This window comes from Loxodonta africana, chromosome 18, assembly GCF_030014295.1.
Source record: "Loxodonta africana isolate mLoxAfr1 chromosome 18, mLoxAfr1.hap2, whole genome shotgun sequence".
NCBI lineage: Eukaryota > Metazoa > Chordata > Mammalia > Proboscidea > Elephantidae > Loxodonta > Loxodonta africana.
Window position 1 is genome coordinate 38,524,471 of NC_087359.1, and position 60,948 is coordinate 38,585,418.

Sequence of the window (60,948 nt, forward strand, 5' to 3'; positions counted from 1 at the left end):
GACCCCTCTCATTCTCTCATCCCCATCATCTACCAACAGCAATTATGTTGTCGCTACCTTTAAAATAAAACCAGAATGCTAATATTTCTTTTTTTTTTAATTGTACCTTAGATGAAGGTTTATAGAGCAATCTAGCTTCTCATTAAACAATTAGTACACATATTGTTTTGTAACATTGGTTACCAACCCCAGGACACGTCAACACTTTCCCTTCTCAAACTTGGGTTCCCTACTACCAACTTTCCTGTCCCCTCCTGCCTTCTAATCCTTGCGCCTGGGCTGGTGTGCCCCTTTAGTCTCCTTTTGTTTTATGAACCTGTCTAATCTTTGGCTGAAGGGTGAACCTCAGGAGTTATTTCATTACTGAGCTAAAAGGGTGTCTGGGGGGGCCATGCTACTGGGATTTCTCCAGTCTCTGTCCCACCAGTAAATCTGGTCTTTTTTATGAGTTAGAATTTTGTTTTACATTTTTCTCCAGCTCTGTCCAGGACCCTCTATTGTGATCCCTGTCAGAGCACTCAGTGGTGGTAGCCTGGCATCATCTAGGTGTGCTGGACTCTGGTGGAGGCTGTAATAGTTGTGGCCCATTAGTCCTTTGGACTGATCCTTCCTTGTGTCTTTGGTTTTCTTCATTCTCTCTTGCTCCAGATGGGGTGAGACCAGTGGAGTATCTTAGACGGCCCCTTACAAGCTTTTAAGACCGCAGATGCTACTCACCAAGGTAGAATATAGAACATTTTCTTTATAAACTGTTATGCCAATTGAGCTAGAGGTTCTCTGAGACCATGGTCCCCACAGCCCTCAGCCAGTAATTCAGTTCCTCAGGGACTTTGGATGTGTCTATGGCGCTTCCATGACCTTGCCTTGGACAAGTTGTGGTCGCTTCCCCAGTATTGTGTACTGTCTTACCCTTCACCAAAGTTATTGTCTATTTAATGTTTTTCCATCCTCACCGCTCCCCTCCCTCATAACCATCAAAGATTGTTTCTTTTTTTGTGTAAACCTTTTCGTGAGCTTTTACAGTAGTGGTCTCATACAGTATTTATCCTTTTGTGTAATTCACGCAGCATAATGCCCCCAAATTCATTCATGTTGTGAGATGCTTTGAAGGTTCATCATTGTCCTTTATCTTTGCATAGTACTCCATTGTGTGCATGTACCACAGTTTATCTATTCATCTGTTGATGGGCATCTAGGCTGTTTCCATCTTTTTGCTATTGTGAATAATGCTGCAATGAACATAGGTGTGCATATGTCTCTTCGTGTGACAGCTCTTTTTTTTCTAGGATATATTCCTAGGAGTGGGATTGCTGGATCCTATGCTATTTCTATTTCTAGCTTTCTAAGGAAATGCGGTACCCTTCTCCAAAATGGTGTACCATTTTGCATTCCCACCAGCAGTGCATTTGTTATTTTCTGTTTTTTGTTTTTTTTTTTTAATTCCTGCCAGCCAGTAATGCTGCGGGGTGAGATGGCATCTCCTTGTGGTTTTGATTTGCATTTCTCTAATGGTTAGTGACCCTGAGCATTTCCTCATATGTCTGTTAGCTACTTGAATGTCTTCTTTGGTGAAGTGTCTGCTCATTTCCTTTGCTCATTTTTTAATAGAATACTAACATTTCTTACTGCTTCCACTGGTATCACCTTGGTCCAAGGGACGCCATGTCTTATCTAGATTATTACAATACCTTCCAACTTCCCTGCTTCTACTCTTGCCCCAACTCCAATATTTTACTATCAGAGTGATCCTTTTAAAACGTAAGTCAGACTATGTTACTCCTCTACCTTTTACTCTAATGGCTTGCCACTTCACTCAGAGTAAAAGCCAAAATTCTTACAAGGTCAACAGTTACAAGGCTCCCCCCTTCTCCCATAACACCGCCACTATCTCTTTAACTTTACCTCCAATGACTTTCCCTGTTGCTCCCTCCACTCCACCCAAACTGGTTGGTTGCTGTTCCTAGAACTTGTTAACCATGCTTTTGCCTCAGGATCTCTGCACTTGCTGCTCTTTCTGCCTGGAACACTTCCTTCCCCCTATGCCCCCATAGCTGCGTAGTTTACTCCCCTTCCTTCAAGCCTTTGCTCAAATGTTTCCTTCTTGGCAAAATTGTCTCCATTGTAGAGAAATTATTTTTTCTTTATGGTATAAACCCTCCCCTAGTGCCTTCGAGTCCTTTATGGTAGCTTTTAAAATCATTTCTTTGTGGAGGGGCCTGTAGCTTCACTGTAATGGGAATAACCCCTTGCCATCAAGTCCATTCCAACTCATAGGGACCCTACAGGACAGAGTAGAACTACCCCATAGGTCTTCCAAGGGGCAGCTGATGGATTCCAACTGCCAGCCTTTTGGTTAGCAGCCAAACACTTAACCACTGCGCCACCAGGGCTCTAAAATGAGAATAGGTGTAGTTTTTTTTGTTTTTAAAAAATGATCCCTTTTGGAACCTGCCGAAGTTCCTAAATCTGAGAATTCATATCTTTCATGAGTCTGGAAACTTCTCGGCCATTATATTTTCAAATACTGCCTTTTCCTCATCTCTCTATTCTTTCTTTCTAATATTCTCATTAGATGGGTGTTAGTTCTCATTCTGCCGTCCATGTCTCTTAATCTCTTTTCCATATTTTTTATGTTTTTCCCCCCAATGCTTTATTCTGAATAATTTTCTTGACCTATTTTGCAGTTTCTAGTTTTTCCTTCAGCTGTGATTATTGTTTAACTCAGCCATTAAGTTTTTTCTTAATTTCAATTACTGTATTTTTCATTTTTAAAAGTTCCATTTATTTCTTTTTCAAATGTCCAAGTTCTCTTTAATACTACCTTATTCTTTTCTTATTTCCTCTTTTATGTCCTTAATCATTCTAAACATACCTAGTTTATAATAGCAACACTTACACGACACTTACTATGTGCCAGGTACTGTCTTAGGCACTTTATAAATATTAATTCATCTGATCATCATAACAACCCTGTATAAGGAAATGAAAACATAGAGAAGTTAATCAGCTTGCCCAAGATCACATGAATGGTAAGGGGAGCGCCTGGACTAGAATCCAGGCAATTTGGCTTTAGGGTCCATACCCTTAATCACTACACTTCATTGTCTCTTTTATAGTAGCCATCGGTTATGGATTGAATCGTGTCCCCCAAAAATGTGTGTCAACTTGGTTAGGCCATGATTCCCAGTATTGTGTGATTGTCTACCATTTTGTAATGTGATGGGATTATCCTATTGTCTTAGTAATCTAGTACTGTTATAACAGAAATACCACAAGTGGATGGCTTTAACAAAGAGAAGCTCATTCTCTCACAGTCCAGTAGGCTAGAAGTCAGGGCCAGCTCCAGGGTAAGGCTTTCTCTCTCTGTTGGCTCTGGAGGAAGGTCCTTGTCATCAGCCTTCCCTTGGTCTGAGAGCACCTCAGTGCAGGAACCTCAGGTCCAAAGGATGCACTCTGCTGCCAGTGCTGCTTTCTTGGTGATGTGAGGTCCACCCGTCTCTCTGCTCGCTTCTCTCTTTTATATCTCAAAAGAGATTGGTTTAAGACACTATCTAATCTTGTAGATCTCATTAATATAACTTCCACTAATCCGTCTCATTACATCATAGTGATAGGATTTACAACACACAGGGAAATCACATCAGATGACAAAATGGTAGACAATCATACAATACTGGGAATCATGAACTAGTCAAGTGGACAGATATTTAGGGGGCACACAATTCAATCCATGACAACTATGTATTGCAAATCTTAACCTGTAATGTTAATGAGGCAGGATTAGAGGCAGTTATGTTAATGGTGCAGGACTCAATCTACAGGATTAGGTTATATTTTGAGTCAATCTCTTTCAAAATATAAAAGAGAGAAATGCTCAGAGAGGAGAGGGACCTCATACCAAGAAGGAAGCACTGGGAGTGGAGCTCATCCTTTGGATCTGGGGTCCCTACGCTGATAAGCTCCTAGATCAGGCAAAGATTGATGACAAGGACCTTCCCCCAGAACTGACAGAGAGAGAGAGTGTACCTTCCCCAGAAGCAGGCATCCTGAATTTGGACTTCTAGTCTCCTAAACTATGAGAGAATAAATGTTTGTTTGTTAAAGCCATCCACTTATTGTATTTCTGTTACAGCAGCACTAGATAGCTAAGATACCATCTGAGAGTTGTGCTATCTGAAATTCTTGCTAATTTGTTATGTCTGCTGATTCTTGCTCATTGTGGATTATTTCCTTGTAGAACTCATTTCTCACTGGGCATTTTCTTGGGGGAATTCTGTATGAATCCAGATAAGTTTAAAATTTTTTTCAGCCCAGGGACATCCCTGGTTCAAAATGACTTTTAATGCCAGTTCATCAGCTTGGGCATTCCTGGACCACAGGGTATAGATTTTAATCCAAAACTGACATATAATCCTGCAGTTACGAATTCTCAGGAAAGCTTCTGTTTCCTACCCAGAGCCAGGAATAGGCAGACAGTCTTCCTTGTTCCCAAGATTCTTTTTTTAAAGTCTACCCTTTTCCAAAAGGTGTAGCCTTTTGATGATCTTAGCTTTATTTGGTAATTTCAGTCCCACTCCCTACCTTTACACAGACACCAAAACCTTCTATTCCCATAGGGGATTAAAGCTCAAGCCACTTAATTTCCAAAACTGACACCCCTTTCTTTATCCCACCATATTCCCAGCCATGGCAGCTTAAGTGTAATACTACATGTTTACTGATTTGGTTTTAAGTTCTTTCTTTGTTTTTGATCCCTAAGGATTTTCCTTACTATCTTGTGAGTTCAGTTATGCATTCAAAAGCAAGCGTGTATCCCCATGAAACATCTCTCCTTCCCCTGCTTAAAAAACCCCTTTTGGGACATCTAAGTCAATTGGCATAAAAAAATTTATTAAGAAAACATTCTGCATCCCACTTTGAAGAGTGGCGTCTGGGGTCTTAAACGCTAGCAAGCAGCCATCTAAGATGCATCAATTGGTCTCAACCCATCTGGATCAAAGGAGAATGAAGAACACCAAGGACACAAGGAGATTATGAGCCCAAGAGACAGAAAGGGCCACATGAACCAGAGACTACATCATCCTGAGACCAGAAGAACTAGATGGTGCCTGGCTACAACCAATGACTGCCCTGACAGGGAACACAACAGTGAACCCCTGAGGGAGCAGGAGAACAGTGGGATGCAGACCCCAAATTCTCATGAAAAGACCAGACTTAATGGTCTGACTGAGACTAGAAGGACCCCGGTGGTCATGGCCCCCAGACCTTCTGTTGGCCCAGGACGGGAACCATTCCCAAAGCCAACTCTTCAGACGTGAATGGACAATGGGTTGGAAAGGGATGCTAGTGAAGAGTGAGCTTCTTGGATCAGGTGGACACTTGAGACCATGTTGGCCTCTCCTGCCTGGAGGGGAGATGAGAGGGTGGAGGGGGTTAGAAGCTGGCGAAATGGACACGAAAAGAGAGAGTGGAAGGAGAGAGCAGGCTGTCTCATTAGGGGGAGAGTAATTGGGGGTGTGTAAAAAAGCAAGGTGTATATGGGTTTTTGTGTGAGAGACTGACTTGATTTGTAAATTTTCACTTAAAGCACAATAAAAATTATTTTAAAAAAACCCTTTTTATGTTTGTACCTGTTGTTATAGTACAACAGCTGATAAAATTTGGTAGGGGAGGTGTTGTTTTTGTCTGTGGGAAATTTGTAATTTGGGTATAATATGGAATACATTTTATTTTAATCGTCAAAAACAAGCCTATAGATTTAAAAATATGTTGTTTTTGTTGTTAGGTGCCGTTAAATCAATTCCGACTAATAACAATCCTATGTATAACAGAATGAGACACTGCCCAGTCCTGTGCCATCCTCACAGTCATTGCTATGTTTAAGTCCATTATTGCACCCACTGTGTCAATCCATCTCATTGAGGGTCTTCCTCCTTTCACTGGCCCTCTATTTTACCAAGCATGATGTCCTTCTGCAGGGACTGGTCCCTCCTGATAACATATCTAAAGTATGTGAGACGAAGTCTCGCCATCCTTGCTTTTATGAGGCATTCAGGCTGTATTTCTTCCAAGACAGATTTGTTCATTCTTCAGGCAGTCCTTGGTATATTCAATATTCTTTGCCAACACCATAATTCAAAAGCATCAATTGTTCTTCGCTTTCCCTTATTCATTGTCTAGCTTTCACATGCATGAGGTGATTGAAATACCACGGCTTAGGCCAGGTGCACTTCAGTCCTCAAAGTGACATCTTTGCTTTTTAACACTTAGAAGAGGTCTTTTGCAACAGATTGGCCCAATGTAATACACTCGGCCCTCTGTATCTGGGCGTTCTGCATCCTGTGTGCAGCCAATTGCAGATTAAATATATGTATATACATATATATATATATAAAGTTCCAAAAAGCAAAACTTGAATTTGCCACATGCCCAGCACTACACTGAATCCACACAAAATTAAATGATGTGTAGGCCTACCCTGCTGTAGCCGCCTTCCATTCTCAGATCCTCAGCCTCTCTCCAGCACTCGTTGTTTGAGCGTTGTTTGCCTCACTTCTCTGTCTTTTGTTACTTGTGTGCACCCTTTATTTCTGTGAAAAAAAATGACTCCTAAAAAGCAATTAAGTGTATGGTTTATTCACACAATGGAATATTATGCGTCGATAAAGAACAATGATGAATCTGTGAAACATTTCATAACATGGAGGAATCTGGAAGGCATTTATGCTGAGTGAAACTAGTCAGCTGCAAAAGGACAGATATTGTATAAGGCCACTAATATAAGAACTCGAGAAATAGTTTAAACAGAGAATATTCTTTGATGGTTATGAAGGGGAAAGTGGGGGGAGACGGGTATTCACTAATTAGATAGTAGATAAGAACTACTTTAGGTGAAGGAAAAGACAACATACAATACAGGAGAGGTCAGCACAACTGGAATAAACCAAAAGCAAAGAAGTTTCCTGAATAAACTGAATGCTTTGGAGGCCAGCGTAGCAGGGGCGGGGGTTTGGAGACCTTGGTTTCAGGGAACATCTAAGTCAATTGGCATAGTAAAATCTATTAAGAAAACATTCTGCAACCCACTTTGGAGAGTGGAGTCTGGGGTTTTAAACGCTAGCAAGCAGCCATCTAAGATACATCAATTGGTCTCAACCCACCTGGACCAAAGGGGAATGAAGAACACCAAAGACTCAGGGTAATTATCAGCCTATAAGCCCAAGAGACAGAAAGGGCCACATAAACCAGAGACTACATCAGCCTGAGACCAGAAGAACTAGATGGTGTCCAGCTACAATTGGTGACTCACTGCAAGGGAACACAACGGAGAATCCCTGAGGGAGCAGGAGAGCAGTGGGATGCAGACCCCAAATTCTCATCAAAAGACCAGACTTAATGGCCTGACTGAGACTAGAAGGACCCCAGAGGTCATGGTCCCCAGACCTTCTGTTAGCCCAAGAAAGCAGGAACCATTCCTAAAGCTAACTCTTCAGACAGGGATTGGACTAGACTGTGGGATAGACAATGATACTGGTGAAGAATAAGCTTCTTGGATCAAGTAGACACATGAGACTATGCTGGGATCTCCTGTCTGAAGGGGAGACGAGAGAGTAGAGAGGGTCAGAAGCTGGCCAAATGGGCATGAAAGAAATAGAGGAGGGAAGGAGTGTGCTGTCTCATTAGGGGGAGAGCAATTAGTAGTATATAGCAAGGTGTTTATAAATTTTTGTATGAGAGTCCTACTTGAGTTGTAAACTTTCACTTAAAGCACAATAAGAAAAATTTTTAAAAAAGCAATTAAATGGTCAAAGCAATCCCTCAACAGCTAAGAGGGAGCATAAAGTACTATTTATATAGCTCGTTTACATAGCATTTACATTATATTAGGTATTATAAGTAATCTAGAGATGATTTAAAGTATACAGGGGGATGTGCAAGTAGGTTATATGCAAATACTGCACCATTTTATATAAGGTACTTGAGCATCTGAGAATTTTAGTATGGGGGGGAGGGCCTCTGGAACAAATTCCCAATGGATACAAAGGGATGACTATACACTGTTTGATTTCTTGCTGCTTCCATGGGTGTTGATTGTGGATCCAAGTAAAACAACATCCTTGACAACTTCAATCTTTTCTCCATTTATCATGATGTTCCTTATTGGTCCAGTTATGAGGATTTTTGTTTTATGTTGAGGTATAATCCATACTGAAGGCTGTGTTCTTTGATCTTCCTCAGTAAGTGCTTCAAGTCCTCTTTGCTTTTAGCAAGCAAGGTTGTGTTGTCTGCATATTGCAGGGTATTAATGAGCTTTCCTCCAATACTGATGCCCTGTTCTCCTTCACATAGTCCAGTTCCTTGTATTATTTGCTCAGCATACAGATTGAATAAGTATGGTGAAAGAATACAACCCTGACACACAACTTTCCTGATTTTAAACCACGCAGTATCCCCTTGTTCTGTTCAAACGACTCCCTCTTTGTCTATGTACAGGTTTCTTATGAGCACAATTAAGTGTTCTGGAATTCCCATTCTTCTCAATGTTATCCATAGTTTGTTACGATCCACACAGTCGAATGCCTTTGCATAGTCAATAAAACACAGGCAAACATCTTTCTTTTATGCTCTGCTTTCAGCCAATATCCACCAGACATCAGTAATGATATCCCTCGTTCCCCATCCTCTTCTGAATCTGGCTTGAATTTCTGGCAGTTCCCTGTCAATGTACTGCTGCAATCATTTTTGATTTATCTTCAGCAAAATTTTACTTGCTAAAAACATACTTGTCATATTTTATGCAACATTTCTAGGTGTTTGTAGCAAGAGAATTTTCAGAATATTTGGTCTGTGGTATTGTCAGACATGGAAGTGCAGCAGTCACATTTGTACTGTCCCCTAGCCATGGCTGATTGATCTAACATTGTCTATACTAACTCTCCTATATGTTCTCCTACATGTTGTTCAGTCTGCCTGAAGTAGCCTCATGCACTCTCACCATCTCACTTGATATAGCTAACTTATATTTATCCTCAAAACTTAGCTCAGAAACCATTTTTTTCAAAAAGTTTTTGGTTCTGTCCAGATGGAGTTAGCTTCTCCCTTCTTTAATTAGTTTTATTTTGGTATTTATTAACAATATATTTTTGATCATTTGTTTACATATTTATTTTCTAATTTTGAGTTTCTTTAAAAAATTTTTTTTTTTTTTTTTAGGGTGGTATAAAAATGGCATGGCATCAGACCTCCTCTAACTTTAGGGGTAGGAGACAGTCAAGATATGCATCAGCCCAAGGCTGATTCCTATGAGGTGGAGGTCAAATGTACCTCTACCCTCCAACCTTTTTACCGATTCTGACAACCAGTCATCCCTCCCATGGCACTCTCCACTTCTCTGCTGGGTTCAATAATTGGTTATAATGGCCACACAGAACTCGCAGACTATAGTCACGATTATGAGTTTTATTAAGGAAATAACAGGTTACAATTCAGTAGGAATGACTCAGGATACAGTTCTTCGATCAGGACAGCTGCTTCTCAGCCATACCCGCAGACATGCCTCTCTCTCAGTCCTCAGCTCTCAGGCTGACATCTGCCCCGCTTGGGCAAGTGTTAAATGCTCTTTAACTCTGCCTATAAGTGCCCAGGGGCACCCCACTCCACCAGGATGTCTTCTGCCTCAAAGGCACTCAGCTCTCTCACATCACGAGTTGGTGAGCCTAGTCTACGGGTTCCATGTTGCTTCCATCTTGTGCCCTTTTCAATATTACAGCTTTCTCTCTTTCTCCTGGATCTAGGAGGTTCTCATCGCAGGGACCCCAAGTCCAAAGGATGTGCTCTGCTCCCAGCTCTTCTTCTTGTTGTAGTGAGGTCCTTCTCCACCTTTGGGATTGGCTCCCTTTAAGTCTAGCAGATGGCAAAACTGACCAATCCCCTACAATGGTTCCAAGTACTGTATTTGTATAGTTCCACCCCCACTTGGGTTTCATGCACCTTATTTGCATTATTAGCAGGCTGTCCAATCCCCTTGTGGGTCACAAGCACTTTATTTGCATAGTCACACCAAATTATTTTATGGGAGTCACAAGACCATGGCTAGAAGGGCTATATAAAGTAATTCACTGCACTACAGCACAGACTGGTCTCATTCATCTGTGTACTCCCAGCACCAAGGACAGTGTTTGGTACTTTTTTTTTTTTTTTTTACATACTAAGCGCTCAAAAATGTTTGTTGAACTCCTGAAGAGTAAAGACCTGGGCTTGAAAGAAAAGAGAGAAGATCTGAGATAACACTCTAGGTGGAAGACTATAAGGTTTTGAATGGAGAGTCAGAAATGTCTTTGGAAAGAGGCACCTACTGGTGTCTTGTCATCCACAAGTTTGTTTCTTGTCTCCTTCGTCAAAGCATTTCTGCCTCCTCAGGAATCTTCTGAGTTCCCGGGGAAGTTGTTTGGCTACCTCAAGCCAGCTGGTATACTCCCAACTACCTTACACTGCACAACCTCTCCTGGTTTACCAGGATTTTCTACTTCAGTAATAAAAAGAATACTCACATATACCATCTCATTTAGTCTTTTATTCTCATTTATTCTTTATATCAATGGTGTTAAAGAAGGTATAAGCCCATTTTCTCCATGAAGACAGTCTTAAGGAGATTAAGGGCTTTGCCCAAATCACATAGCAGCAAGTAGCTGTGCCAGGATTTGAACCCTGTTTGTTTAACTCCAAAATGTACATTTTAAACTTGGCACTGAACTGCCTGCCTCTCAGTAGGTCATAGGAAAATCCTGACAACTCTGGATGTAGTTACGAATAGTGCTATGTGACAAATATTTATGTGAAAAAAACATTAATATATTTAGACAAAGTCAGGGAGTCAGGAATGATCCTCATGGAAAAATAACTTGTTCTAGTGTAGTAACAGAAAGGGAACTTTCACTGACCACCAACACATGCCCGGTATTTATTTTACCTAGTATTTCTATAAGACAAGTATTATTAATTCTATTTTACAAGTTCTTCAGTTTTAGGGAGACACAAGAGCTTGGTTAAAAGCTTGTGGTTTTCAAGCTTGAGAAAGATATTCTGTAACATGGGATAATCTGTAAAATGGGGATAATAATACTTACCTCAAAGGGTTGTTTTAAGAATTAAATAATATAATAGGTGAAAGCACCTAGCTAGCATAGTGCTTGCCATATGATGAGGCCTCAACAAATAAATGGTAGCTTAGAACACTTAGGCCAAGGGAGACTTGGTAATCTGCTCAGAGTTATATATATCCAGTTATATGGCCAAAACCAAAAACCAAACCCACTGCCGTCGAGTCGATTCCGACTCATAGTGACCCTATAGAGCAGGGTAGAACTGCCGGTGTTTCCAAGGAGCGCCTGGCAGATTTGAACTGCCGACCTCTATGGTTAGCAGCCATAGCACTTAACCACTATGCCACCAGGGTTTCCAGTTATATGGCAGAGAAACTCGAATCTGTGTGGTGTCAAAATTCCACACTCTTTCCATTATACCACGCTGGCAGGACGTTTCAAGTCTTCTTAATCTTAAAATGTTTTTTAAGAGTCCAGAGTTCTGGCTTTCAGATTAGCATATATTCAAAAGATGAAAACATAAATCAACCCATTACACCATCCAGAGTTAACCGTTAATATTTTTATTTTCTTCCAATCTTTTTCCACGCATTTTTTCTTTTTCACAATGCTATAGTTTTACATTTTTCATGTCTTGTAACATGAAAATTTTCTCAACATACTCTTCAAAAACATGATTTTTAATATCTGCTTATTTCATGAAGTGAAGATACCATAATTTATTTAACCATTTACCATTGGTTGAACATTTACTTTTTTCCAATGTTTAATAAACTCTGAACAGAACCTTTGGCTGTATTCCTGGTTATTTCCTCAGGATAAATTCACTAGAAGTTACACTATTGTGTAAAAGAAAATGAAAGTTTAAAGGCTCGCAATTCCTCGAGAATTTCTGGGTCAAAAGGGCTGGATCATTCGAAAGCTTTCAATTAGTCTTGCCAAGTTGCTTTCAAGAAAGGTTTCTAATTCATATTCTCACTGGCAATAGAAGAAAGTGCCTGGATCACATTAATAAAAAGAACTCTGCACTTCTGATAAGTGCAAAGTGGTGCGTTTTAAACTTGTATTTCTTTGATTAGTAAGGCTGAACATTCTCTCTTGCAATTTATATTTCTTCTTCAATGAATTGACTGTTTCTATATTTTGCTCGTTTTTCCATCGGAGTGTTTTACCCTTAGAATGTTGTTTTTACAAGATAAAAAATACTTTTAAGAAAATGATCTGGCTGCTGGTCCATGACTGCTGAACGCCCACAGAGGCCGATAAGAGCAGCCTGCCCCACTTCCGAACTTTCAAGCCCAGCAGGTGATTCTTACAAATCGTTTAAGTAGGAAACTGCTGCAAAGGCCTTGGCTTTGGAGAGGAACGTCTCGCGGGATCTCAGTTGTCGTAAGGGGTAGGTTAGTCTCCGACCGGACTACAAATCCCAGTATGCAACGCGCCCCAAGGCCGGCGCGCTCGAATGAAGGCTCAGGGCCAAGGTCAGGTGTCTGCCTGCGTAATGCGTCCGGCCATCTCTCCCACGCCTTTTTGCTCAGCTTCCACCTTGGTCGCCATTTTGTGCGGGAGGTTACGGAACCTCTGTGTCCTGCCGACTCTATGGTCGAGCATTTCGGGACTTGACCAATCTTAAACTAGATCTCGGAGTAAGCCCCGCCTTTACCCGCATGGAGGCGGGAATTGCCACGAAGCTCCTGTGGAGAGAGAGGAAGAAGTTGCATAAAACCAATCAGAAAGGAGGAGTCGGTGACGTCAACCAATGGGGCACGGGGGGAATTGCGGCCAATGAGAGCGGAAGGACCCCAGGACACGTGGGTGGGGTAGCTGAGCGCTGAGACCCAGAGCTAAAGCTGAGAGGTGAGTCAGTCACCTTGAGGGGGCCGAGCGCTGCGGTCCGAGCAGGGGCAATAGGACAGTGGGAGTGCAGGTGACTTGGGGCCAGGAGCCAGCGACCGCAGGGTTGTGGGCTGGGCTATGTGAAGGGGCCTTTGCCCCCAGGACCGGGAGAGGCGGTGGGAGTCTGTCGCCTTACTAATTCATGTTAGTTACCAACGGTAATGAGCGATTGACTGTCCCGGCTGGGGCAGACTGAGGACAGCTGTGTAAGTTGGGCAGGACCCTTCACGGCACCTGCCCAGTATCTGCCTTAAGCCTTCTCGGGAGACCATCCTTTTTCGCAACGTTTTTCTCCTGGGGCTTCGACCTCTTTTCTTCCTGTCCTTCCGCTCTCCGTGACCTTCTTTGCAGACCTGCCGCACTGAAGGTGGTGGACCAGGGAGTTCGCGCTGGCCCTCTGACCTCTAATGCCCTCCTTAGCTGGGGCACGGTGTAAGGAAGAGCGTGGCCCAGGGAGGACAAGCGGGAGTAGAGGGGACGACCAAAGGTCGCCATTGTCACCAAACGACCAGGCTCTCAATGAAACTTCTTTTTTCCCCTCTATAGACTGAAAATATGCAGACCACCGGTGCATTACTCATTCCTCCAGCTCTGGTAAGCTGAGGCTCCGGGGTGATCTGTAGAGCCTGTTACGGGAGCCATCGAGGTTTAATGAATGAACTGAGAGGCGCTTGGTATCCTGATGATGTTGGCTCTTTGGGGAAACTATAGAATGTGATGCAGGCAGTCCCTCTTTATTTGGGACTATAGAATCAAGCAGGTTAAACCAGCTACCTTGGGTTTAGAATGTCCTCAGAGAGTCTGGGTCTGACCTTTACCCCAGTCTGACTTGGCCTTAGCCAGGTAGCCCACTAAAGCTGTGGTTCTCAATTTTGGCTACCCGTTAGAATCATCTGGGGAGTTTTTAAAAAACCCTAATGCCCAGGCTGCACCCTGGACCAGTTACATCAGTGTCTGGGAATGAGAGTGGAATGCAGGCTTTTGTATTTTTTAGAACTCCCTAGGTGATTCCAATGTAAAGCCAAGCTTGAGAACTACTGCAGTAAAAAATATTCCAAGAAAGCCATGTTACAGAAGGTTCTGCTTAGATGGCTGTTTCAGGAGCCTCACCAGGTTTACTGGCCCACCCTATCCAGGAAGCATAGCAGTTAGTAAATTTTAGCAAAATAAAATTTCTTACCTCTGGTTCATTTGAGGTGCATAGGAATTCCACGTACCTGGTTTGATATTAGCATGAATTTTTGTTTCATTCTGGGATACCAACTGAGGCTATGCCTGTGGAGGTGAACTTTGGTACATGGTTTTGAATGGTGAAGGTCACCACCACTGCTGAATACACCAGGGTCTCAAGACAGCTGTCTTCCTTGTGCAGGCCTATCTGGTAGAAAAAGGAATAAATTAATTGACCTTGAACACACTGAACTTTTTCTGTTTATGATGTTTATAGTCATTTTTGGCAGAAGCTCAACAGCTAAGTATTTTTGTTTTTTTGCATGTCTGTGATTTTATAGGTCCGCTTTTGTACCAGGGGTCTAATCAGGCCTGTGTCTGCCTCATTCCTGAGTAGGCCAGAGATCTCATCTAAACAGGTAAGGGAGTAAGGGCCCTGTTCCGAATTTCCTCAGTTTGGGTAAATTGAATTGCCTTTAGGCAGAAGTCATAGGAGAGGAAGAGAATGTGAACTGTTCTTATAGTCTCCTAAGATGATCATTGTAGGTAAGAAACTTGCTAAAGTGAGGTTTCCCTAACCCACAAAGTTTCCCTAGCCCTGTCTGAGAATACACTCCAAGACTGATTCCCAGCATACTTTGCAATCAGAGCATGCGGTACTTGCCAGGCAGTTTGCCAACAGTTTCACAGAGTGCAGGTGGGTGGGGTGAGGGGGGTGGAGTCCGTCGCCTGTCTTTGTGCCTCACTATCTCCTTATGCTCACTCTTCCTGTCTCTCCCTTTTCTCTCTCTCCCTCACTATTTTCCTCTCTCTTACCTTCCCTCCACCACTACCTCTCCTTCTAGCTTTCCTACAGCTGCTCCCCACTCCAGGTGGCCAGACGGGGGTTCCAGACCAGTGTTGTATTCCGGGACGTTGACACAGCTGCCAAGTTTATTGGTGCTGGGGCTGCAACAGTTGGTGTGGCAGGTTCAGGGGCTGGCATTGGGACAGTGTTTGGCAGCTTGATCATCGGCTATGCCAGGTAAGTTTTCGGGGTGGCCTAGAGTATCCCTCACCATGAGTTCTACCCTATTTGGGGGACGAGGAGTAGCTTCCTTCAGGAGACTGGAGGTTGATTTTATTTGCTTCCTGTTTTCTCCAGTGACCTCAGAATCAGAATTTAAATATGTGTCTGTCTAACCTGGAAACCCTGGTGGTGTAGTGGTTAAGTGCTACGGCTGCTAACCAAAGGGTCGGCAGTTCGAATCCGCCAGGCGCTCCTTGGAAACTCTATGGGGCAGTTCTACTCTGTCCTGTTGGGTCGCTATGAGTTGGAATCGACTCGACGGCACTGGGTTTGGCTCGGTTTTGGTTCTGTCTAACCTGGCTCACTTAAATTCTGCTTGACCATCCAAATCCCCTGGAAATGTGCAGGATAGGCCCTCTCCCGGTCATAGCAGTCCTCATCCACCTCACCCTCCTTGCCCTCCACTGCCAGCATGACCTCACCCCCTCTTTTCCCTGGGCTGGCATCAATCTCTGTCCCTGGCAGGAACCCGTCTCTTAAGCAGCAGCTCTTCTCCTATGCCATTCTGGGCTTTGCCCTGTCTGAGGCCATGGGGCTCTTCTGTTTGATGGTCGCCTTCCTCATCCTCTTCGCCATGTGAGGCTCCGTGGGTGTCATCTACCCATCCCTACTGCTTCGGCTCCAGGCCATGCCCCGTGCTGGAGTATGCTGACCTATACCATTAAACACAACGTTTCTCTAAATCCATATGCTTGTGCCTCTGTCCTTTTGCCCTTGGGGAGGGCCTTGGTGCAAAGGAAGGGAGAAGGAATTAGGTCAGCCAGGGGTGACTAGGAACTCCTCAGGACTGAGCAGTAACACAGCCATAGCTGTGAGAGCACATGGGTTCTCTCCATCTCCCAGGAGGAGCATGGGTTTGTCCCAGTAAGGATAACTGATGCTTTCTCCCCATCCGATTTAATGTTAATTTGTAGCATTTTGAGGAAGCTTAACTTGCACAGAGCTCAGCACCAAGAGCTTTACATTTGTTATCTCCACAACTCTGTGAATTATAAGCACAACTATTAACCCTATTTCCAAAAGAGAGAACTAAGGCTTAGAGAGGCAAAATAACTTGTCCAGGGTCACAGAGCTGGTCAGTGGCAGAACTGGGGATTCCCCCTCCACCCAGCCTAAACCTTTAACTGCTGTGCTGTCCCACCTGATTTCATTTTGGTCCCACAATTAAGGTGACACAGATAGGGAGACTTGGTTCCAAAGAAGTTGTAGAGCAGGTTAGAGGTGGAGCTAGGTCTTCCTCTGCTTGGATTTAGCCCCACTTGTTTTATTTTCATTATCAAAGATGCTTTCTTAGAGTACTTAAATGTTCTTGGGTAAAACAAATAAGATACACAGTCCCTGTTCTTGGGTAATTTATGATCTTAGCTTTGCTAGAGACAAAAAGAGTGTTTTCTGAGGTGACCCAACTAATGAATTGCCTAGAAAGCTTCATGCAGCATCTTCCTTGTGGTCTCACAAGTTTGTGTACAACGGTCTTCCCCCTGCTTGGCTAACCCAAAAAAAAAAAAAAACGGTTGTCACTGAGTCAATTCCGACTCATAGTGACCCTGTAGGACAGAGTAGAACTGCCCTGTAGAGTTTCCAAGGAGCACCTGGTGGATTGGTGACCTTTTGGTTAGCAGCCATAGCACTTAACCACTATACCACCAGGGTTTTTTACTTTGCTAAAGTGGGCCTGAAATCCCAGGTAAGATAATGCTAAGTTGATATAACAATAGCTGCTGCGTCTCTAAGCCCCAGCAGGGGCAATCCATGGACAGGGAATTAATGCAGTGGTACTGGGGGATGGAGTCAGTGTCAAGTTGGATGATTTTAAGAGGAGTAATAATTTACAAGTGGAAGCCATTTTGTGAAAGTCTTCTGTTTCACAACTTATTGCAAAACATCTATGAAATAGTGAAACCAAGAACATTCCCAATTAGTGTTAAGAACACCTTCTAACTGAAAGACAGCTAACAAAGAGGATTAAAACATTCCAAAGGATGTGCCTGTGAGAATGGATTCAGTCTATATGCAATTGAAAGACAATCATTCAGGTGTTTCGGTTACTAAGCACCTTCCTCAGTTACTAAGCACCTTCCTCGGAGCTGTGGGGAGAAGAAGAAATGTAAGATCCTTGCCCTCAAGGAACTTGGAACATCCAGACAAATAGAAATAATAGTGAACAATGCCATTTGTTATGTGGATACAGAAGCTATTTGCTGTGAAAATTCCAAGAGGAAAACCAAGGAGGCTAGCATTAGTTGTAGTAATATTGACTAACATTTGAGCACTTGTATGTCACGGGCGGTGCTAAGCACTATCCTGGACTAACTTAATCCAACGAGATGTCATTTTATAGGTAAGGAAACTGAGGGAGGCTTAGGAGGCATCCTGCCTAAGGTCACATAGCTGGTTAATAAAGCTGGGATTCCAGCTCCAGAAACTTATTATCACTGCTGACTCTTCTGACGTTTGTAGAGGTTCAGTGACTTGTCCAAGGTCGTACAGCAGGCCAACAATTCCAGTTCAAGTCCGTCTGGTATTCATCCAACAGTCACGGTCCTTATACCACAGAGTTTCTCAACCTCAGCACATTTGGGGCCAGATGATACTTTGTGGTGGGTGGCTGTTCTGTAGGATGTTTAGCAGCATCCCTGTCCTCTACCCATGACATACCAATAGCAACTTCTTTCTCCTCCCCTCCCTGCCCAGTTGTGACAACCAATGGCCAAATGTCAGATATTGCCAAATGTTCCTGGCTGGGGGACAGAATCACCCCTGATTGAGAACCACCAGTCTACCATAATCTGTTGCTTGTCCTTTAAGCCTCTATACCTAAGTAACTTCTTCAAGGTTGCCATGCAAGCCAGGGATAGAACCTGAAGTAGAGCCCAGGAATCTCAGAGCCACAGGGAAGGAATGGGACTGAGGCTGAACTGGCAGCTGAGGAATTGCCAAGGGAGCAAGGGATTAACTAGTAATGCTGTTATGCAAACGGAACTCCATAAACCTTTGGGCTGTCAGGCTGCCATCGTTGCTGCGTCACTACCCTCTGGTGATTATCAAGGAACACCCCTCAGGAAAGGTGGTTGCCTTTTCTTTCCTGTGAAGCTCCAGGAATCTAGTCTTTGCCGAACAACTGGTAAGAATTTTCCTTCACTACAGGTTCCAGACACCCTTGGAATTGTTGGGACTTAAAAACCCAAACTAGCAGCATTGGGAATGTGGTTGGTGGACCCATTAGAGCCATAGAGAGTTGGTGGTGGGGGGGTTGCTCTCCCAATCCCAACCTGGCTAGTTAGTCCCATAACTTTACCTGGAGGTTCTTTAGGAACTTGGACTGGCCCATGGATGGGCCGTTTTGCTTAGTGCTAGATATTTGTGAGTGGATATGGAGATGCATTTTTCTTGGGAGAAGGTCCATAGCTTTCACTATATTTTCAGAGGGGTCAAAATCAAACCCATTGTTGGTGAGTCTATTCTAACTCATAGCAATAGCAACCAAAAAAACAATCCAACTACCACCTTGAGAGTTCAGCACCGAGGCAAAGATCATGGCCTTGGAAGTCAAGACAGTACAAAGTCCAGCCCTGCTACTTCCTAACTGAGAAGTTAATTGTCTCGCCTGAGCCTTGATTTCCTCATCTTTAAAGAGGGGGATAAGTACAATTTGTAGTGGTTGTGACAACAAAATGAGATAATGTAGGTAAACATGCCAATAATTAGATAATACATGTATAATATACATGTGCAGTATTAATGAGACACATATATGGGTGGTGCAGTGGTTAAGCACTCAGCTGCTAACCAATAGGTTGGTGGTTTGAACCCATCATCCACTCAGTGGGAGAAAGATGTGGCAGTCTACCTCTGTAAAGATTTACAGCCATTGAAACCCTGTGGCACAGGTCTACTCTGTCCTAGAAAGTCACTATGAGTCAGAACCAACTTGACAGCCATGGGTTTAGTTGAGTTTGGGTGACATACACACACACACACACATATTAATGAGATATACAAATATATGTATTATTAAATATATTTTTACCTAGAAGCCTCAAAACGCCCAGTCCAAGTTCTGATTTCTTCTCTTCACCCAGGATTTATGATCTTGACTGGGAACTCAAGTTTCATCTCTCTCTGCCATTGAGCCTAAGACAAAAGACAGCCGTGGAGGGGTAAGGGGACACAGGGCTCTGAGGAAGGGGAGGAGAAGTATCTTCTCAGAGAATATTTTGTTACAAGTTGGAGCATAGTAGTGACCTGAACTCTAGGGCACTTGCCAGCTCTTGTCCTTGGGGAAGGGCAGTTGCCTAATTGCCATGAGCAGGATGCTACCAAACTTCATTGCACCAAGGGACCTCCTCAAAGCAGGGCAGTCCTGTTGCTAGGGGAGGAAGGAGAGACGTTCCTGTAGGAAGACTGCTCATTTCTCACCCATCCTCAGAGGGCATGGGAGTGGCTCCAGAAGGCATACTCTTACCCTCTGGTCAAGCTGCCAGTGAGATGCAGTTGGGCGCTGCCTTGAGAAAGTCACTGAGCACTGGACTGAGTAGTGCCAGCTCACGAGGTTCAGCTAGCCTCTCTCTGGGCTTTCCTTTCTCCCAGCTTAAAGGCCTCCTGGAGGTGTGGGTGTTGAGCTGGTCCTTTTTAAGCCACTCCCATCCACAAGCTATGGAAACCCTGGTGGCATAGTGGTTAAGTGCTACGGCTGCTAACCAAAGGGTCGGCATTCGAATCTGCCAGGCGCTCCTCGGAAACTCTGTGGGGCAGTTCTACTCTGTCCTATAGGGTTGCTATGAGTTGGAATTGATTCGACAGCACTGGGTTTGGTTTGGTTTTATCCCCAAGCTCTTCAGTCGACCTGCAGGTTCTTTGTGCAAGCTTGCCTCTGCCCTGTCTGAGGGGAGGAGGAGGTGAGATCCTAAAGATCCATGCCCAGGGAAGGGCAACTGGCTACCTTGTCCTTAATTCTATTCTGTTCACCATTTATACAACACCCATTGAATGTCAAGTCCCAGGGGTGCAAGGATAGGTGCCCTGCACTTCCTGCCCTGGAGGAGGTCACACCTAGTGGCCAGACAGATGAGTAACCAAACTAAAATAAACTAAAATAAAAAGTAGTAGGTGTGAAGAGTCAGCCATGAGAACCAAAAGAAGAAATAATTTTAAATGACTAATTATTAAATTATTAAATTTTTTAATTATTAATAATAATACTCCTGGAAGTGTTTAAGCTTGTCAGAGAAAGTCATATCCCAGCCAGCTTTGAAGGATGAGTAAGAATAATAAGAGTTAATAATTATTGGACATTTACTCTGGCCTGGCATTGTGCACATTCGTTATCACACTCTCTTTACTTAGTACCTGTTGCCATTGATTTAATTCCAACTCACAGCGATCCTATAGGACAAAGTAGAACTGCCCCATAGGGTTTCCAAGCAGTGGCTGGTAGATTGAAACTGCTGACCTTTTGGCTAGCAGCCAAGCTCGTAACCACCGCACCGCTAGGGCTCCCTTTACTTAGTACCTGCTATTATTTTCCCAGTTTTACAGATGAGGAACAGAAGCTCAGAGAGGTCAAGAAATTTAGTGTTTCCCGTGGTAGAGGGAGAGTATTCCAAGTACAGAAAATATCGTGAGCAAAGGCCCGGAGGAAAGAAGACACATGGACAAGAGAGGTGCTGATTGTCTGTGTACTACTTGCCACTTTACAAAACACCTTAGGAAATGTCACACTGAATATCAGAAGAACCCTGAGAGGTAGGAGTTATCACCATTCTGGGAAAGCAGACAAAGGTCAAAGAGGCTAAGAGTGGAGTGCAAATTAGGAGCTTAAACCTCCTTCTTCTGAAGATCAGCTAAGTGTTTTGTGTTCATGGCCCAGAAGTCAGGAGGAGATCCACTGAGGAATCCACATCCTCTCACCCCGTGGTCCGCCTTTTGGGAGTCTACAGTCTACAGCCATGGAGGAGCTATGGAGTAGTGTTTTTCCATGTGAGAAGTCACCTGACAAGTTGGACTTTGAGCACTTCACCGAATAAATAAAAAAACCCGCTGCCGTCGAGTCGATTCCGACTCATAATGACCCTATAGAACAGAGTAGAACTGCCCCATAGAGTTTCCAAGGAGCGCCTGGCGGGTAAATAATACCCAAGCAAAATTCTGGAATCCTTTAAAAATGAATGAAATATATAGTTTGAATCGGCAATAGACACACACTTAAAAGGTATGAGGTATGTACTCTGTAGCCCAACTTGCTGGCAACCAATCTATCCAGAAGCAACCGCTGTGCCAGTGTCTCATGTATCCTTTCAGAGATATTCTGGTATCTTTATTATAGACTGATAAAACACTGTGCCAATAAAACATGAAATCCATGTCAGATACTACATTAATTCATTCTGCTTCGTGTTAAGTGCCAAGGCTGTGCTGGGCCCTGTGCTGGATTCATAGGTAACATACGGTCTAGAGCCCCAAGGGTTTATATTGTGTATTTGTGTGTTTGTGTTGGGAGAGGGGAGCAGGAAGCAACAGGTACCAAACAACCATTAGTACAATGGCCCAAACCAAACCCGTTGCCGTCAAGTCGATTCTGACTCATAGCGACCCTATAGGACGGAGTAGAACTGTGTCATAGTTTCCAAGGAGCACCTGGTGGATTCAAACTGCCAACCTTTTGGTTAGCAGCCACAGCGCTTAACCACTACACCACCAGGGTTTCCTTAGTACAAGGTAGTATATGATAAATGTGGGAGAGTTCCAAGCAATGATGTCCCACATAGTGGCTAGAACTTCTCTAGATTCAGACAGAGTTGGCTTACAGCCCCAATTGTGCCACTTGCTAGCAGTGTGACCCTGCGTAAGTGACTGAATCTCTCTCCGTAAGCCTGTTTTTCCATCTGTTGAAACAAATAATAGTACTTCATAGCCCTCAAAAAATGTTGGCCATTATTATTCAGGTCCATGGTCCTTTATTGGAAATCCACAAAGCTCTCAAAACTGGACATTTTAAAAACAAATTTGGCAGCAAAATGAGATCCAAAGTGAGACTCTTCATACAGTTTAGTATGAATATTCATAAATGTATCCAAATTAGTGTGAGTATTCATACACTTGGCTGCAGGAATATCAATATATTTGGTTACTGGGTGCTGCCCCAGGCCCTACTGAAGGTGTTACTCTAAATTTTGAAAAACATCTGGCCCCAAGGGTTTTTGGGTAAGATTATAGGCCTGTATTCTTGCTGGGAAGAAAAGGGAAAGCTCTTTTTCATCTCAGTAAAGTCTTGAGGAATCCTCCCAGGATATACACTCACAGCCCCTTGTCCTATGTATATTGAAGGATTTCTGGGAAGAGTACTGAGCTTAGTGTCAGGAGGCCTGGTTTTCTTCCCTGTGCTACCACTAACTTTCACCAAGTCTCTCTGGGTCTGTTTCAATATTCCTATGGCAACGCCTAGAGCAACAGTGCTTGACTGTTTAGTAGGCCCTCAATAAACGTGTGAAGTCTCTTTAAAATGAGGTGGCTTTTCATTTTGATTCCGTCCTAACTCTCGGTCCTGTTGCAGGCATGGTCATAGCAGCCTGCCTTTGGTGGGTGAGGGTACAGGAAGGAGGGATAAATCACGGAGCCTTTTGGACAGGAAGTCACCTAAGTAAGTCACCTCATTCAACCCTTAATCTCCCTGAAAGGAACCTGGGTCGGTCTCCAATCGTCCCCCACGGGCATGTCTGAGGCACATTCTCTTTAAGGGGTTGAAGGATATGGTTCTCCCTTCCTCCCTTTTCAACACTTAAAAATAAACTATTCCATGGAATTGGGCTCTCAACCGCACCTACACGTCCTGACACCCCTCAGAACCCATTCCCGCAAAGCGCGGGACCAACGCGAGCCCTAGACCCACGCTCGGCCCGCTAGTTCCTACCCCCTCCCACCCTGGAGGACCGTGGGTGGACGCTCTTGCAGAGAGCCTCTCGCTGGTTGGGGCGGGGGTGGGCGGAGCCAGCGCCGCCAGCGCAGCTCGGGTGGTGGAAAACCAGGGTGGGGACACTCTGGCCCAGCTCTCGGTGGTGCGGGAGCTGGAGGGAGCAGCGGCCGCTCTGGTCGGCGGACGTGCTGCCGTGCAGTCCCGGAAGCGAAGCAGCGATGGCGGAGAGTCCGACTGAGGAGGCGGCGACGGCGACGGCGGGGGCCGGGGCGGCGGGCCCCGGGGCAAGCGGCGTTGCTGGTGTAGTTGGCGTTAGCGGTAGCAGTGGCGGGTTCGGGCCGCCTTTCCTGCCGGATGTGTGGGCGGCGGCGGCGGCAGCGGGCGGGGCCGGGGGGCCAGGGAGCGGCCTGGCTCCGCTGCCCGGGCTCCCGCCCTCGGCCGCTGCTCACGGGGCCGCGCTCCTTAGCCACTGGGACCCCACGCTCAGCTCCGATTGGGACGGCGAGCGAACTGCGCCGCAGTGTCTACTCCGGATCAAGCGGTGAGCCGGGGTTTTTCCTCCCCTAGCCCCGAGCTCAGGGGCTCGACCTTCCCTGCCCCCCACCCTTTTCCACTACAACTCTACCTCTTCCCGCTGCCTCGCGCTTCCCTCGCGCCAGCCCAGCTCCAGGGCCCAGATCTTGCCGAGCCGGAGCGTCGGGATCCGTGATCGGTCTCTTCCCTACCCCATCCCACAAATCCCACAAGCACCAAACCCTCCTCCCGTAACCAAATTTCGACCCTATTCCTGGGCAACTTCCCACGGGCCCTCGGTCTGTCCCGGATACCCTCCCCCACACTCCCATACCTCCCGCCCGAAACCCGACCCTTTTGCGCTTCAGTAACACCCCCTCCCGCCCTCCGCGCCGCCCAACTCCCCCGTTCCCTACCCCAACCTTGCTTGTACGCTGCCGGGAGGCCCCACCCATCTGCCTCCCCCCCCCCGCCCCCCCCGTCTCCTCCCGAGCCCCGTTTGTAACACACACAGAGATTGTTTTACCCGGCCCCAGACCCGAGCCAGCCGTTCTTTTTACTGGCCATCTCCTCAAACTCCGTCCCATAGCCCTCTCCCCATGCCTAGATGACTTCCCTCATGTACCCGCAATCGTTCCTTGAACCCCCTTTTCAGTACCCTGAAGCTGTCCACTCTCACACCTGTCCAGGAACTCGGGCCTCCCTCCCCTCAGTCTTACTTTGGTTTGTAATATACCACTCAGGACCTTCTTTCCTGTATTTTTTTTCCTCTGGATCATTTGGTTTATTTTTTCTGAAGCAAATATACCCAATTCAAATATAGGAACAAAAGCCTAAGTCCTTTCAGTGCTTATTTCTGGGATGACTGATTTTAGATCGTATCATTTAACAGCCCTAAGCATAATACCTGTCGCATAGTGACTTTTAATCCTGAAACCACATTCTGCCTGTTCCTATGCCCCCATCACAAGCATCCTCATCCAGGTATCCTCATCCCCCCACATTCCAAGTGCCTTCAGATATCTACTTTTCAAAGTTGTAATAAAAATTAAACAGTACAATGTGTGTAAAGTACCTGGCATAGTGCCTGACACAGGATGCTTATTGTGATTTCTAATGTGAGAACCTCAGCACTCCTTCCCAACTCCTATACACCTTCAGCCGTTTCAGTCTTCAAATCCTGATACCCCTTGGAGTTTAGCCAATATCTCCTACCTCTGCTGTGCCACCTGTTTGCACTTTTTATGTTCCAAGCCACCCATACAAGTCCCTAGTCTTTTCCACAACTAGAGCGTGCTTCTTTACATCCTTCCTCTCAACTGCTCTATTCCAGTTTGTGAGACATGACTTTGTTGTTGTTAGGTGCTGGTGAGTTGGTTCCAACTCATAGTGACCCTGTGTACAACAGAGCGAAACACTAACTTTAACCCCTTGAACATGACTTAGATGCTATAAATCTATAGTAGTCATCTTACAGATATGAGGTTCTCATCAATTTCATAGGGTCCCCCCTCCCCAGTCTGAAGAGATTGCTACCGTATTAGTCCCCTGGGCAAGAAAAAGACCATTACAGTCTTGTTCCCTGCCAGCTTACTTGCTTCGTATAATCCCCTTCCCGACAAGGGTCACTGTGTGGTTATGGAATTAGTTTTTTAGTGGAGTTGATTACGTCTTTCTAGTTACTAAAAAATCTTCATTTAGCATTCTGTGTAGTACCTGGGAATCTCGGAGGTGGGGAGTGAATGAATTGCCATGTGGGAGGAAGTGAGAGTCAATGGGATGCAGCTTTTCCAGGGTGACATCAGATGCCATTGGGATCTCTGATTTTTTCCCTCATCTCTCTACTCTCTCCCTGAGGAAACAATGCCCCTTTGATAATAATTTGCGCTCTGCCTGCCTGACAAGTACTCAGCTGAGGTTTCTCAGCCAACAAGACAGTGCCAACATTTGTGGTACCAAGCACCACTTTCTCGAACCCTGGCCTCATTGAGGTGATAACAACTGTCCTGCTCAAGGGATTCCCCTTTTGTCTCCTCTCCCTCACTCCCTCCCTCACCTCCTCTTTGGTGTTATACAGGGATATCATGTCCATTTATAAGGAGCCTCCTCCAGGAATGTTCGTTGTACCTGATACTGTTGACATGACTAAGGTATGTAACTTGGTGGGGGTTGGGGGTTATTGGGAAATTGGGCCCGTAACCTTGGAAGAGCCCAGAGAGGTTATGCAGCTCACCTCTCTGGTTATATAGATGAAGAAATCAAGACCCCCAGAGGGTAAGTGGCTTGCCCAAGGTCACAGTAAGGCGAGCAGAGGCTTGAACAAGATCCCAGGTGTCTGTTATTAGGGTGCTCGTAGGTACTGGTTGGCTTGGAAAATTCCAGTTTATGCCTGTTATCTCAGCATAATTATTAATAGGGCACTTTTTCACTCCCAGAAGTGCTCCAATTGGATGATAGATTATATGGTCACCATATCCATTGTACCATCCAGCTCTTTCCCCACTCCCCACCTCGCCACACTTGACCTTTAAGTATAGTGCTATAAATCAGATGCAGGGAAGGCTGGAGATGAGGCCAAGCTTGGCTGAACAGTGTTTGCAGTTAAAGGGCCTTGTTTAGGCTCCTTTCCTTACTGGTTGCCTTTGAATATCCTTCTACCCCAAAGACCGTTTCTCTCTTGTCCTCCGCAGAAACACAGAGAAAGCTTAGTGCGTGATGTCGAATTCCTCTGGCATAGATACCTAGGTTGCTTTGTCATTGAGTGCTCTACCCTCAGAAGTGAATTTGCACTTAAACTGGTGTTGGGAAGAAATCGGATTTCTTAAATCTAGTGTTGTTTAAATGAAAACTCTCTAAAGTTTCAAATTTCTTACAGTAAATACTCAGATTTTGTATTGTTGGTGTGTCTCAGTTGTTTTGAATAGATTTCCCTTTAAATTGATTTTTTCTTTTTAAATCTTTTTTTTATATAGTTGGAAATGTTTTCCTGGAACATTTTGTCCTCAGTTAAGTACCAGTGTTAATGTGACAGTCCCTGGGGTCCCAGAACTGATGCCAGGTTGAGACCAGCTGAACTTGCTATTCCAAATGTTTGAGGGTTAGAATATAATGTAGGGTACTGCCAGGGCGAGGTACGGACTGTAGACTGGGGCATCGGACCCCAATGTCCTTTTTCTTCTTGCCGTTCGGTTTCTGAGCAGACTTAAGTGCCTAGGAGCCTTTGTGTTAAGAAGAAATGCAACTGATTCAGTTCAGATTTTTCTTCCTTTAGAAAGGGAACTCTTAAATACTGTTCAGTAATTATGGCTGGAGGAAGGGAATTTAGTGTTCTAAGGACTGATTTTTTTTTTTAAACCAGTAGTACTGGCGAAAGTTTAGGGAGTGGTCTAGTGGCTCTGAGTGGACCCTGAGTTTTCCTCATTTTTGTTTGTATTTTTGACGCAGCTGGATACTGCCTGAACCCCATCCTTAGACTTCTCCACAGTAGGTTTGATCCTCTGGGGAGGAAACAGATACCATAGACATCCCTCACAACCCTCAGCTCTGTACTGTTACTGGCGCTGTGGCCTCCAGTCCCTTTCCTCTTTCCATTTATCTTACCTTCCCTTCGTACCACATAAATGTAGAATGGAGTTGCATCCTACGCAAGTCTAACCTAGGTAAATTCAAGCATACATATTTAGTAAAAATACGGACTTTTTGGAACTGAAAATGCTAGAGTTGTATTTTAAGGTATATGTTATATTATGTTTTGCACATTGGTTTTTTATCCATTTGTTATACATAGCACTGAACAAGGAAGTCTGCATAGAAACTGCTTTAAGGGAGTTTTAGAAGGGATACTCAAGGGTAATTTTGTCTCAATTCCATTTTTACCTTGGGCTCTAACTTTAGAATGTAACCCCTGAATAAGATGGCACTCCACTGAAATGGAATGTATTAAAATTCCAAACATGCCTTTTAGTGTAGTGAGGTTAAGGATGTTCATTCTGCATAGTGAGGATATGGAAGGTGGATATCCGACTGAGGGCCCTGCTTCTGGTGTGGGGAGTAGGTTAAAGCCAGGAGGGTTGGGGTGGGACATCACCTCACAATTTTGAGATGGGGTTTTATTTTGCAGATTCATGCATTGATCACAGGCCCATTTGACACTCCTTATGAAGGGGGTTTCTTCCTGTTCGTGTTTCGGTGTCCGCCCGACTATCCCATCCACCCACCTCGGGTCAAACTGATGACAACGGGCAATAACACAGTGAGGTTTAACCCCAACTTCTACCGCAATGGGAAAGTCTGCTTGAGTATCCTAGGGTAAGAGGAGACTTCTAAGTGGCCAAGTTGGTTGTTAGCAAATAAGTATCCTAGGCCAGCCTTTATCAACCAGGGTTCCCCATCTGAACCACAGAATGCAGTAATGATCGGAGTGACTGTTTCCTCAATTCTCCCCAGGATGGTACACAAATAGTACCATTCTAGATGCAAAAGAGAGAAGTGAATTCATTACTTACAATGGATGCCGTAGGAAAGTGGTTCTCAAAGCAGAGAATTTACAGAGATGCAGATGCTGGGGACTTCATCCTAAACCGAACCCAAACCAAACCCAGCCCAACCCACTGCCATCCAGTTGATCCCAACTCATAACGACCCTGTAGGATAGAGTAGAACTGCCCCCATAGGGTTTACAAGGCTGTACATCTTCACCGAAGCAGACGGCCACATCTTTTCCCAAGGAGAAGGCGGTGGGTTCCAGCTGCCGACCTTTTGATTGGCAGCTGAGCACTCGAACCACTGCGCCATCAGGGCTCCTTTACCCTAGACCTGCTGACTCTGGAACTCCGGGGAGTGGAGCCCAGGGGTCTGTTTTCACAGGCCCTCCGGGTGACTCTGGAGCTCACCCAGGTGTGAGAACTGTTCCCTTAGGGCCTTAGGGCTTAATTCTCTTCTGAACAGGCTGAGATAGGCTGCAGATCTGTGCCATTCAAGACTGGGGGTGTCTTCTGAGTCTTGCAGAGTGGCTTTAGAAGTGGTGATGATGATGACGATATCATGACATTTTTTAACAATTGAATGAGAAATATCTGACGCTGAAAACCCCATGTGTGAAACACGGAAGTTTTGACTACATCTTGTTTCTCGCTGCTGCTGTGATTTTGCTTTGTGCTGTTCCCATCCTTTCCCTCCTGCCTCTGGGGTTAGCGATTCAGAATGGGAATGTCTTCTAGCATGTTCTGGGTTGGTCTTTTTAGCATATCTGAATTATTCTGGGGTGGAGAACAAGTGAAGGTTGAAGTTTAGAAAGTTGCCAAAACTGGTAATACTCCTTCTTCTTCAACGCATTTCCAGATTTGTGTGGGGAAAAGGCAGCTGGAACAAACTGGAGACATGGCTCAGTGTTTTAGAACTCTGTCAGATCCAGGGACCTGTTCTGTGATTGTGGCAATCAGGAAGTCCTTAAAGTTGCCCTAGAGAAATCTCTCACCTCATTAGGGTACATAATTGCTGATAGGATAGTGGTTGGGGCCCTGATGGTGCAGTGGTTAAGAGGTATGGCACGATACAGCTGCTTACCAAAAAGGTCAGCAGTTTGAACCCATCAGTTGCCCTTGGAAATCCTATGGAGTAGTTCTACTCTGTCCTGTAGGGTTGCTATGAGTCGGAATTAACCTGATGACAGTGGGTGGGGGGAGGATGATGGTATATATGATTCATAGTGGTATGTGTTATCCACGGACGTGAGGAAGCTTAGGCATTGCTTCTGTATGAAATTTGTTTACGAAGGTGTTTCTGTAGTAAGTTCGCCCTTGTCAGGGCAAATAAAAATATTTTGAGCAGACACCAACTCACAATGGGAAGAGGAGAGACAATATAGTGGGGTAAAGGTGGCCAGAAGTATGTTGAGTGGAAGAGGAGAAACTACTCTGAAACTGAATTTTTCCATGAAGAATCACAAAACAGGAAGTTCTCATGGGTTCTTAGTTGACTGTATTAGCTTTATCAGCCTCTTCCCCCTCTCTGCCCCCAAAAAACTATTAGGCTAACTTAATGACAAAAGAAACGAGCGTTTACCCTGTTGCCTTGAATCCCTGAATGTGTGGAACATTACAGAGAGTAAGGTCTAGAGCTCCTGGAGGAGCAGGTGGAGAGGCGCCTCAGAGCACGCTCGGATGAAGTTACTGTTACGCATCACTTACTTGGGCTTTCCTCAAGTACAGCCCGGAAAGGGAAGTGGTCAATTAACGTGAACAAGCCCATTCTGGTTAGGGTATATTCAGCTTCCAGCTGAGGTGCTATCTCTTTAGTTAATTAAGCTAAAAATAAATACTATTAATATTCAAGCTCCCCTTCCCCCCCAACACTTGATCAGGTTTATGAGAGAGGAGTCATTTTGGTATTTCTGTTTATGTTCAGGATGTTTTCCATGTATTTTTTTCAGACCCTCCACAGTCTGGAAATTCTCTTTATTCTCTTCCTGTCCTTTGTCAGAGCTCTCTAGTCTTCAGAGAATTTAACACTCCTTGAGGTCCTGATTTAGAACTGAATTCCTGATCGACAGCCCCACCACCTGGCCTCTAACCAGATGGCTTCAGTCACCTGTGTGCTTCTATGCTCAACTGTTTTGCTTCACTAAGTTCATCACCATGCATAAATAAATAAGCTCTTTGAGATCCACGGAGGTTAAAGTTAAGACTGCCTTAGGAGCTGTTTTCTTAACCTTATTTCTTTCATTTTGGTTGTGGTGACCTTCTCTAGCTACTGTTATTTTTCTGGCCCAAGGAAAAGCTCTTCAAAGTTATCTCCTTTGCCTTACCCTCTTTTCCTTTGTCCTACTTCTTGATATGAGGATTAGGCAGTTGACTGATTTCTGGTGAATTAGGGTGAGACAGAGGCTGGGAAATTCCAGAGTATTAATAGTGAAAGAGAAACCTTGAGTCCCCTGTGATGGTGTTGCCAGATTCCACAGTACTTGTTCACTGGCCTTTCTGAAGTAGCCTTTCCTGTCTTTCTCTGCCTCACTCTCTTCCCTTTCCTGTGATGTGTTTTGCAGTACGTGGACGGGCCCTGCCTGGAGCCCAGCCCAGAGCATCTCCTCCGTGCTTATCTCCATCCAGTCCCTGATGACTGAGAACCCCTATCACAATGAGCCTGGCTTCGAACAGGTAAGGCCAGGTGGGCCCAGCTGTGAGGTGTTGAGTATTGGGTCTTAAGAGACCCGAGAAGTCTGCTTGAGAGAGTTTTTTTTTATTTTGGAGGTGTGGATGGGAGGCTGGTTAGATGCATGAGAATGGTCTGTAACCCCTTGGAATAAGAGTTATTTCCATTACTTTGAATTAATCTGTAATGTGAGTCAGTGGAATCATTTGGAAATTAACTCTGAGCCTGGTTTGGGAGGTGTGCAACCAGTGGGTTCTTTGTATGCCACCGTTCTCCAGTACCTCCTGAAGGTGCTCCCTAATGACTACTGCCAAGCCAGCCATTCTTCTGGGGTTTTGGGGTACCATCACCTGCAGAGCCAAAAGTGTCTTGTCGTAAGCTAGGGCAAGAATATTTTAGTTGACCCTGCTGAAGAAAGGGCGGAGGAAACTAAAATTTTGAGTGGCATGCTATGTGCCAGACACTGCAAAGTATCTCATATATAATTTCTTATTTAATCCTCACACTGCTTCTGTGAATAAATGTTACCCCTTTTTCAAGTGAGGCAATTAAAGATCAGAGAGGTTAATTAACTTTCACAAGAGCACACAGATAAGGGTAGCATCCAGGATTTGTGCTGAGGACTATGATTTCAAAACCCAAGGTCTCCCACTGTTCCAAAGTACCTCCCTGACCTACTCATGAGCACAGGAAAAAAGTTCTAGTGATAGTCCCAAAAGATAGTAACTCAAAGTAGATGATTAAAACATATGATTTATTTATTGTTACGCTACTGAGGTAACACTGATGTCGATCGTTCTATAGATCTGAACAAGGGGAAATTTAAAAATGAACACAGATTCTTCTCAAACCCTCCTTTTTACACAAACAGCATATCTGATTTCAGGAGTAGGTAGTAATGGAAATGGACCTTTTTGGCTAAACAAGAAGCTGAGGTTTAGGTCTTTCCTTGTTTGGAAACTGAAGAGATGTAACTTGAGGGTTTGGGGTCTTTTTTGTTGTTCTACTTTAGGTAGAAGCTTACAAGTCATGTTAATCTCTCATACAAAATTTTATACGCGTATTGTCATGTGACACTAGTTGCCATCCCTACAGTGTGACAGCACACCCCAGGTGTCCCATGTCCAGCCAGCCAGCTCCTGTTCCTTCCTGCCTTATTCTGCCTCCAGAGAGGAGCCACCCATTTGGTTTCGTGTATCTGCTTTAACTAAGAAGCACACTCTTCATGAGTATTATTTTATGTTTTGTAGTCCAGTCTAATGTTTGAAGAATGGTCTTTGGGAATGGTTTTAGCTCTGGGTTGACATAGCGTCTAGTCTTTTTATGTGAGCTTGAGTTCTGTTCCACGCTTTTCGCCCTCTCTGTCAGGGACTCTCTTTTGTGTTCCCTGTCAGGGCAGTCCTTGGTGGTAGCTGGATACCGTCTAGTTCTTCTGGTCTCAGGCTGATGGAGTCTCTGGTTTATGTGGGCCTCTTGTCTCTTGGGCTGATATTTTCCTTGTATCTTTGGTGTTCTTCATTCCCCTTTGCTCCAAGTGGGTTGGGACCAACTGATGGTTGCTCTCAAGCTTTGAAGACCCCAGAAGCCACTCACCAAAGTGGGATGCAGAACATTTTCTTAATAAGCTTTGTTATGCCAGTTGACCTAGATGTCCCCCAAAACCATGGTCCTCAGTGGGGTCGTTTCTTAATATTCCCAAATGTTCTTGGTTCACAGCACCCTTAGTGTCTCTATAAGTTTCCCAGGCTAAGAGAAATACCTGACTGTTCCATTTATAAATAGGTCCAAACAACTTATTTTTTCCTTAAATAACCAGTTACTTCCTAACGGGACGTGTACCCGTGTTGGGTATTGCAGTTTCTAAAATCTTGGAATCAGATTGGATCCTGCCGCCCTCACCCTCGTTTCCCGCCCCGTGCAGATTTTCATACCCTGCTTCCTTTGTATCACAGCAGCGGCTGAAAATTCAGTTTCACAAAGATGTCATCAGAAGGAATATAGTCCAATTTAATATGAAATCTAAAAGGTACCCCAATCTAGTAGTTTGTGTGATGTTCAACAGATGTTGGGTATTTCTCAAGTTTAAAATAACCACACAATGCCCCTATGATATCGTTTGGAAGCCCCGGTAGGAGGTCTACCCTGTCCATCATACGTTCATCATTCGTTTGCATCAGACTTGTCAGCTGCTCTGCAATCATCTGGTGACCCCGTGCACAGTGGGGTAAAACGCTGCCTCGTCCTGCACCATCCCCATGATCGGTCGGGTATTGAACCATTGTGATCCATAGGGTTTTTGTTGACTGATTTTCAGATATAGATTGCCAGGCCTTTCTTCCTAGTCCATCTAGTTGAATCATTGATGGGGCCCTTAGACATGTAAAGGAGTTCATCAAGGAGGCATCCTTCATTTTTTGTCTAAACCCTCCAGACTGAGTCTCCTAACATCATATATGCCCTTTTCACCATCATGCTGAAATTTGGGATCAAATTATATTCATTGTCTTCTGCTTAATTCTTTGCTGACAGGCATTTCATTTCAGGTTCAGGAAAATTTGATGGATCTCGTTTTCTGGTTTGAGGTTAAATGACCTGTAAAAAAGGATGGGTATTGGTATATATGGGGGAGGCAAATTGTCTCAAAAACAGAAGTGTTGCTCTTCATGGATCCGCCATGTAGTGGGAAAGTATTCTCTTCTTAGTTGATGTGCTTAGCTCCTGGGACACACCCAATACTGGTCTTGAAATCTCCTCCCATTGGCGTTTTCCCTTTGCCTAAACTTTGTGCTTGGATACTATGGTATCTGTCACATTACAGGAGAGGCATCCAGGAGACAGCAAAAACTACAATGAATGTATTCGGCATGAGACCATCAGAGTGGCCGTTTGTGACATGATGGAAGGAAAATGTCCCTGCCCTGAACCCCTACGGTATGTGTCAAGAAGTCCTCTTATGATATTCTTTTTGGAGATTTAGCTGGTTTGCACCTTTGAAGAAGTGCCCTGGTGATGCAGTGGTTGAACACTTGGCTGCTAACCGAAAGATGGGCAGTTTGAACCCACCAGTTGCTCCACAGGAGAAAGGCGTGGCTGTCTGCTTCTGTTAAGATTACATTCTTAGAAACCCTATGGGGCAGTTCTACTCTGTCCTGCAGGGTTGTTATGAATTAGAATTGACTTGACAGCAATGGGAGGCACCTTTGAGGGCCTTTGGGGTAAAGTTCAGTACTGGGGACCAGAGGGAGATAGAGAAGAAGGAAAAAATGTGGTCCTTGCTTTTAAAGAGCAGGTGTGCTGAGGGTTACCAAAGAGGGAACTGAGAGAGTGTGTCTGTCCTTAAAGCAATGCCAAGCCTGATGGGAAGGATAAAGTACATGCCCCCAGAGAGCCCCAGTATAATGAAGGCCTGGGCATATTAAAAACACTTAACTGGTTTTCAGCCAAGTGAGGTGTATAGCACCTTCATAAAACTCTTAGCATTAAAGTTTATTTCTTTCTTAGTGTTAAAACTAGATGAACAAAATCAAACTCCTGGGAGAATTTTGTGTAAGGTTTGGGCCTAGGAATGGCCTGTGGAAAACAAATCAGATTGAGCAAGTCAAGATTTGAAGTTGGAATTCAACTGATCAGTATTATATCCTCTCTTGTTTTTATCATCTCTAAGGTATGAGGAAAATCAGTCATGGGTAGACAGCCGTTCCTTTCTCCATTTTTCTTGTAAAGGTCATTATGGGAGAGCAGTTCTGGGCTTCGAGAATCTAGCTGCTTAATTTGGCATTAAGGTTAGGTGGTGAAGGGGTGACACCTTCCCTTCTCTGCTTCTTGTTTTCCAGGGGGGTGATGGAGAAGTCTTTCCTGGAGTATTACGACTTTTATGAGGTGGCCTGCAAAGATCGCCTACACCTTCAAGGACAAACTATGCAGGTAATGCAGCCCCTGCTGCCAGTTCCAGAGGTCCTGCAGCAGACTGAGTTAAACTCCTCCAGAAGGGTGAAATCCAAGTCTCATAGAATGTCAGCACTAAAAGGAACCTGTGTCATCTGAGGAACTGAGGCACAAAGAAGAGTTGGTTCTCATTTCTTGGCATAAAGTAGGTGCTCAGATGAATAGAATCTGAACTGTCCTGCTTTCTAGGTTGGAACTCCTTCCCTTTTTGGTCAGTAGTCTTTTTTAAGCTAAGAACATTTAGACCCCTCAGAATCTTAGGGATTGGAAAAGTCATCTATTGGGATTGATGAAATCTCTTCCATCCCTAGCTCGGGGGGTGCTTACAGAGGAAGAAGGTTTAGGGAAACAATGGATGGATGTACACTGTCATATGTTGAAAACATAGATGGTATGTTTTCCAAAGACGGTAACTACTTACACATCCCCTGTCTGTACTGGGGACATGTGTTTCCACTTCCAGCAAGCAGGTGGAATTTAGGCTTGATTGAAAGAAGAGATTCTTATTAACCAAACAGGTAAACCCAAATAGATCTGGTTCGTAAGAGAGTGAGAATCCTGTCCTGAAGAGCAGTTCTTATGTCTTTTGGATCATTTACTGGTGGTCTTACTTAGAAATGGAAGTGACTTAGTAATCTCTAAGGCTCTCTCCAGCTCTTCTTGGGCTGTTTCCCTCACCCACACAACACCCAACAGCAGTAGGAGATGTCCTACTTCCTCAGGTGTTGATTGTAGATGGTAGCCTCCCTGTTCTTCCTTCAAGGCCTTCCCACCCATCTGCCACATTTAAGCTCAAAGGTCAAGGCAAGCTCAGGGTGAACTTGTTTCCTGAACCCGTGGTATTATAGAAGATGGTACATACACTAGTTAGTTCCCCATCAGGACTTCTCATTACAGGTATCCAGCAGTACTACCAGCCTGTAGAGGAACAGTAACTCGTGATGAGGGAAGGCAATGGAAGGGCAGCATCTTGGGAGGAGGGGAGTGCAGGAAATGGAGCCAGGGATGAAAGAACGAAGATTTGGAGAATTGACAGCTTCAGACTAAGTGTGGAGTTCAGCCTTTGGGGAATTTAATCCTCATGAGGGAAAAATGGGAGCTGTAGTTGACTGTGCCTTGCATCCACTGGCACCTTGATCATGAGGGTAATGTGTAGGCAGAAGTGTGGAAGGGAATCTATGTGAGAGAAGAGAAATCACTGCTAGGGAGAAAGTCTGTGCTTATGTAAACCCTGGCCACGCTACCTTGCTGCTGTATTCCCCTTGCAGCGTTTTATACTCCTTTTTTTTTTTTTTAATATCCTCCATCCCAACCATAGTTATTTTTGAGACTTTGAGAACAGTTCACCCCTTTCTACAAAAAGTTTGGCGACCTTTGATCTAGAATGATAAGGATTAGGGTCGATGTTTGGTGGCCCCGGAGGGATAACCAGAGACCTTGACAGGAGTGGGGAAGAGTACAGGTGCTTATCTGAAAGTCAGAACTCCTGAGTTCTAGACCTGCCTATGACCTTAGAAAAACAGATTACTCTTTGAGTATATCGAATAAAGGATAAATTTTCCCTTGTACAGGTTTATGCGGTTAATTATAAAACACAGATACTTAGTGATTACAGCTCTGGCGCCGAATTTCCCTTCCCTGCCTACCTTCCCTTTACAGCTTCCCTATTCTGCGTATTGGTTTGCTTTTGAGGAATGCAAGAACATTTTGATCTTGGCCCTATGCCACACCTACTATTTGGGGTAGTAAATGTGCCATAATAATCCTAACTACAAAGATTATTGTCTGGTGTTAGGGACTATCTATGCTATCCCCTTTTCTGTTGCCAGAGCTCAGAAATGAGCATGCCTTTTCACATGGACCCAAGGTACTTTATTTGGGGTGAGGCACCCAGACGTGAATCTTCCATCCCCCTTGTCTCCTTTCCCCCACAGGACCCTTTTGGAGAGAAGCGGGGCCACTTTGACTACCAGTCCCTCTTGATGCGCCTGGGACTGATTCGTCAGAAAGTGCTGGAGAGGCTCCATAATGAGAACGCCGAAATGGACTCTGATAGCAGCTCTTCTGGGACAGAGACAGACCTGCACGGGAGCCTAAGGGTTTAGACCCTGCTCCCCTCTGCCCTCCCCCCCAATCAAGAGTCCCAGCAAAGTCCCTTCCCCCCACCCCAGGGATGGAGAGGCACTGTGTATCTCCCTCCAAATGTGACATCATCCTGCAAGATGGCAAGAATCAAGCGAGCTCGGATCCCAGGGTGTGGGAGTGGGGAGGCAATTCCCCATCTGACCTCCTTGGCTCCAAGCAACTGGGGCCATGTTCATCCCATATCAGGGGCCAGGGTACCTATACAGGAGCACCTAGGGCGAGGGCCTCTGGCAAAAAGAACAACCAACACACCTCTCCACAGGGCCAGCTCCTTAGGGATAGGTGGAGGACAAATTGCAATTCCAAGAGGGAGTGTGCCCAAATGGTTTATGGGGATATCTGGAAGGGAGCTTGGGATGGGGGCTGTCTGTGACACTTAAGCAGTCTGGGTGGTTGTCTCTCTGTCTGTCTTCAGTCTTGAAGCAGGGCTTCCCAATGCCCTTTTCCTCCCTGCCTCCCTCCCCCATCATTTCCTACAGGCCAGCGTAACTTTGTTTTTCCTAATTTATAGTCACTGTTCTAGACAGACCAAAGAGAAGGAACAGTGGTGGCATCTAGGCTGCTGATCAGTAAGCTTTACCTAGCACCTGAGCACCTTTCTCCCCTGTCCCCATTCCCTTACCCTTTTCTAGGTTTAAGACAGGAGGTCAAAGTGACTGGGACTGAACCAAGGTCTTGGTAAAGCCTGCACAGGCGCCATAAGAAGCTGAAAATACTGTTTGTTCCCGCAATCACTGATTTGAAAAGTTCCCAGCACAAGCAGCTGCTGTGTGTATGGGATTAGAGCCACTACATAGAATAGTCTCTTACAGATTTTCATAAATACTAGTCACAATGAGGGCATTTCTCTTGGGGGGTGGGGTACAGGGGGAGACTAATGCTAGTCCTATTGTATTTTGTTTGGCTGTCCTTGTGTTTTTTCACCCCAGCCTGTAGTCACCCCCTCCTTACTCCAGCCCCCAGGGACTTGTAGGGAACAAGGGTAGCCAATGGCAGAAGGGGATGTGGGCTGGGATTCTGAAGACTCCTCACCTTCCCCCCGCCCCTTCCCCTTTTTCCCTTCCAGCTGCTCTTTGTCACTGGCTCTGATGGGTGTTTGCCTGGCTATGTTGCTTCTCTGTCTGTACTTAGCTGCAGTGATCCTTTAGCTGGTTGGCTCAGAAGAAAATGCTTTAGGTGCCCTGTAATACTGTAATATACTGGGCATCCAGGGAATCCATTCTTCCCCTTTTTGATGTGTTCTCCCCATACTTTCCAGATTCTTACTGTGTTATGGCTCCCAGTGGGGTATTGGTGATCCACATGACGCAAGGCCTGTCAGTATCCAGCCACCTGTAAGGGAGAGGATAACTTTCACCTGCTCTACCCGCTGCTATGAAGGTGTCTGCCTTGTGGATCATGGGGTCCCCCTGGGGGCAATTGGGGAGGGGGAAATGGACACAGAGGAGAATGTCCTACTTGGGAGGGCAGGAAGCAAAGAAACTGGACAGGGAGTGGACTTGGGGAACCAAAGGTTATCTTGGATACCCGAAGGTTGGGTCTCTTCACATGGAGACTTAAAAAGGGACTCTGCTTGAAATTTCCCTCTTCCATTCCTGGAGCTAGCCCAGGGCCTAGAAGGATGCCCTTGGTCTGTAGGTCCAGTGTTGTCCGTCATCCACTTAAGTGTTCACTTTCAAGTGACAATCCTCTCCTTGGCCCTGCCATGGGCAGAGCATGTCTGGCATCGTGGCCTGACTTTTACACGCCCTAATCTCGAGTTGAGGAAATATATGCACAGGAGTCAAAGATGTCTTTATATCTGACTGTACATAAATGAAGTTTTTTTTTTTTTTTTTTCCTTTTTGGTGCAATAAAGTTTGTTTTGGCAGAAGGAGGAAGCGCCTGTGGGTGTGGGAGGGTTTGTGTAAGGGAAGAATGGAGTCTTCTCAGATACACCTCTCACTTGGGACTGAAACTATCAGGGAGAACAGAAGTGCTCAGTGGATTGTCTGGAAGCTGAAAACTTGAGTTACACGGTATGGGAGGAAAAAGGATTTGGTGACAAGAGCTTCTCACCAACTGGTAATGGAAGGACCCATACATTATTTTTGAGTTTACAGCTCTGGTAGAGTCCATGAGAGGGATTCTGTGTTAGCCTCAGTCACTTCCAAGATGATGATTACTAAGCTTTGCGAAATAAGCCTGTCCTACAAGGACAGAGGTGGGCTTAGACTGCTAAGGGAAGGGTGTCTTACAGATAATCCAAGTCACTGGATTTGCAAATTTTTTGTACCAAACCAGTCCCTTGGGAATTTTGCATTCAGACTGAAGATTCTGGGAGCCTTAAACTCCAGCCTCCTAGCTCATCACCACCTCTACTTTCTGTAGGAGGTTCTTTCTGGTCCAGAGGCTTTTCCTCCTGGCCAACCACGTGTAGAACGACCACAAAGTGACCTTGCCAGCTTACACTGCAAAGCATTGAGAGGGAAAGCGTGGGCTCTGGAGTGAGTAGACCTAAGCTCTAGCTGTTGCTGAAGCTAGGTGGCAGCTAGTAAGTTACTTAGATTCCTCACCTGTGAAGTTGAAAGATACCCACTTAATTTTTAAGGCAGTCAAAAAGATTAAATGTGTATATAAAGCCTGGCAGAGTAGGTGTTCAGTAAATGATCTCATTTCCCACCAAGGCCAGGGGACCTGGTAATCAGCATAGGCGCTAGTAGGAACTTTGAGAAATATAATGTTGACTACTGGTAGATACTGCTTGCGTTCCATTGTTTTGTTTCCTCCAATCTAGCCACCATTTAACACCAACTTCTATTTCCTCCACACTTGGCCAAATCTGTCATAACCTGTAGCCTCTACAGAGGAAGCTGCAAAAGACTGCATAGTATTTACTGCTCCACTAGGGTCTGCAAGTTTGGGATAAGGAACATTTTATAAGAGGCTTGGATTAGAGGCTGTAATTACCGTCCCACAGCTACAAAGAGAGACTAGACTGTCTAGCCAGGAGACAGGCTTCATTCTCGGCCCAGCTCTAGAATGGGCCTACCTGTGGTGTAGAACAACCACAAGAATGTCCTTGCCAGCCTGTACTGTGCAAGGCATGAGCTTGTAGATTGCCTGGGGAAGTCATTTTAGATGTGTTCTCGCCATCTATGTTACTCAGGTTATCCTTACTCGATCAATGAGGTTTTCTCCAGTAAAGATGCAATGTGAAGGCACTTTAAAAAAAAAAATTTTTTTTTTTTAAATAATGAGTGAAGAGTATAAGGGGAAGAAAGAAAAAACTTGGAACTTTTTTTCTCTACTTCTGCTTTTTTTTAAAACAAAATTGTTCAGGTTTTATTCACCAAGAGCTCCTCCCTCTTTCCCTGCCTGCTGCTGTGCCCCTTCCACACTCTCAGAGTCAAGGGAGGGCTTCTCTGGCCTCCTCAGCTGTAACCTCCTGGGAGTAGAGATCAGTGAAGAGAGCTGGCAGCCAGTAGTGTGCCTCCCCAGGGGCCTGCAAGTCCAGCCAGGCCAGCCCTTCCTTCAGCAGGTGCTCCTGGAGGGAAAGGCAAGGAAGAGGAATTTGAGAAAGGGGAAAAAGTTTCCATGGACAAAATAGGGAAGAAAAGTTATCCCCAAACCTATTTTGCTGTCAGTGAGGTTTTCAAACTAAATCTACCTGAGTGCCTTTACACATTTAGACAAGCAAACTAGTTCCTTTGCCTGAGGTGTGAAAAATGCCCAGTTATTTAATATGTGCTGTTAGTCCTTGAGCAAATCACTGACTCCATTTTCCCTGATGCAAAATGGAGACTGTGTGTGGTTCTAGCTATCTTTGATTTCACTTTACCAGGTGACTGGAAGATGTAGGGAAATCTTTTTGCAGACGTTAATAGGAGGACCATGTTAGTATGAGAATGCACACAGCTCTTAGAGCTGGAAATACGCTCGAGATAGGTTGGTGCTGCCCAGTATCGTTAAATAGGTATTTATGTTTTCTCCATTTTACAGATAAAAATTAAGTCTAGAGAGTAACATGGATAGGAAAGGAGGTACTGAAGGCCAGGGCTCCTATCCTCTCATGCTGTTCCCTGTTCACAGTGTGAATTTTTCATTAAGCTTCCCCACCCTCCAAAAAACAAAAAAACACCGACTCCTGTTGAGTCAATTCTGATTCACGGTGGCCCTATACGGACAGTGGAACTGCCCATAGGGTTTCAAGGCTGTAATCTTGGAAAGATGAAGCAGACTGCCACATCTTTCTCCTATGGTGCTGCTGGTGGGTTTGAACCACCGACCTTTCAGTTAGCAGCCGAGCACTTATCCACTGCGCCACCAGGGCTCCTATGGTCTTTCCTTAAACCAAAAAGAAAAAAACTTGTTGCCATCAAGTCAATTCCAACTCATAGTGACCCTATAGGACAGCAGTACTGCCCCACAGGGTTTCTAAGGCTTTAAATCTTTTACAGAAGCAGACTGCCACGTCCTTCTCTTGAAGAACGGCTGGCAGGCTCAAACTGCTGACCTTTTGGTAAGCAGCCGAGTGCTTAACCACTGCACCACCAGGGCTCCTCTTGATCTTTCATAAGTATCATGAAATTTATAAATATAAAACTAGAATATGCAATATAATACTTAGTGTATAATTATAAATTAAAAAAAAATAATTATAATTAGTAAGTCCCTTCACTCTGCACTAACAGTGTTACTTCCAGTACAAACGATACACCTTCTCCTCACTATCTTGTTATCTGCCACTTTGCATTTATGACAATAGTAAAAAGTCTACTATCTGACTATTTTGCACATTAACGACATACATCTGGCAGTAAGAAACGCCAAGGTGCAAGGCAAGAGTAACACTGGCTTTGATGGTTAAGGTTATGTGTCACCTTGGCTAGGCCATGATTCTAAGTGGTGTGGCAGTTACGTAACGATGTAGTCATCTTCCATTTTTTGATCTGATATGGTCATCCTCCATTTTCGTGTAACACCAATTTCATGTAATGACCTGGTCTTTGGAACCTAACCACGTCAGTAACTGAGGAGAGGGTGTATTAACAATCTGGCCAGCAACTCCAGGCTCAACATATCCAGGAGGGATGCCAGGTAATGGTGAGTCCTCAGCTGCAGCAGTGGCCTGTTTTTACATACACGCCAGGATTAGAAGCCTGCTTTTATGAGTTCTGCCTTCTCAGTGCCATCTTCAGAGGAATGCTGGTGTTACTGCTAGTGTGGCAGCAGTAGCGCTCAAGGCAAGAGGCCACCAAAGTGAAGTTGTAGCTCCTGCTCTGTGGTACCTATCCACCCACTTCCTCCTCCCACCTTAGGCCCATCTTTTCGGGGCCATTCCAAAACCACATACCAGCACTTGCCGCGCTCGCTCTGTCTCCCATTTAAGACTGGCTTTGATTTCACTGACGGTCACATAGCCGTTTTTCTGAAGGAAGGAAGAACGGGGATTGAGACAGTTGAGAGTATACTTTCCCTTAGAACCCGGCATCTGCCCAGGGACAACAGATTTATCCAGATAGAAGGAGAAACTGTCCTTGGCCTAAACCTAAGAGAGCATACAAAAAGATGTTTAAGAGGTCCCAGTAGAGACTAAAAGGTGACTTTCAGGGTGACCGAGGTAGGCTGGTGGATTCGTTCTTAAGAACTGGGGTCCCAGGTACTTAAATATTAAGTTAGACCCCTCAGAGAACTCTAGAGTATGACAAGGGATGATTAACTGATAAAGATGAATGGTGATAAACTATTAATAATCTAAAGTACTTAATCTAAATATTCAGCCCTTGTCCTGCCTTACCCTACCCACCCCCCAATGAAGAAAAGTCCCTCCCTTATTTGGTTTAGTTCTGTAGAACAGAATTAAGAAAACTGAACATGCCTTCCCTCAATATATGATGAGAATTTTGGGGAAGGTGGTATATACTTAAGTCATGCAGAAGGATGGCAAACTAGGTTAAACATTTGTTTCAAAGAATCCATAAAACAGTTTAAGAAGACATCAAAGAGTCTGTCTACTCAAGGAAATATAATTAAGTTAGTTGTCTGCATGTCTGTCTACTCCACTAGACTGTAAGCTCCTTGAGAGCAGGGACTGTATCTTATTCATCTCTCTATACTCTACAGCCTAGCCCAGTGCTTTGCACTGTAGCTCCTCAATAAATATCTGCTAAATAAACACAGGTCTGAGTAGTTTATCCTTAAGCCAATCTGCACAAAAGATCTGAGTCATGGGGAGAAGGTAAGAACTGCTCCAGAATCCCATCCCAGACTGTCCCTTACACACACACACACACACACACACTCAGAAGGCACACCAGTACCTCTGCCAGCTGCAGCACCACGGTGTGATCCATATTGAGCTCAGCTGGAACCGACTGAATGAGGTAAGTGCCGCCCACGGGGATGATACTGAAGCCGGTGCCAAGTGCCTTTAGTTTCTTGATGGCCCTGATCAGGTCGTCTCTGAGGTGAGGAAGAACTGCTTAAAGACTTCTGGCAGACCAGACCTAGCAACAATGCAGTTTCAGCTCTGCCCTGGGCAAGGTCCCCTGATAAGACTCAAACAGCTGCCCAACACTCAACTACATCAGAAAAGGACAGGGTTAAAGAGCACCAAATGATACTTGGGTATTTGAGGGTGATGGTATAGGAGTTAAGCTCTCCACTTAGGGACACAAACCATTCTAACACCCATACGGAAGTAAAAAAAACATGCCTACAGGAGCCCACTAGGCAATGTGAAGGAGTGAACTCAATGTGAGATAAAAGGGAATAGTGTAAACTATGGGAAACTATACAACAATACATGTCCATTCTACAAGGATCAACCCAGCCATTTGGAAATTCAGGCCAAGTACTGCCAGATTTTGACTTTTTTCCAGAGGCAGGAAAGCTGGATTTTCAAGCGAAATCCCAATTCCTTAGTTGACAACTTGCTCAAATCACAGTAAAAGAAAACCCACAAAACACTATGTAGACCATCTATCTCTGCAGACAGTTATAACCTCTGCCAAAGCCCAAGAATGGTGTTACCTAACCAGTGAGGGAAAGGGAACTTTTAGGAAGATTAGAATGCTTTCTCCAACCCCCTAGAATAGCCAATTAAAACCTGTTACAAATGCACTAATTCACCCTCTTCATGAGAATTAATCTGCAATGAGTACGGCTAGTCGTCTTTCATCATCATTTTCTCTTTGATTATTCCAGGTCTCCGTGATCTCATACTAGACTGGCTCCTTGTTGTTGTTGTTGTTAGCTGCCGTCGAGTCGGTTCCAACTCATAGCGACCCTATGCACAACAGAACGAAACAGTGACCGGTCCTGCACCATCCTTACAATCGTTGTTATGCTTGAACTCATTGTTGCAGCCACTGTGTCAATCCACCTTATTGAGGGTCTTCCTCTTTTCCGCTGACCTTGTACTCTGCCAAGCATGATGTCCCTCTTCAGGGATTCATCCCTTCTGACAACATGTCCAAAGTATGTAAGACGCAGCCTCTAAGAAGCATTCTGGCCGCACTTGTTCCAAGACAGATTTGTTTGTTCTTTTGGCAGTCCATGGTATATTCAATATTCTTCGCCAACACCACAATTCAAAGGCGTCAACTCTTCTTTGGTCTTCCTTATTCATTGTCCAGCTTTCACATGCATATGATGTGATTGAAGATACCATGGCCTGGGTCAGGCGCACCTTAATCTTCAGGGTGACATCTTTGCTCTTCAACACTTTGAAGAGGTCCTTTGCAGCAGATTTGCCCAATGCAATGCGTCTTTTGATTTCTTGACTGCTGCTTCCATGGCTGTTGATTGTGGATCCAAGTAAAATGAAATCCTTGACAACTTCAATCTTTTCTCCATTTATCATGATGTTGCTCATTGGTCCAGTTGTGAGAATTTTTGTTTTCTTTTTGTTGAGGTGTAATCCATACTGAAGGCTGTGGTCTCTGATCTTCATTAGTAAGTGCTTCAAGTCCTCCTCACTTTCAGCAATCAAGGTTGTGTCATCTGTATAACAAAGATTATTAATGAGTCTTCCTCCAATCCTGATGCCCCGTTCTTCATATAGTCCAGCTTCTCGTATTATTTGTTCAGCATACAGATTAAATAGGTGTGGTGAAAGAATACAACCCTGATGCACTCCTTTCCTGACTTTAAACCAATCAGTATCCCCTTGTTCTGTCTGAACAACTGCCTATTGATCTATGTAAAGGTTCCTCATGAGCACAATTAAGTGTTCTGGAATTCCCATTCTTTGCAATGTTATCCATAGTTTGTTATGATCCACACAGTCGAATGCCTTTGCATAGTCAATAAAACACAGGTAAACATCCTTCTGGTATTCTCTGCTTTCAGCCAGGATCCATCTGACATCAGCAATGATATCCCTGGTTCCATGTCCTCTTCTGAAACCAGCCTGAATTTCTGGCAGTTCCCTGTCGATACACTGCTGCAGCCATTTTTGAATCATCTTCAGCAAAATTTTGCTTGCATGTGATATTAATGATATTGTCCTATAATTTCCACATTTGGTTGGATCACCTTTCTTGGGAATAGGCATAAATATGGATCTCTTCCAGTCAGTTGGCCAGGACACTGTCTTCCATATTTCTTGGCATAGACAAGTGAGCACCTCCAGCACTGCATCTGTTTGTTGAAACATCTCAATTGATATTCCATCAATTCCTGAAGCCTTGTTTTTCACCAATGCCTTCAGAGCAGCTTGGACTTCTTCCTTCAGTACCATCGGTTCCTGATCATATGCCACCTCTTGAAATAGATGAATATCAACTAATTTTTTTTGGTATAATGGCTCTGTGTATTCCTTCCATCTTCTTTTGATGCTTCCTGCGTCGTTTAATATTTCCCCCATGGAATCCTTCACTATTGCAACTCAAGGCTTAGGAGCTACATATAAACCATCCTTCTATCTTTTCTCAAATTGGGGTTACAAATAGAGGCTGATAAACCAGGTCAATTTATACCCCATTATCTGACCTCACCCTTCTCCCCAGTCTTTCAAAGTACCTACTCTAGTGTCCTTTGCCTCAAATAATCTCAAGAGTATATGCAGCCCCTTCATATATATGAAAAAAAAAATACATATATGTGTTTTTCATATATATATGAAAAAAACACATAGAAAGAAATACACCAAAGTGTTTAACAGTTGTAATCTTTCAGTTGAGAAATACAATGGGCAGTTTTTGTTTTCCTTTTTATACCTCTCTATTTTCAATGTTTCCTGAAGTGAAAACATTTTTTCTGATTATAAAGAGTAACAAAGAATAATTTAAGCTAGCCCAGACATATAAGGAGTGGAGAGAAAGGATTTCCATCTGACTTTTAAAGATCTCTTTCTATCCTCTAAGGGGTTAGAAGGCAAGACCTACTGACTGACATCCTGGGCGAACTTGCCCCTTCCTTTTAACACTTGTTGATGTAGTTCCTCCAGAGTTATCAAACCTGTTGGACGGGGGACAGAGAGCAGATGAAGAGGTTACCTTTATGGCTGCAACCACTATCAAAATGAACAGTCATTACTTCCAGTAGCCTACAAGTAGCATATAGTATTTAGTTCCTAAATTTCTTTCACCTCTCTTCTTAGAAAATAACTGGCTACATATGAGAAATGCGTTCTGAGACCCTATTAGGACCTTCAGTTGACAGAATGAGACCTATGAAAACCTAAAAACAATTTTAAAATCTGAAAATGTTTTTATAAACGCTTTTGAAAAACTATATTCGTTCAAAAGTTCTCTTAATGTCAAAGCTGTGTCTGTGACTTATAACTTGTTTTTAAATTTGCTTGCTCTTTCTCTCTTTCTTCCTCCTTAACGTCAACGCAGACTGTTCAACGTGCTTATTAAGATGACTGGATGACCATTTTTAAGGTCATATTTTGGCAAACTTTGACACTCAGCTGGCATCACCATACCTCAGAAAATCACAGCTGGCACGTGGTAGATCAGGGAAAAAGGCCTATTTTCTACTTCCTTACTATTTTCTGTAATGACTAGGGGCTACACCTTCCTGTCCAAGGATCTTTGGAGAACAGCGACAATTATTCAGGTAATTCCATTTACCATTAGCCATGGAGACCTGCCACGGGCTCAACTCCATGGAAGCTAAGATGTAAATACCCAACATCTAAGACCTTACAGGCCTGTAGACTGCAGGATGGAAAGGACAACCTTTCAAGGTTTTCTCCTGCTCAGAGAAGTCCAAGCCCAGACCACAGGACCTAGCCAAACTCACCTCCATTCCGGTGCTTCAGGGCCAGGCACACTTCAATAATCTGGACGCCCAGCTCGTAATAGAAGTCCCCCACGCCCAGCATTTCAGACCAAAATCCTTTTCCAGCTAAAAGGCAGAAAAATACAAGGCAGGATGATTCATTAACTTACATTCCCTCTTTCCTTTCAAAGCTGGATTAATACATCTATCCTTGTCTTCCTCTGACCAACTCTAAATCATTCTGCTCCATTTGCTATTCAAGATCCTTGAAACACCCTGACTCCTGGCAACTCCTGCTAATGAACAGGCTCAGACGGTTCCACAGGATGGCAATCTAAAAGTCATTTCTACATGGCTGAGATTGTACTGAATGACTATGGTTGACTTTTCCCTCTTAATTCTGGTTCAGGATACCAAAAAAATAATTTTCCCTTCCCAAAGGATTCAGTGAAACATAATGGGAGATGTGGTCTAAACAAGGCTAATAATGGAAAGAATATGCAGACGTGGCATTCAAAAATCCATTGAAGATAATATGCTATTGAGTAAAAACTACAGGTTAGAGTAGTAACTATAGTATGATCCTATGTATGTAAAAAAAAGTTTATAAATATGAGGACGGTGTCTGCAAAAATATATCTTAATCTGTTAACAGTACTTATCTTTGCAATTATGGGACAGGATCAGGAACCTTCATCCTTAGTATAACTCTTGTTGATTGACTGCATGATAACACACTACTTTTATTAAAATTAAATGTTTTATTAATATTAAAATGTTTACTAATAAGGAAAAAAATATCCAGAAAAAAAAATCCACTGATGATCATTCAAGTGGAGATCATGTATACCGGCTATTCAGCCTGCACTCCAGCCTCCTCACCTTTCTCATCAGAATGGTCACTGACTTAGCCCTCCTTCTAAAAACCAGTTGCCATCAAGTTGATTCCGATTCATGGCGACCCCTTAAAGACAACATCCTCTGAATCTCCCTGTAAGCACTTCTACACAGGGTGCCCAAACACTGGTGATGACCACTAAGTAAGCCTCTATTTCTCAGAAACCCTATGAGAACGCTGGACTCCTTACAGGCCAGGGGATCCACTCCAATGGTGGCACACATGTCCTGGAACTGCACCCGGAACTCAGGATTCTTCCGGATCTCCTGCTTGTGTTTGCTGGCAAATTCCTCCAGGTTGGTCTTGAACATATCCAACTGCTTTGACATCTAAAAAATGGACAGGGAGATGTTAAGGGCAGCCCAGCCAGGTAATAAGCAGTTACCAGCAATAGGTCCCTGACCCACTGGCAAGAAAAAGGCTGCTGTTTCTGCAAATATAAAATACACTTTTTTTCACGTGTTCCTGTTCTAAAATCAGGATGTGTCCAACAATCAACATGCACATCTAATGTGGTGCTTTTCTTTTTTCAGAAAACTTATTAAATTGAAGGTGTACGTAATAATCCATTTGTCTTCAAAATGAAGGAATGCACTGTTCGCACCATGGGAAATCTTCAGCCACTGGAAAAAAAAAAAAGGCTGCATGGGAGAAAAATGAACCCTAGTGTGAATTGAGAGTGCAGTGGTTGTTTAACCTTTGAGTCACAGACCGCCTTGGGGGTCAACTTCAGATAAAGAATCCCAGAGGGGACATCTAGGTCAGTCGGCATAATAAAATCTATTAAGAAAACATTCTGCATCCCACTTTTGAGAGTGGCTTCTGGGGTCTTAAATGCTAGCAAGCAGCCACCTGAGATGGATCAATTGGTCTCAACTCACCTGGAGCAAAAGAGAATGAAGGACAGCAAAGACACAAGTTAATTATGAGCCCAAAAGACAGAAAGGGCCGCATAAATCAGAGACTACATCAGCCTGAGACCAGAAGAACTAGATGGTGCCTGGCTACAACTGATGACTGCCCTGACAAGGAACACAACAGAGAACCCCAGAAGGAGCAGGAAAGCAGTGGGATGCAGACCCCAAATTCTCATAAAAAGACCAGACTTAATGGTCTGACTGAGACTAGAATGACCCTGGAGGTCATGGTCCCCAGACCTTCTGTTAGCCCAAGACAGGAACCATTCCCAAAGCCAGCTCTTCAGACAGGGATTGGACTGGACTATAAGATAGAAAATGATACTGGTAAGGAGTGAGCTTCTTGGATCAAGTAGACACATGAGACTATGTGGGCAGCTCCTGTCTGGAGGGGAGATGAGAAGGCAGAGGGGGACAGAAGCTGGTTGAATGGACACAGAAATAGTGGAGAGAAGGAAGTGTGCTGTCTCATTAGGGGGAGAGCAACTAGGTGTACATAAAAAAAGTACATAGCAAGGCGTATATAAATTTTTGTATGAGAGACTGACTTGATTTGTAAACTTTCACTTAAAGCACAATAAAAATTAAAAAAAAAAAAGAATCCCAGAGGCTGGGTATAGGTCTACTAGATTTACAACTTCATTTATATTATTCCTTCTCTTTCCCTAATTAACAAGGCCATCTTCTACCCCACCAAAAGTAACCACTCCTGGCCAACATCTTCTCATTTTCCACATAAAACCATTAGAAACCACCACATTCTTATACTCACCACTTCCAGTTGATTCCTGCACGTTATCTCCCATAGGAGTGGAGCTTTTTGAAAGCACCAGTAACTGACTCATGGTGACCCCACACGTGTCAGAGTAGAACTCTGCTCCCTAGGATTTTTCACTGACTGATTTTTTGGAAGTACACAGCCAGGGCTCTCTTCCAAGTTGCCTCTGGGTGGACTCCAACCACCAATCTTTTGGTTAGCAGCCAAGCACATTAACAATCTGCACCACCCAAGGACTCCCTGAAAAGCACAGCCTGCGTCTACTATCTTTTCTCAGTTCAAAGACCCATTTTCCTACTTACCTGACTCTTCTTCTTCACCAGTCGCAATAACTGAGTAAGCCCAGTGCATGTACATGAAAAGAGTCAGAGAAGGAAACTGTGCACAGGAGCCACACTCCCATCAGTCACACACCCTTCTGGTGCATGCCTAGAGGTAACACTGGTGGTGGAGTGCCACAGGTTAGGCAAAATTTTCATTTTATTCTGAGGCGTTTAAAGTAAAAGCCCCAAAGACATAAACCAAATGGCTCTACCATTCATTACTTTGTAACCTTGGATAAACTACGTAAACCCTCAGTGTCCTCTCAATTCTAAACTGTCAATAACAGAAGTCCTTCCTCATGGGATTGAACAAGGTAGTGTACATAAAGAAAATGTACAAGTGCCTGTGGCAGTATAAGCATGAAATCACTCAAAGATGCCAACCATTATTATTAGCCAGTTACCTAAAAGATCTCAGCAATCTAGAACTCAAGATTTGCCAAACGCTCTATTTTTAGTTCAATCCAAACAATCTAACTTACTAAAGATGTCCTGTCCGGCTCTGTCGGGTCTCCCTTCCTAACTGGAGCCCTCCAACCGACTCACCTGGGCCAGCTGGTCCTCAGCCAAGACAGTTCCTCGCTCCTTATACTTGGCCTGCCAGAGAAAGAGAGCCGCATAAGTTTAGAAAGTGGGCACTGGGGGCTCCCACTAGTGCTGCCACACTTGAAGTCTGAAAAAAGGTGTGCCTCTCTGGTTTTTTAAGGAGACGGATAGAGTGAGGAGGTAGAATAGGCGATACACCTCCTCTAGTCAAACACGGGGACGTGAGGGGTAAAGGGAGGCTGGGTTCTGGGGGTGCTGACACTCCAGTCCCCCGGGAGCTCGAGAAATTCAGTTCTCCCAGACTGGAGAAGCCTGTCTTAAGCTCTGGTAGGAGGTGGTTTGCCGAGGAAATTCAGTCTCTCGCGGGTAAGGGGTGGCTGCGAATCGCGTTTCTTCTACTTACTTCGGCAAGCTTCTTCTTGGCGATGGCACCGGCTCCCACCCCGCGGCGATGCATCCCGGCCCTGGGCCCCCGGGCCGTTCGGCTGCCGGGAACCCAGGTCTCCGCGTCCCGGGATCCACCGGCGGCCCCTCAACGCGGAAGTCCCGGCCTGCGTCATCTTCGCGCGCCGGAAACTATGCGCCCAACTTCCTGCCGCCTGGCGGAGGCTCTCCCGCCGCCGGTGGCCCAGGGACTCCGTCTTTGTCATGTAGTGACTCCCCAATGCCTGGCGGCAGAGAAGGTGCGGACGTCGGTGCGCATTCCAGTGCCTCACAGATGGGCCTGCGGAAGCGGAATCCTAGGCGCGGCGCATTCCACCCACCTGGGCGCCAGGGGCCCTCACTTCTCGCCGCAGCTGCCCCTTCACGGGAGTCTTGCCTCGGGCCGGAGGAGGTTCATGGACCGCTTATTACGTGCCAGTGCTGTGTTGGGCACCGAGGGTTCCACATTGAGCATAAAGCAGAATCGGTCCTACTCCAACAGTTTATCTGTGGGAACCACCTGCACAGATTGATTTGCCAGGGCTTTACAGTTAAGATTGGAGACGCTGGTGGCGTAATGGTTAAGAGCTACAGCTGCTAACCAAAAGGTCTGCAGTTCGAATCCACCAGGCGCTCCTTGGAAACGCAATGGGGCAGTTCTCTGTCCCATAGGGCCGCTGCGTTGGAATCACTTGGTGGCAATGGGTCGGTTACCGTTAAGAAGCTCGACTCGAGTTGGATTGGCTGGCTGAATTGCTTAATTCCACTACTTAACCGTCCAGTGATTTTAGAGAAGTTCCTTAATCTCTGTGTTTCATTTTCCACAGTTGTGAACTAGAATAACAATACCTACCTCATGAAGTTGTGAGAAGACGTATAATAAGATATTTATTGCAATGCCTGGCATATTAAAAAAAAAAAAAAAAAACCGTTGCCATCCAGTCTATTCCAACTCGTTGTGACCCTATCCCACTGCACGGAGTCGATTCCGATTAATAGTGACCCCATAGGGTTTTCAAGGCCGACTTTTGATTAGCAGTGAATAGCCTTAACTACTGCTGTGCCACCAGGGCTCCCGTAGTGACCCCATAGGACAGAGTAGAGCTGCCCCCATAGGATTTCCTTGGCTGTATCATCTTTACTGAAGCAGATCACTAAGTATTTCTCCTGTGGTTCTGCCAGGTGGGTTGAACCACCAACCTTTTGTTTAACAAGTTTTGTGCCACTAGGGCTCCTTATGAATAATACTACCAGAGAGAATTTGAGTAAAAGAATAAAAGACGGGAGCAGAGGTTGGTGGCAGAAGATTTAGTTGCCATTTTGGACTTTTAAAGGATGGTAGAAGGATGAGCCAAGTGAGCCTGGATTTCATGGAGCAGCCCTGGACTGCCTGCCTGTGGATCTTTATGAGAGCCAGAAATTACGTTCTATTTTGCTAAAGTCGCTGTTATTTTTGTGTTTTTCCATTATTTGAAGCTGAACTCATCTTAACAGATGCAAGGATCAAGGCAGGGAAATGGTTCAGCCCCTCATAGTCATGCCTTCATATTCACTCACATAAACCTCAGACGCTAAGCTCAGATAGCATAAACTGCTTTAGATACAAATTTACTTCCTCACACACAGATTTGTCCTCTCCAACACATATACTAGCCTTTTTAGACACCCTTTCACACACATTTAACTCCTCCAGTATACCTAACCATCCTTTTAGGCAAAAACACCCTGGCCACTTACATACACACACTGACCTCACATCCTTATATTTGTACCCCAAGTGAAAAAATTTGGTCCTTTAGGTAATGACTGACTTCATGTAGACACGCCTGCTTCCTCCCTCACTCTTTGTTTCATACCCCTTAATGTATACACACTGAACCCCTCACTCATTCATCACCTCAGATTTAGCTGGTCATTCCCACTCACTCCCCTAGGTATACGCATTGGCCCTCAACACGCCTCATTGCCACACTCAGGTAGACATTCTCATCCCCTAGTTCAGATATACTTCTTCCCTTTCATAATTTTACCAAAGTTATGCTGACCAGTGATATGCTGGTGAATGTTTAACAACCGCATCTCTGGGTTGGAAAGGGAAGAGCCTTGATTGGTAGAATTGCCAATTTCCATAGTATAAATGGGAATTCCAGAACAATTCATTGTGTTCATGAGGAGACTGACATAGATCAAGAGGCAGTCATTCAAACAGAACAAGAAGATACTGTGTGGTTCAAAGTCAGGAAAGGTATGTTTTAGGGTTGTATTTTTTTATCATACTTATTCAATCTGTATGCTGAGCAAATAATCCAAGAAGCTGGGCTATATGAAGAAGAACATGGCATCAGGATTGGAGGAAGACTCATTAACAATCTCAAATATGCAGATGACACAATCTTGCTTGCTGAAAATGAAGAGGACTTGAAGCAACTACTGATGAAGATCAAAGACCACAGCCTTCAGTATGGATAACACCTCAACATAAAACAAAAGTCTTCCCAACTGGACCAATAAGCAACATCATGATAAACGGAGAAAAGATTGAAGTTGTCAAGGATTTCATTTTACTTAGATCCACAATCAATACCCACGGAAGCAGCAATCAAGAAATCAAATGATGTATTGCACTGGGCAAATCTGCAAAAGATCTCTTTAAAGTGTTAAAAAGCAAAGATGTCACCTTGAAGACTAAGGTGCACCTGGCTCAAGCCATAGTGTTTTTAGTCACCTCATATGCATGTGGAAGCTGGACAATGAATAAGGGAGACCAAAGAACTGACACATTTGAATTATGGTGTTGGTGAAGAATATTGAATATTCCGTGGGCTACTGAAAGAACGAACAAATCTCCCTTGGAAGAAGTAAAGACAGAGTGCTTCTTGGAAGCGGGGATCGAGAGACTTCATCTCACATACTTTGGACATGTTATCAGGCAGGACCAGTCCCTGGAGAAGGATGTCATGCTTGGTAAAGTAGGTCAGAGAAAAAGAGGAAGACCCTCAACGAGGTGGATTGACACAGTGGCTGCAACAATGGGCTCAAACATAACAATGATTATGAGGATGGTGCAGGAGCTTTCATAAAAATTGGGGCTATTAAAACCACCTCATGGGATTGTGCGGATGTTTAAATGAGATTATGCAAGTGAAGAGTTTAGGGAGACATCTGAGAAGTAATACGAGCTCAGTAATGTTAGTAGCTATTGTTACTATTTGTACTTCCTTCCAACTTCTCCCTAGTGAGACGCTGCTCTCACCTCTCCTGCCAGCCTGCGCTAAGCTTCCTGTTCTCACCTTTCCGTTGTATGTGGGGTAACTGTAAGTTCTGTTGTATGTGGGGTAACTGTAAGTCAGAACTGACTCAACGGCACCTATCAACAACAGCAATGTGTTTATGTGCTTAAAGATTAATGTCTGTCTCTGTTGCTAGACTTTAAGCTCCTCAAGAGTAAAGTTAGTGTCTGTTTCCTCCGTTGTTGTATACCCAGTGTTTAGTGCAGCCCCTGCTATATTAGGTCTTCAATGAATGTTTGTAGAATAAATAGGTGAGTTAACAGAGTCAAATATCCTTTTCATCGGGTGGTGCACACTTATAGATACACACAGACAAACATGCCCTGTGACTACTTAGTTGTTGTTGGTTGCTGTCAAACCAATTCCGACTCATGGTGATCCCATGTGTGCAGAGTAGAACCACTCCACTGGGTTTTTAAGGCTGTGAACTTTCAGAAGCAGATCACAAGGTGCCTCTAGGCAGGTTCGAACCACCAACCTTTTGATTAGTAGTCAGGCACTTAACCATTTGTGCCACCCAAGGACTCCCAGTGTTCAGCAGGTATTTGAATAAGTTCTAATGATGGACACAGAGACTTATTTCAGCTTAAACTTTATTAGCTTGGCTCATTTTGGGTATCATGGAGTGGGGCTGAGGGAGGAGCTGAGTAAGTGAAAGGCAGAGTCCAGTCTTGAGCTGGGTTTGGTCAGAGTCACTGAAACCTGGGAAGAGTGGGGAAAAGGAGGAAGACATGGTACAGTGGAAGGTTCAGTATTGACTTGGACTCAGCAAAGAAAATTTATCCTGGTGCTGATCCGTGTTAAACCTCTCCTACCTCTAACTTACCTTTTTAATTATAAGTAATGACAATAATCTGGAATATACAGAGACTATTCCCCACCTTTCTGTGGAGTTTTTCACATACTCTCCTCTTCTCCTTTGGTCTGGTCACTTTCCTCTCTCCTTTCTTAATCCTCTTATAGGAAACCTTCCCAGATTTACTCCCTCAACCCCTCCCTAGCTTCCCAGTATCAAAGTCTGAACGTTTTGGTTTCTGTGCCTTGCTGTCTGCATCTTGAATGAATGTCCTGTCTGGATGGATCTCTCCATAGTATTTAGCCGTCCTTATGTTCTGGGAGATGAATAGATAGATTGAAGGATATCCTAGCTGGTAAAGTAGCCTGCCACGTTTTCCCCCCGTGGAGCAGCTTGTGGCAGAGGCAGATTATCCAATAACCGAGGTAAGCGCAGGTTTACTTGTGCTTACTTACCAATCTGTAGTAAACAATTTCACATTTTTTCACCACATCAAAGATTCTGCTTCTAGGTATGGCTGGCATCTGTCTCTCTCCCAACCCCACAGCACCTTCCTACAGAATCAAAGCCTCTTTTCAAATTTACCATCCCTGACGGGGCAGATGACTCAATATGCAAGGTAAGCATGGGCTTACTTGTGCTTACTAATCTGTAGTGAGTAATTTCACATGGGTTTCACCACGCCACATCAAAGTAAAACTCTTCACTACAGATTAGTAAATAAACACAAGTAAGCCTGTGCTTACCCTGCTTATTGACTAATCTGCTCCTGGCTGGTGGGTTCAAACTGCTGACCTTTCAGTTTAACAGCACAGTGCTTAACCACTGGTCCACCAGGACTCCTAGGGAGAAAGATGCAGCAGTCTGCTCTGGTGAAGATCACAGCCTAAGAAACCCTATGGGGCAATTCTAACCTGTCCTGTAGGGTCACTGTGAGTTGGAATTGACTGGACAGTAATGGGTTTCTATTAAAGTGGCTTGAAGAGGCCACTGAGGCCAACAGTGGCTGCAGAGAAGGACAAAATTCTTCCAACTATAAAGGTTCTCATCACCTGGAAGGTGCCATGGGCCAAGGGTATAAACGGAAAGGTGAGAATAGGAAGCTTAGCGCAGGCTGGCAGGAGAGGTGAGAGCAGCGTCTCACTAGGGAGAAGTTGGAAGGAAGTACAAATAGTAACAATAGCTACTAACATTACTGAGCTCGTATTACTTCTCAGATGTCTCCCTAAACTCTTCACTTGCATAATCTTATTTAAACATCCGCACAATCCCATGAGGTGGTTTTAATAGCCCCAATTTTTATGAAAGCACTGAGGTTCAGAACGTCTAAGTGATTTGCTAAAGGCCACACAACCAAGGGGTGCTGGAGCAAAGACCTGAAGCTGTGTCTGACCCTAAAGTTCAAGTTCATAGCCATGTACAACATGCCCAAAGCCCCACCTGAGCCTGCAGAGCTCCATCTGATCTACCATCCAGGCCAGCAACTCCTGAATCAGCAAATCCCTTAGCAAATCTTCATCCCTGGGTGTCTTGGGTAGGGAGCTGCAAAGGAGAAAGCCTTTGTCAGACCGTCTTAGCCTGGGTCCTAGCCAGAAAGAGTAAGCACAGGGGCCTGGGACACCAAGGGCTGGGGTGGGGTTGGGGAGAGTCAACCCAGCTGCATCTCAGTTATCTCAGCTTTCAAACCTCAGCTACCTTTCTGGCAGCTGCGCCTGGCTCTGCCTGCCTGGGGAACGGGGCTGAATTAAGGCATGTGAGGGCCCTAAACACTGATAATCTGTGGTGCCCCCTCCTCTGCTTACTCACATTCCAAGCGAATATGTGAGTTACATATATACATGTGTGTGTGTGACTTAGCTACCCATGATGTAATTTCTTTTTAAATGCGGTTGTAATACTAATGATTGAACAGAAAAGTGACATATGCCATTGTAGCGGAATGAGACAACCTGGATTATAAATTTTTTAGTGGATGCAGGGTACTCCAATTTTTACTATAGACCACATTTTCTACAAAAAGAATATTCCGCATATCCTACAACAAAGAAAATAAGTCAGTGAACTTAGTCGTTTCAACAATCAACGTAAAATTCTGTTGATCTCCCACAACAAAAAATTGACTTTCACCAATTTTGTTTTAAACGGCCCATACTTCAATTTTGGTGTTTGTTTCATAATAAATGATATAATTATAAATGAGCAAATGGAAAGATGTCATAAAAGAAAATTTAAGTCAGAAAACCAATACTACAAATTATTCCATTTTTAGATAGATCTTTCATCTCTAAAGTGTTATAGTTAAAAACATTTCTTTCTATTCTTTGCTCTTGTAAATTCTTCATTGATTTCATCACTATCTACTTCCATACATAATAAGGATAATGAATCAAGTCTTTCTTGAATCATTGTGTGCTTGCTTTTCCTTGTGTCCCGTCTGCTTGGCATCTGTGGGTTTTTGCTTTGGACAACTGGTGTCTCTGTTTTGCTGATGCCCTAAGCACATGCTTACCTGGCTTATTGGGCAATCCATCTCTACCGGGGAAGGTGGGCTTTTCAATACAGGTAAAGCCAAACAGAATTCTGGTGTGAGAAAGCCCACTCATCCACCTTGAAAAATATTCCAGAGTGCATTCCCCACACCTGAAAGATTACTCTGGGAACATTCACTCTTTAGAATGATTTGTGCCACAAATTCCTCCCTTTCCTCAGAGAGGGAGTAACTGATTTCAGGGGACTGTCTTTGGGATGGTCTCCCTCTTCCACAAACAGCCTTCCTGAGGTTTGTCAGGGAGAAGTGGGGAGGCCACTTCCTGAGCACCACTCCTTCACTGTCTCTCTGTTGACTCAGTGACCCTGTCTACATACAAAGTCATCAATCTTAGAAACCCTGGCCCAGAAGCCCCTCCCAAAGCCCCTCCCCTACCCCTCCGAGGCTGCTTCTTTAAGCCTGGGTTGACCTCCAGAAGTTTGCTCAGTGAAGCCCCCTCTTTGAACTCTTGACTGGAAGGGGTTGCTTATCACAGGCCCTTGCTCTGCCCTGGAGTCCAGGACAGGCAACAATGAAGTAGGGGCAGGTCAGAAGTCAGGAGGCCCCTTCCCACCCCTTTTCCCCCAACTCACCTCTGCTTCTCCCTTGCCTCCTCATTCCTGTTGGATTGAACGGCCAGCTCTAGGGCCCGGGCCTCCCTCTGGGTGATGTTGTGTTTCCAGCTGGTAGGATAAAGATTAGGGAGTAGATGGGGCTGAGATTCCAGGCCTTCTCTAGTCCAGGGACTCCTGAGTCTTTTTGTACCTCAACCTTAGGAGCAGGGCACTGCACTCCTTGCCTTTAGCTGCCCCCGCCAGTGAACAGCTTTTCAGAATCTACCACGCTGACCAAACAGGGAAAGAGATACAGCAAAGAGAATGAAGAAGGGGGCAGTTATCCCATTTCTAAAATTTGAAGTTGCCACCACCAAAAAGTCATTGGAAGCAGCTCAGCTCCTCCTGCCTTCATCCCCACCCCCCTGGGGATCCTCTGTGTTCTCCCACACATCTACCTGACACCTCTTTAGAAGTAAAACCAAAAACTAGTTGCAGTGGAGTGGAGTCCAACCCGTAGCAGCCCCATGTGTGTCAGAGTAGAACTGTGCTCCATAGGGTTTTCAATGGCTGATTTTTCTGAAGTAGATTGCCAGGACTTTCTTCTGAGGTGCCTCTGGGTGGACTCAAACCTCCAACCTTTTGGTTAGCAACCATTTATACTACCCAGGGACTCCTTTAGAAGAATTAGAAATCACCCTACTTCTGCCCCCAGACTGGCCTGCTGCCCCAGTCAAGATCTGGCCAGGGCCACCATGGCCAAGACAACTCCTCGTCATTGTCTAAGTGAAAGATGCAACCTGGAGTGGTGCATTCCACCCCCATGTGGCCATGTATGGTAGCCTGGTCTGAACATAGGAAGGTAGAGCCCTGGGAATGTGGAACAGGAGAGGGTGTGCACAAGGACTCACTCATTCTTCTTCCCCTTCTGGGCCAGCAGCCAGTTCACAAAGTCTTGTTGGCGGATCTTGTCCATGGCAATGCTGTAGTCACTGATGAAAGTCCCCTCAGCATATCTCGGGCCTCGAGGTTGAGGGCTGCTGACCTTAGGGTGGGGTCTGAGAGACAGGGAAGGGAGAGAGAGGGAAGATCAGGATGCCAGAGTAGTAGCAGAGAGGGGGAAAATCACAATGCTGGGTAAAAAGTTGTTTCTAACAGGAAGCAGGCATTTGAAAGCAAACCAGCCCATTTCTTGGGAGCTGGTTAATTTGGAGACTCCTGTTGTCACTCCATCAACCCCCTGGGGATTTGATCTGAGGCTCAAGGGTCCATCCTCCTGCATCCTGAGTGGGTATGCCTCTGGATTCTGGGCCAAGGGGGATGTGGGTTCCTCTCATTTCAAAGGACTGACTCACACAGTTCCTCCCTTTACTCCTCTTGCCCTGGACCTTCCTGATTCCATTCTTTGGTTTTCTTTCCGTCACAAAAATAGTGAACTCTTATAAGACAGCACTTGCCATGAGTCAGGAACTCTTATTAGCCCTCTAATACATAAACTCATTTAGTCTTCACAGCACCCTTATATGGTAGATACTATTTATTATCCCCACTTTATAAATGAAGAAACCAAGATGCAGAGAGATAAATATATCTTAGAGCATAAGTGACAGATCCAGGATTTACCCCCAAGCAGTATGGCCTCAGGTCTAAATTCTTAACATCTGGGTGATGCTGCCTATCCGTGTACACATCCCTGACAGCCTGTGCCTGAAATTTACATGCGTGTATTGTTTGTTCTTGCAGAAGGTCCATCTCTTTCCTCAGACATGTCTCCCTTGGTCCCTGAAACCACCATCAGAGCCCCCTGCTGTATTCACTCATAATACTCTCTACTTGTCTTCATTAAAAAAAAAAAAAAAAAATTTTTTTTTTTTTTTTTTAATAGGACTCATGATATTTTGCAACATGCCTCTGTGGTTCTTTGTTCCCTCTTGGATCTATATGCCCCATGAGGACAGGAGCCATTTGTGGACTCTCATTGACATACATCTCCTGTGCCTAGCCCACAGGAGGCCCTCTGTAAAATTATATTGAGTACATGCAAAAAGAAATGCTTAAAGCATTCACTAGGAAGGGAGATTTTGTCATCTTCTTCAGACTCTTAACCACCAAGAAATCCTTTCAGATATTTAACCAGTCTCTCCTGCTACCACAGTAGCTCATAAAACCCTCTGGTTCTGGTCTCACTCTGCACTTAGACTGCTGAAAATCTTTCCCTTGAGTCTCTTTCCTCTTGGCCTGGGATCCCTTCTTCTCTCTCTCTCTCACTCAACAGAGCCTAGAACCCAGTCATCCCCCAGCCCCCTCCTCTGCTGTTGATCCCTCCCTTCCCATCACCCCTACCTGGAGTGACCCTTCTCCTTCTCCCCTAGCACCACTGCCAGGAGCAGGGATACTAGCAGCAGAGACAAGATCTTCATGGTCACCATCTTCCAAGGATTATATCCTGAGCTGAAGACAAAAGGACCAAGATAAGGCAGACAGTGCTGTGCTGAGGGAGCAGCTTGTATAAAGGTGGTTCTGAAAGCTGGGGAGGGGCTGAGTCCTGGGGTTTGGAGCTTTTCTAACAGACTGAAGCAACACCTTGGGAGGGTGGTGGGTGTTGGGCATTTGGGTTAATGACTAGAAAGGACTTGAAGCCTGGCCAAGAGGGGCGTTTGCTTTTTTGTTTATAGATAGGGTCTGAGTGGGGTGGGAAAAGGGCAATGAGGGAGAGATCCAGGGAGGATAAAGCAGTGAAGACCTGTGTGCTTGGGCACTCTGCCTCCCCTCTGTCCCTG

General features: G+C 44.6%; 4 protein-coding genes across 5 annotated transcripts; 2 read left to right on the top strand and 2 right to left on the bottom strand.

The window, feature by feature from the left end:
• The first annotated feature begins 12,875 nt into the window (after positions 1 to 12,875).
• Positions 12,876 to 15,924, top strand: ATP5MC1 (ATP synthase membrane subunit c locus 1). Of its 2 annotated transcripts, none has more exons than XM_003414659.4 (5): positions 12,876 to 12,959; positions 13,545 to 13,592; positions 14,510 to 14,587; positions 15,014 to 15,192; positions 15,703 to 15,924. In XM_003414659.4, exons 2-5 carry the CDS (start codon positions 13,554 to 13,556, stop codon positions 15,815 to 15,817), a joined length of 411 nt encoding a protein of 136 aa, XP_003414707.1. In that variant the 5' UTR covers positions 12,876 to 12,959; positions 13,545 to 13,553; the 3' UTR covers positions 15,818 to 15,924. The 2 variants fall into 2 exon arrangements, with proteins under 2 accessions (XP_003414707.1, XP_010592657.1); XM_010594355.3 differs by having other exon boundaries at positions 12,952 to 13,029.
• Positions 15,925 to 23,270: 7,346 nt separating this feature from the next.
• Positions 23,271 to 38,774, top strand: UBE2Z (ubiquitin conjugating enzyme E2 Z). The gene is made up of 7 exons (XM_064271183.1): positions 23,271 to 23,690; positions 25,740 to 25,812; positions 27,783 to 27,970; positions 30,705 to 30,816; positions 33,630 to 33,742; positions 34,645 to 34,735; positions 36,691 to 38,774. Exons 1-7 carry the CDS (start codon positions 23,368 to 23,370, stop codon positions 36,859 to 36,861), a joined length of 1,071 nt encoding a protein of 356 aa, XP_064127253.1. The 5' UTR covers positions 23,271 to 23,367; the 3' UTR covers positions 36,862 to 38,774.
• Positions 38,775 to 40,093: 1,319 nt separating this feature from the next.
• SNF8 (SNF8 subunit of ESCRT-II) lies at positions 40,094 to 51,121 on the bottom strand. Its single transcript, XM_003414658.4, has 8 exons — positions 50,982 to 51,121; positions 50,579 to 50,629; positions 48,205 to 48,343; positions 47,138 to 47,242; positions 46,273 to 46,345; positions 43,204 to 43,345; positions 42,237 to 42,311; positions 40,094 to 40,427 (listed from the first exon to the last, which is right to left on the bottom strand). Exons 1-8 carry the CDS (start codon positions 51,033 to 51,035, stop codon positions 40,290 to 40,292), a joined length of 777 nt encoding a protein of 258 aa, XP_003414706.1. The 5' UTR covers positions 51,036 to 51,121; the 3' UTR covers positions 40,094 to 40,289.
• A 3,458-nt stretch (positions 51,122 to 54,579) lies between these two features.
• On the bottom strand, positions 54,580 to 60,634 carry GIP (gastric inhibitory polypeptide). The gene is made up of 5 exons (XM_023553407.2): positions 60,512 to 60,634; positions 59,080 to 59,250; positions 58,208 to 58,297; positions 56,528 to 56,629; positions 54,580 to 54,993 (listed from the first exon to the last, which is right to left on the bottom strand). The coding sequence occupies exons 1-5, from the start codon at positions 60,595 to 60,597 to the stop codon at positions 54,984 to 54,986; spliced, it is 459 nt and encodes a 152-aa protein (XP_023409175.2). The 5' UTR covers positions 60,598 to 60,634; the 3' UTR covers positions 54,580 to 54,983.
• Between the last annotated feature and the right edge of the window lie 314 nt (positions 60,635 to 60,948).

What these genes read in the sequence shown, in the direction of transcription:
- SNF8 (XM_003414658.4), bottom strand. Translation starts at nt 51,035, where the DNA reads ATGCATCGCCGCGGGGTGGGAGCCGGTGCCATCGCCAAGAAGAAGCTT. An exon ending in CTGAGGACCAGCTGGCCCAG is followed by an intron (nt 48,344 to 50,578) that starts GTGAGTCGGTTG and finishes TCCATTTTTTAG; the next exon opens with ATGTCAAAGCAGTTGGATAT. An exon ending in CCTGAAGCACCGGAATGGAG is followed by an intron (nt 46,346 to 47,137) that starts GTGAGTTTGGCT and finishes CCCGTCCAACAG; the next exon opens with GTTTGATAACTCTGGAGGAA.
- ATP5MC1 (XM_003414659.4), top strand. Translation starts at nt 13,554, where the DNA reads ATGCAGACCACCGGTGCATTACTCATTCCTCCAGCTCTG. An exon ending in CAGAGATCTCATCTAAACAG is followed by an intron (nt 14,588 to 15,013) that starts GTAAGGGAGTAA and finishes CTCTCCTTCTAG; the next exon opens with CTTTCCTACAGCTGCTCCCC. An exon ending in TTGATCATCGGCTATGCCAG is followed by an intron (nt 15,193 to 15,702) that starts GTAAGTTTTCGG and finishes TGTCCCTGGCAG; the next exon opens with GAACCCGTCTCTTAAGCAGC.
- UBE2Z (XM_064271183.1), top strand. Translation starts at nt 23,368, where the DNA reads ATGGCGGAGAGTCCGACTGAGGAGGCGGCGACGGCGACGGCGGGGGCC. An exon ending in GTCTGCTTGAGTATCCTAGG is followed by an intron (nt 27,971 to 30,704) that starts GTAAGAGGAGAC and finishes TGTGTTTTGCAG; the next exon opens with TACGTGGACGGGCCCTGCCT. An exon ending in TTCAAGGACAAACTATGCAG is followed by an intron (nt 34,736 to 36,690) that starts GTAATGCAGCCC and finishes TTTCCCCCACAG; the next exon opens with GACCCTTTTGGAGAGAAGCG.
- GIP (XM_023553407.2), bottom strand. Translation starts at nt 60,597, where the DNA reads ATGGTGACCATGAAGATCTTGTCTCTGCTGCTAGTATCCCTGCTCCTG. An exon ending in CAGAAGGGGAAGAAGAATGA is followed by an intron (nt 58,298 to 59,079) that starts GTGAGTCCTTGT and finishes TTATCCTACCAG; the next exon opens with CTGGAAACACAACATCACCC. An exon ending in GAGGCAAGGGAGAAGCAGAG is followed by an intron (nt 56,630 to 58,207) that starts GTGAGTTGGGGG and finishes TCTCCTTTGCAG; the next exon opens with CTCCCTACCCAAGACACCCA.